The following is a 64332-nucleotide window of genomic DNA, read 5'->3' as shown; positions in this document are numbered from 1 at the left end:
AAGCCGGGAGAGAGGAGTGCGGACCCCAGATGGCGCCTAACGACAGGAGAAGGGCGGTGGGGTGCTGGGGAGGGGAGGGTGTCGTGTTTATACTGAACAAATGTCTCCGGGACCACACAATTCACTCATTTGCCCTCAGATGGAGAACAAACATAATCTCTCTTCATCCTTGTTCACACCCGCTTGCCGTTGTCTGGGTTGGGAAACATGTCGTTAACGTTCTCATCCGGAGTCAGCCTCGCTTACGGTCTTTAAGGATTGACCTGAGGTTGAGGTTGAGGACGAGGTCAAGGCTAGTGCATGCGAGGGCTGGTCAGAGACAGGACAGCCCACCCAGAACAGCAGGTCGGACAGCATGCTTGGGCAGAGAACAGAGACCTTGGAAACGAAGCCATATAAGCGGTTCAGTGGCATGGATTAGCCATCACACAGCTGCTCCCACACAGTCTTTTACACAACGTTGCTTTTAAATGACACGCCAAATCTTCTTCGCTTACTGTCTGGGTTAAGCTTCCACCTGACCATCATGGGAAATGCAGCACACGTGCGATACCTGCGCTACGTTTGGCTGTGAATGCCCTGTGTGTGCTCAATTCTTCTGATAATTTTTTGCTTCCTCTACAGCTGAGTAGCTCAAGACCACAAATCCAGTGTTACCGCAAAGCATTAGTGGTATCATTTTGCAAGGAGACTTATTTTATTGACATATCTCCTATACGTGAGGGAACGGTCATGTAAAATCCACCGTATGATGTCCACATCGGTGTTGCTGCCCAGTCACGGGTGGTTGAATTCAATTCATTGTTTATTAACATATAAAATGAATAAATAAATACCTGTAAGCACGCAGTCAGTGTAAATGTAAATACAACGGACCTGCGTCTGATGCGTTTGGCACCGAGAAGACCTGCGTCCGAGGGCAGATATGGTCACAGCCTCGACCACACAAACTGTTGTGTATTTAAGGAATGACAATAACAACAAAAAGCCTCTCTGACATCCCATATTTGTATTACACTGTTGTTTTCTTACATATTTAACCTCATTATATCACTTGACATTTAGCTCGCAGGCTAACTGACAAATGATATAATGGCTTTTTTGGCTTTCTTCTAATCTATGACAGATCTTTTCATTTTGATGCTGTCTGTAACAGCAGAGCATCTGTGTACTGCAGACACCGCTAGCGTTACGGCAGACTTTAGCCGTGCTGGACACGCCCTAACATCAGACACTGAGAGGTGCAGTGCCACACTACAACGAACAACTCTACCTGTGTCCTGAAAGATTTTCTTTGGATATTTCCACGAAGTTTAACCGCAAATTAAAGACACTTCACTGAGCAAGAATCATTAATAGACAACATGTGTCGCTCCTTAGCTGGGACTAACTCACTGTGAGCAAGAACATCAAGTTGGCAGCGATGCGTACACCTCCGTCTACGTAAAACGGCAACGTTGGTAGCGTGCTGAAGTAGGCTTCGTACGAGCCTACATTATCCGTTGTTAGCAGAAAACAATGCGTCTTTATGGCAGTTGTAGGCACACAAGAAACTTGGTGCCCTCGTGAATGACAGTGTGTCATCATCGGCAGAGCTGTTCAGAGTTTAGGGGCTGCCTGTCAGAGTTGACAGTATTTGTGCTATAAATGTAGACTAATGAGAGACCTGGCTGAGTGCTGAAAGCAATTAGAGGCAGTGGAAATGAACCTGCCACTGCATATACCCAAGAGCCTCGTCAAAAACTCAATGAGGAAAATTTGACTGCCAGGCACAAAGTTAGTAAAAGTCCTTGACAGAAATTGCGGTTTTTCTTTACCTTCTGTCTCATCATCATCTTTTTGCCATATTAGTTAATTAGTCACAATCATTTTATAATCACTGCTCAGTAATCTCTTTCCTTCTCTTTCTCTTTGTCTCTCACTCTGTCTCTTTCTTTCTCTCTCTCTGTTTATTTCTCCCTTCTTCCATATTCCCTCACCTCGGAGCATCTGCCTTTGGGATCTGATGGTCCTGTGCAGCTCGTGCTGCCGGCTGCCGGCTCCGATCTTTGCCTGCAGGTCGGCTCTGGTCTGCAGAGTCAAGGAAACGAACTTGCTCCAGAGGGCGCTGGCAAGCCCATGCGTCAGCTCCGACCCAGTCCGTCAAAGCAGTGCGGAAGCGCAGGGCTAATCACACAGTCCCACGCACAAACAGCTCTGACCACGGAGAAGGGAGAAGGCCAGAGAGAGAGGGAAAGAACCTTTAGATAAGTTATGTGTTCTCCAGAACACACAACTTCTCCAGTTATGTGTTCTACAGCGTGGAAGTAGTGAGTAGTGAGTGGTGGAAGAGGAGTTGGTATAAAGGCTGCGTAAATGTCCCTGGTCCCTGAGGGTTAACCACACGTGCTTTGCAGAAAGAAGCGCAGCTACTAAATATACCCCACTGACTCCTGGGTAATCATGTCCTACCGCCGCCCAAAGAAGTCTCGCTTTAATTGAACTCTTATTAGGTCCGCCGCCAAATCACTGCGAAAATGAGCGTCTCCTCCCAGATGTACTGTCAGCTGCCACCATCCGCTCCAATGGTCCCACCCTCCTCCGCTCGACCCCCCCCCCCCCGCACCACCACCCCCCATCCCCCAGTTAGAGCACAACAGGGGCTCATTCGGAAACGAGAAGTGGGCCCGTGTGATTGGGCGATCAAATGACTTATATAATTACGTGCGCTCACCTCTGCATAGACATTGCCTGAGGAAGAAGATCCCCTTTATCTTTTTTGCCGGTCTTTGTTTTCACGGCCAGGCGTTTGATTCTGTTTTTCTTTAATTACCAGGGAAACAGCCTGGATGGGGAGGATGAGGGGAAGCTATGGCTCTGTGTAATAACTAACAGACTAACAGCCCAAACAACTACACCCGAAAAGCAGAACAATTACTGCTACATTATGTTAGTCTAGTGCCACAGTCTGGGGGTGGGGGGCAGGAAACCAGAGAATGTGAACAATATTCACACACACACACACACACACACACACACACACACAGATATATAAAATATCAAATGAAAAAGAATTTATTAGATTTCAGGCTGAAAAGTTTGTGAGTAAGAAGCTAATTAGAAGTGTGTTAAAATCGCAAAGTAGAAAGAAAAGGAGAAAAGGATATCTCGGGCAATTAATGAGCTGAAGGATGGAGATCTCATCTAATCTTTCAGCAGCCATCGTGTTTCATCCACTCCTCGCCGCCTTCGCGTGGAGTCCCTTTGCTCTCTCTCCCTCTCAGTCTCGCTTGCTTATTTGCTCTTGTTGATGCCAGGGTTCCATTAAGTGGTTGTATGCTGGCTGGCTTCAGTCTATACCTGGCATTACTCCAAATTGACAGTGTGTGCAATGTGTTTGTATCTGAGTGTGTGCTTGTGCCTGTGTGTGTGTGTGTGTGTGTGTGTGTGTGTGTGTGTGTGTGATTGACCACAGGGCCATCAGAGCTTGAACACTTTCATGTGTGAAGCTGCCAGTGCCAATTACATGTCCATAATTAAACTGGGACCCGGTCTAGAGGCCTATATGTGTTGTCAGTGTATGTGTGGCGGGACAGGAAGTGGGTTTGGAGGATATTCCTCTTCCTCCTCATCCAAGCAGGGTTTTTTTTTTTTCTGAGTAAAACAGAATGCAGACCTGACCTGAGTAGTTCTGTGTGTGTGTCCTGGATATAGCTCAGACGCAGTGGAACACACTGTGTAAATACTGCGGTCTGCCTGAATCAGGTTGCACGCGCACCAGAATAACAGTCAGAGAGACACTAGGAGGAAGATGTAGCGTTCCGGTGGCTGATGGTGTCTTGGCGTAGAGGAACAATGGCTGCGATCAGAGCATTGCTGAAAGGAGAGTTCAGCACACCCCTAATGGGCCCGTGAGATGGAGAACCGACTCCTCAGGAGGGAATTAGTCCATGAAAGAGAGCCTGGCGGAGAGCAGGAGAGGACGGTGAGAGTCTGGACTGGGAGGGGTCCTCGGAGAGAGAGCACAGAGGGGGCTGGAGGAAGGACAGCGCTCCAATTAGCAGACATGAAGAGCCCCGGCACAGCCCTGGGTGGGCCGCAGCACTGCCGGCTCAGACAGACACCCGGACACTGGAATACTGATGAGTGTCAGTAGTGTGAAGGGGAGGCATCTGTGAAAAAGTACTTCATCACTTATTTGTGCAATTTGTTGCACGTGTAGTGTGTGTCTGTGTGTGTGTGTGTGTGTGTGTGTGTGTTTGTGTGTGTGCATGCAGATGTGTGTGTGTTCGTACATGCATGTGTGTGTATTAGTTAGCACATCAGTCATTAGCCTAAGCAGCTGTTTAGAGACACACCACCACTCTGCTGGTTGCAAAGGCAAGTGGGTTATTTGTGATATGTTGTAATGCGTAAGAAGAGTCTTTGTGTGTGTGTGTGTGTGTGTGTGTGTGTGTGTGTGTGTGTGCACGTCCGTGGCTGCGTTGCTGAGGAGCAGCTGTAGGCGGAGAGTCTTGAACAACTACGGCGGGAGGAATGGAATATGGGATATGGAATATGCCATCGGAAGCATGAGGAGATAAAGGAGAGATGGAAAGCTAAAGATTTCCATCTGCCCAAAGTAGTATGTGCAGATAGAGAAAGAAAAGAGAAAAATGAGAAAGCTTCTTAGAGGGGCTCATTTGAGATCTGATTCAATAAACTCCTCTGTTTCATTATGGGAAAAACAAGACAACCTACTTAATATCTGGAACATATGCAATGCAAATATGTAGGGATTTTAAATCTCCTGATTGGTATCTTACTCTCAGTGACATAAATAAACAAAACTGAAATACAAAAACGAAACTTGACAATCAAGTCATGCATTCCTTAAGACGTACTCATTCGAGAGTGGATTTTCAGGAAAATGCTTTTCCATTTTGTGAAGCTGCACTTCGCTCCCTAAGTGCATTTTCGTCTGTGTTGTGCAGTCAGCAAGCTGGCTGAGAGTCTAGCATTGCGTCTGAGTGAGTGGGCAGAGTGGGGGCGGGGCTGTGTGAGGGACCGCCCAGCTGTTCGCAGCTTGCTCAGAACTCAAAGCGGGAGCACAGGCGTGGCACAGGTCAAACCGTGGAATTCAGCTAGTGTGCATTTACCTTTCGGTATGCTGTGGTCCTAGCACAGCGCTGCAGTCTGGGCATTACTCTACGAATGTGTGCTGCCTTGTGTGGTGTGAGAGTCTGGACAGTGACAGGGGAGTAGTGGTTTACTCTGGTCCTCTCTGCTCTCGGCTCCGCCACCTGAAAAACCTGATATACACAGACACAAAACGTCCTGCTTCAGAAACTTTCCACTGGAGTTTTGCAATTTAGCTGACACTTTTATCCAAAGCGACTTACAATTATGACTTACAATTAAGGGTCGTGCTCTGGGGCACATCAGTGGTAACTTGACAGCAGTGGGGTTTGAACTGGCAACCTTCTGATTACTAGTGAAGTACCTTAACCCCTACCACTGAGCATGAAGTAGTTTGATATAGAGGCTGATGAACTGTGCATTTATATAACTCATTTGCATAGCATTGCATACTCTGTGCAGGTATAATCTCTGTTGAGCTGTGTTGATATGATGAGTTGACACACTTCCCTGACTACCTTTAAGCCTTCCAGGTTCAACTGTAATTCCACAGAAGTTAACAGGGGAATACTTCTTGTCAATGGAGGGACACAGAGACCCCTGCCCTTAACACTCACCGTGCAGTAAGTAAGCTAAGCTCCTGGCACACATGCACACGCACACCCACAAACACACACATATATACTTACACCTATTTTAGTCATGCATAATCAAAGCACAGTCTCCTATGGAGTGGCCTACATTCAGAAACGTACCAATCCATTGTGCCTGGTCCCCTAAGAGTCAGTCGGAGTGTGTCTGATAAAAGAGCGCATAGCTTTTCATTAGCACATAGCCTGTGTGTATATATTGCTAATGGCAGTGTATGCGCTTTTAACACTAGTGCATTCACAGAGGACTCCGGCAGATGGCTGTTCTGGCACAGAGATTCCTCTCTCCCATTCAACGGTGCTCCCGTGCTGACAAGACAATGCATTAACTCATATTTTCCCGTTCTACCTGCAGCCAGAGCGCCTCCACCTCTCAGGTGCTTTCTCTCCCCGCACACTTCCTCTCTGTTTGACTAGCCCCTGAAATTATTTGCATAAGCGTTCTTTTCACGTGCACAGCAACCGCTTGCCTTTTTAAATAATTGATCAGTAGAAAGAGAAAGTACGCAGCTTCTCGAGCTCCTGTTCCGGAGAGCAAAACAAGATGAGAAAGGAGGAGAAAAATGCGAATGTCTCCGCCCGTGGTGCCCTGCTCCCAGAGGCACAAAGGAAGCAGCATCAAATAAGTAACATCAAAATGTCAGAAGAGTAGCAGCTGTTGGAGTGACAACACGGGCCCGGCTGCAAAGTAAACTTTCCCCAACTCCCCCTGCCCATGCGTCTGGGTGGAGGCAGGAGTGAGACTGCGGCGGATATCACCACGGAGAGACAGACTGAGGCGAGCAGTCAAACTGTCAGATGGAAGCAGCCAGACGGAACAAAGACGAACAGAAAGACAATTACGACCGAGCGGCGGAGTGGCAGAGAAATCATACACACGCACGCACGCGCCCGCGCGCCCACGTACGCTCACGCACGCTGTGACACACGGGAGAGTTCTACACGTCCCACTTAGCGGGGCACACTTTCATTGCATTGTCTGATTTAAATAAAAATCTGAATAACCAAACATGAATTCTTGTACATTCGCATATAGATACGCGTAGAATTGTGTCGGGAACTGAACTGCACGTTGCCTGCAAGCGTTTTGTTCTGACAAAATTAAATAACCTATTTTTCATGATGGAAAATTGTGAGCTCAGAGACAATAGAACCAGTAACAGGTGACAGGAAACATACACATATGTAACCACACCTACACCACAAGCCGCACTCAGCGAGAGATACGGAGATATCCTGACAGACTGCAAAGAAGAATGTAAAGTTCCGCCGGGAAAGAAATCCTGGAATGACTGCTTTGCATCCCACACATCCACATTCTCCGTCATTGTGCGGCGGTCCACCGGGAACGCCGGGAGTCTCTGAGTGAAATTACAAAGCAGCCCTACTGCAGCATGGAAATGAGCAAAGGGACAGGGATCGGACTTTCAGCCTCGTGCAGTGTGCGCGAGCTATCGCTTGTGTGTTATTACGGCGTTATTATGCGTTATTACTGTGGTGCACAGCGCACTTGCGCACATACATGCTATATGTATGTGTGTGTTCATGCATTAGCCTGTTGAAACAACGTTGAGTAGGGGTCCGAGGAGTGCTGTCATATTTGATCAAATTATGAATGTGTCATTATCTAAGATGGCCTGCATGCATTAATTAAGACCTGAAACCATCTACACTGAAAGACACTGAATCGAGACGCTCACAAGTGATCTTTTCACTTAACTTGCACTCTACTGCCCCCTAGTGCGGCAGATACATACTTGAACATATTTGAAATGGTCGTTGCTGGGAATACTGCACATGACCTTTGCCTGTTATCTTCAGCACCTGCCCTATGTGCCTTAGGGGGATTTCCCGATCAATACCTGCGATTGATCTGTCCCTGTCTTCAGGAAATGCAGAGATGCTGCTACTCCACCACCTGCTCCATGGTTGCTGTCCAGAGGCTGTAAGTGTGTAAGCACGTAACTGTCTCCTATTTAGCTCCGTCTTTGCACACCTTCTCCATGTGTAATAGTTATGGCTCCCATCCATATTTTTAAAGGGCCCCGACTCAACCCACAGGGACCATCTGCCTCTCACCCAGCTGGACGAGAGGTTCAGTGTATGTGTGTGTGTATGTGTATGTGTGTGTGTGTGTGTGTGTGTGTGTGAGAGAGAGAGAGAGAGAGAGAGAGAGAGAGAGAGAGAGAGAGAGAGAGAGACTTTAGCATATACTGGATCTCCTCAGTGTAGATGGAGGAGATGTCCAGTGAGCCTCATGTCATTAAGGAATTAAGACTCCTTCTGTGCTCAGATCAGTGCTTCTTCAGATTTGAAAATTCAACAGTGGGGAAATTAGAATTTTTTAGAATTGTCAATGCTGAGAAGTATCTGAGGTAAGTAACTGAATTAGGAATTTATAAACTATATGTCTATATTTCACTTTATTGTGATTTCTTTCCATTGGATGTTTCCTTTACGTTTTTTATATGCTCCTTATTGGTCCTTTATTAAAGATCCTTAGTAGACTAGAGCAGTGGTCTGCATCTGGAGATTTTCTGGGCAGCAGAGATGAACTCCAACCTTCATCTAACACACCTGATACTGCTAATCTCTGCCTTCTCGAAACATGTTCACCATTAATCATCTCATTTAACTTGCACTCTACTGCCCCCTAGTGAGGCTGAGGCATCATTGAAGATATCAGAAATGCAGGGAATACTGTGGGAAGAAGTCTAACCGACTTCTCTCTAACTGGAAACAGGCAGGAACCAAACAGGAGCTGCAAAAATGCAGATGTCTAGGAACAGGATGGATGATCAATGGAACAGAGTTTCTTGTTACAAATATAAAAGACAAAAACCAGCAGCTGTGTGACAGAGGAGCTGTCTGTCTGTGAAAGACTTCAGTATTTCCAGTGTGGTCAGTGTGGTTACCAACTTGATGCTCATGCCGTGTTTTGCAGCCGAGCGTAAGGCACCAGATTACACACATTGTGTTTATTTTGTTTAAATTCTCAATACCATTTCTGAAGTGTGCAGTGCTGTATTTCTGAAGAGAACCAAGAGAAATATTTTATTAATGATGTTATTAATTACCCTTCACAGAAATATCAGGGATGTGTTTGCATTTTCTGAAGACTGCTATACTGTCAACGACTTATTCTAATATTGATATTGCCTGTTTTGTAGGATAAGAAATTTAAAGGAATAGAATTCTCAAATACAGCTTTATGTTTGTTCGTAAAGCAGCCTGACTTATGTCCTATAGACAGGTATACATCGATTTGTAATAATTAATTATTCAAGTGAAAATGAGTTATTGCTTTGGGCATCATTGGCCTTTTTGTAGCATATAACTGCTCTCTGTCAACTAGTGTTACATTTTAGGTTCAATTATGTGATTATCACCTTTTCTACTTGAAATAAGATTATATTTTCCATAAGTCAATTATATTCACACACTCACCCAAACCAGTGTTTATAAGCAAGCCAGTGTTTATACGCAAGATATTGTTTAAAAGCAAGATAGTGTTTATATGCTCGATTTTTATATGCAAGTGTTTATAAGTAAGACATTCCCAGCCACAACACCTGAAGATATAACTTTATTAATAAACCATCAAGCAAGCATGAAAAGAACAACGCAATCCCCCACCCCACCCTCAAGTTCAAAAAACAACAGGTGTGCCAGCTGGGGGGGGGGGGGTCATGGCTATGGAGGTGGTGAATTAAATGCATATGACAGCGTATGAGGCTTAACTGTCTACCGAAAGGAAACGTCGAGGGTTCATGCAGGCGTGAGGTCTGCACCAGGTGTGCTTATCACAGGACAGTTGTTCTTGTTCTGGTTCAATCACAGTAGGAACTCATGGTGGTTTTTTTAATGGCATGTGTAGCGCTGCCTCGGGCTCAGAACAAATGGTATATGTACATATGTACATTATGACCAAAATAAGTTCATGAGTTATACTGACACCTAATCAAAGCAAGGTCATACCCGCCTAGGACTGTGTAGTCAGTGGATCTTTGTGTGGGGTGTTTCCACTCACTCTTCCCCATGACAGGTGTGACGCGTGCAAACACTGCCATTGGAGAGAGGCGTCTGGGCTCAGAGCAGAATGCACTCTGCTGACCATCACAGAGCTTACATGAATACCAAGTTGCCTGTGAGTAATGAGATATTGCTTATCATTAGAGCCGATGCGAAACACATATGCATGCGCGCACACACACATACACACACACACGCATACACAAACACATACACACACACACACACATACACACATGCACACACACACACACACACGCATACACACATGCACACACACACGCACACACACACGCATACACACACACACACACGCGCATACACACACGCATACACACACACAAATACACATACACACACACACACACACACACGCGCATACACACACATATACACACACACACGCATACACACACACACACACACGCATACACACACACACACACACACGTGCATTCATACAGTACAAAGCTAAGTACCCATGCACGAGTACACAAACTGAATTGGAAATACACAATACTACAGCAGCCTGAAAGAATATGTAATAGAATCAACTCTCAGGCGGCACTGAGAATGTCCCGTGGAACCAAGGGCAACAGATGTCACATACAAACATTCGAATCTTTAACTTCAGATCTCTAAAACCAGTCATCTTTTAGCACAGTCACGTTCTGTGACTGGATGGCTGTGTATACATACATTTATCAACAAACCAAACATTTTACGAATCCTGAGAAACCCAAACACTAAACAGAAAACATCCTGGAATTCCTCTCAATCTTTGTAATGAGGTTTTGGTGTATAGAATTTAAATAATTTATTCCCCATATTCAATACATACACATTGCATGAATGTACTGTATATTGTAGGAAAAGCTCTATACAGTGTGCGATGCACCAAACACTACTCACACTTGTCACTAGGCTAAAGCACTGGCGATGGGTTTTATATAAGAACAAACTGCAAACACACAAGATGAAGCCCCCAGGCCCAAAAACGCCCCTTACACATTTCAGTCAGGAATTTTTTTCCCACATTACCTGTGCTGATACGAGACCTCTGCCTAAGGGCAACTTCTCACAACACACATAAGCAAAGTCAAGCTAGAGACGCAATGAGAGAAATGGAAAGCTCAAATGTAACGGAGAGGATCAAAGGGGTGGGGCTGGTCCAGCTGAGGCAGATTGTGTCGAGCAGAGCGGGTGGTCTGATTGGTCGGTCAGGTGATTAGCAGAGTCCAGTGGCCGTTTGGCTCTTTCACAGGCTAAAGTCAAAGGTCAGGTCAGACTTGCCCATCTTCTGTCGGTACACGGCGTCAAACTTGTCATTCATGGACACAGTGAAGATGTCCTTCCACAGACCCACACGACCTGAAGTGACACACGGACTGTGGATTAGCACACGAGCCTTACACTGAGATCAGCTAAACCTACATGACACATCAGCCATATTCATGAGTCCCTGTGATTTTGCAGCATACAGCAAACATTCCTAATCTAGTTTTTGATTAAGTCTATAAGGATTTTATAATTAAAATGCAGTTTAGTATTTTATAACACCCATCCATTGAAAGTCAGAGATTAATTTGGGAAGTGACCAAGGTACGGCATTAAACATTAACATTAAAGCATTAAAGTTAGCATTAGAACAATAAAGTCAGTTTAAAAAAAAAAGAAAAAAAGTTGATCAAGGCGATTCAGACTCCTCTGAGAAACCGAAGGGCTACAGTTCCATCTGGCTGGACCCAAACTCACCTGTGCTGTGTCACCCGGGCCATCTCACCTGTGCCGTCTCACCCGGGCCGTCTCACCTGTGCTGTCTCACCTGTGCCGTGTCACCCGGGCCGCCTCACCTGTGCTGTCTCACCTGTGCCATCTCACCCGGGCCGTCTCACCTGTGCTGTCTCACCTGTGCCGTGTCACCCGGGCCGTCTCACCTGTGCCGTGTCACCCGGGCTGTCTCACCTATGCCGTGTCACCCGGGCTGTCTCACCTGGGCCGTCTCACCTGTGCTGTCTCACCTGTGCCGTGTCACCCGGGCTGTCTCACCTATGCCGTGTCACCCGGGCTGTCTCACCCGGGCCGTCTCACCTGTGCTGTCTCACCTGTGCAGTGTCACCCGGGCTGTCTCACCTGTGCCGTGTCACCCGGGCTGTCTCACCCGGGCCGTCTCACCTGTGCTGTCTCACCTGTGCCGTTTCACCCGGGCTGTCTCACCTGTGCCGTCTCACCCGGGCCGTCTCACCTGTGCTGTCTCACCTGTGCCGTTTCACCCGGGCTGTCTCACCTGTGCCGTCTCACCCGGGCCGTCTCACCTGTGCTGTCTCACCTGTGCCGTCTCACCCGGGCCGTCTCACATCCCTCCTCCCTTCCTGTCTCTCTCCATGCTCCCTGCTTATCTAACCCCCTAGTGCATGTGCACCACTTTCCCCATCAAGCCAAGCACAGAATCCATGCACTAAAGGAAAAGGAAAATCAGTTCAACACAACATTCAACGTGTGCAACGAAAACAGAAGAATCAGGGAAACAAAGAATAAATGATAAAACATTCAGTGTAGGAAACAGTGCAAACAATGCAACAATTTGCAAAATTATAAATTGCAACAAAGGTTTACACATAAATCACAAATAAAACATAAGAACATCTAACACAGCACATGTCAAGCATATTATATAATTCCAGCCCTAGTCTGGTTTTGACAATTAAATTCACTAATATATTTTATATTACACTGTCTACTCTGTGGTGGTGGCGGTTATGTTTCTTGCTGTTCCAGTACCCAAAACTACCCTGACAGTTGCAATGGTTCCTGCCTGAGGCTTCACTGAATATGTATTCAAAAAGAGCAGAATTAACAGGATATTCAGCTACAACTAGAATTATTCACTGATATCACATGATGGCAATTCAGGATCGCAGGTCCTGATGTGCTAATGCTATAAGCTGTATGTAAACACACAGACTGAACAGAAAACACCACTTTGCAATAGTTCGTGTCTTATACTTGCACCCTCTAAGTTGACTCACTGTTGGCACACTGAGGATTTACCTAACACATGTATGGAAGTCCACACCCACACCCACAGAGTAACACAGCTTTCTATTCATTTTGGAAGCTTGTTCTCTCCCCTTTGCCCTGAAAATCATCATTCTGTTCGGATGTGAATTGCAGAGTGGGACAAAGAAAATGGAACAGAAGATAAAGGGTGTACACTGTTCCACTGAGTCAGAGTCCCTACAGAGCACATGTCCCAAGAATTAAACTCAGTGCACTGCTGTCTGCTGTTGCAAGTCATCTTTCCTTCGTTTTATTCTCTACCTCTCTCTCTCTCTCTCTCTCTCTCTCTCTCTCTCTCTCTCTCACACACACACACACACACACACACACACTTTCTCTCACCCCTGCAGATGGACAGGGCTTCTGAGTTGCAGCATTGCTCAATCAGCTGGTTGCAGCTCTCCACCAAGCTCTCCAGCTGGGCCTTATCACACGAGACTCCAAGAAACCGTGCTAGCTGCTCCACCAGGGTGCCCAGGTCCTGCCGAGAGGAAAGACAGACAGACAGAGAGAAAGGGGGGGGGGGGGGTGAGGAGGGTAAAAGGCTCACACAAGCACTTTGCTTAGTTAACTACTCTTTTTTTGCTCTAATTGTCATATTTGTATTATTTGTATTGTTTCTATCTAAACTTCATGTTGCCAAAGCTGCCAAACTGTCATCTGTCTTGCTTCTACTGGACCTTTCGGCAGCCTTTGACACAGTGAATCACAACATTCTCCTCTGTGTTCTCTCCAGCCTTGGTGTGACTGGCTCTGCATGGAAATGGTTTCAGTCCTACCTAGAGGGACGGTCCTATCAGGTAACACAGAAAGGATCCACATCCGATCCATGTAGACTCTTTGGTGTCCTGCAGGGCTGCTTGCAGCCTGGGCATAACTTTGGAGAACCAGTTGTTGTTTTCAACCCATGTTTCAAATCTGACACGGTCTTTCAGATTTCTCTTTTGTAACATACGAATGATTTGGCCCTTTGTTGGTCTTCCTCTAAGAGCCATCAGACCTCAACAACTTGTCCAGAATTCAGGAGCACGACTGGTCTGCAATCTTCCAAAGTTCACACGTCACTCCAATGCTGCACTCCCTTTACTGGTTTCCAGTAGCTGCACGATTTAAAACCTTGATGCTTGCCTACAAAGCCAGATATGGAGCAGCCCCTGCATACATGATGTCAGTGGTTAATGCCCGATCTGTACCTTGAGTACTTTGAACCTCAAGTGCGGCTTGACTTCAAGTCTCGTGGAAGACAAGCATCAAGACTATTCTCTGTCCTGGCTTCCAGATGGTGGACTGAACGTGCTCTGGCTGTTCAGACAGCAGAGTCCCTTGCTGTCTTCAAACTCAGACTGAAGACCCATCTATTTGTGGAATATTTAAATTACCACTGATCTTGCTCCTCTGTTGACGAACTGAAACTCTAGTACTTATTATAGGTTATTGTTTAGTGCTTATATATGTTTCACCCTTCTATGCATCAGCGTTGATCCCTACATTTCAACAGTATCCTAGTTCACTGGCATCTTAAACTCTAACCTGCTGTACTGGTTAGGATACATTCTATGAGTAAATGTAAGGAGCTCTGGATAAGAGTGTCTGCAAAATGTAAATGCAAATGTCAATGTAAATATAAATGTTCTCTACTTAATATTTAAATGGAATTGAAGAGGCCTCTTTAGCCCATGCCATACAACCAGAAACCAGATCCAGATTCATTAGCATATAAGTGGTCCTTCTAACAGTTAATACCTTACGTGAAGTATTTTTATAAGACAACTGTGCACTATATATATACTGCACGTATACTGAAAAATGTCAAATGTTTGTGAAACCTAAAACCTTTCAGAACTGTCTCGGGTCCTCCTGGGAATGATAATAGCCCCATTCTATCAAAACTCTTATTATCTTTCACCCAGAATATGCAGAATATAATTAGAACCCTTTAAACTATGTAGAATTTGTATACAGTATACATGCCCTTACAGCTGTCTGTGTGTGTGTGTGTGTGTGTGTGTGTGTGTGTGTGTGTGTGTGTGTGTGTGTGTGTGTGTGTGTGTGTGTGTGTGTGTGTCTGTGTGTGTGTGTACTAAAGGAGTTGTTTTAGTACCTTATACATGTCCTCATATTTGAGAAACAGGACATTTGAATCCATGCGGTGCTCCCAGAACTCCTGCACATGCTCAAACCAGGAGCCGTATCCTACTGCAGGGATGCATCATCAAGGTAACAGCACACAGACAGGCAAAAGAAGAGAGAGCTCAGTCAGTGTGGCATTCCTAACTCCTTTCTCTAAATTGTATTAGTTTTATAGTTTTATTTTTAGCCCGGCACTTTCACACACTTAGCTCACTCACACTTTTCGTTCATAAAGCGCCGGCAGAACTCCTGGAAGGTTCCGCGGTAGCTCATGGTTCTTAAGGAGCGGTGGAACTGGTAGTAGGACACAACCAGGTCTTTAGGATTCCTGGCCATGTAGATCACCTGGAGGACATGTGCCCATATACACAGAGGGTGCCCACATACATAAATGGTCCTGTGTTTACCACCTAAAAGCTTATGAAGCTCTGTTAGCTGTTGTTATGCCCTGTATCGGCGTGAACAGCATGTGCTGGGGCTCGTGTTGTTATGTCCTGTATCGGCGGGAACAGCATGTGCTGGGGCTCGTGTTGTTATGTCCTGTATCGGCGTGAACAGCATGTGCTGGGGCTCGTGTTGTTATGTCCTGTATCGGTGTGAACAGCATGTGCTGGGGCTCGTGTTGTTATGTCCTGTATCGGCGTGAACAGCATGTGCTGGGGCTCGTGTTGTTATGTCCTGTATCGGCGTGAACAGCATGTGCTGGGGTTCGTGTTGTTATTTCCTGTATCGGCGTGAACAGCATGTGCTGGGGCTCGTGTTGTTATGTCCTGTATCGGCGTGAACAGCATGTGCTGGGGCTCGTGTTGTTATGTCCTGTATCGGCGTGAACAGCATGTGCTGGGGTTCGTGTTGTTATGTCCTGTATCGGCGTGAACAGCATGTGCTGGGGCTCGTGTTGTTATGTCCTGTATCGGCGTGAACAGCATGTGCTGGGGCTCGTGTTGTTATGTCCTGTATCGGCGTGAACAGCATGTGCTGGGGCTCGTGTTGTTATGTCCTGTATCGGCGTGAACAGCATGTGCTGGGGCTCGTGTTGTTATGTCCTGTATCGGCGTGAACAGCATGTGCTGGGACTCACCTTGCCCTCTCCATTATGCATGGCTGTGGGGAGAAAGCGGTACGGCAGGTGACTTTTGATCAGGCGAGGTGATGTCAGCTCCTGTGACATCAAGCAAAAAGCCAAACCATCAGTTCAGCACAGTTCAGCACAGTTCAACACAGTTCAGCAGGGATCAACACAATTCACCACAGTTTAGCACAGTTCAACACAGTTCAGCAGAGATCAACACAGTTCAACAGGGATCAACACAGTTCAGCACAGTTTAACACAGTTCAGTAGAGATCAACACAGTTCAGAAGAGAGCAACACAGTTCAACACAGTTTAGCACATTTCAACACAGTTCAGCAAAGTTCAACAGAGTTCAAAACAGTTAAACAGGGTTCAGCAGAGTTCAACAGTCAGATTGCACAAGGGCAAAGCTAGTTTACTGTCAGCCAACTGATACTCTGGTGAAAGGAAGGAGTTATTTTAACTGTTATTTTAACTTTGATTGTTTTGTTCCCTAAATTAAAAGTTTCAGTGTTCAATTTCATTGTTTGTGTGTGTGTGTGTGTGTGTATGTGTGTGTGTGTGTGTGCGTGCGTGTGCATGTGTGATGCGAGTGCATACACAAACCTGTATAATATCTAAACCAGGTTGAGGATACTCCAACACTGGAAGCTGCTCATCAATATTCATGAGTCCAATCTCATCTGGGTCCGCCCCCTGGCTTACAAGATACACTACCTCCTGCAACAAACTTGTGCCTTTGTGAACAAGAAAGAGAACAAAACCATATATTAGCTATGCTTCTTTCTGGTGTCCATGTTAAAAGGCACATGTACAGGGTCCACATGGAGACCAGCATTGCCTTCTATGTACACACTGCTGTACACCAGAAAACACTAAAATTACTTTTAATGGAATTTAAATCATGACATTGAACACAAAGCGAGAGCTTGTGAAGACAGAGCCTTTCATAGCACTCAGAAGAGCAATTCCAAGGCAAAGGTACCAATGCTCACCGGGGGTTTAAAAAGGGAATGGATTTACACGCAGATCATGGCGGGAACATGGAAGGGAAAAACGTGTAATATCAGAGAAAAAATAGTAGGATCTTATAGGATCTTAATTTGCACTTACTTGGGTGGTGGTAGCTCAATGGTTAAGGTACTTGAGTAGTAGTCAGAAGGTGGCTGGTTCAAGCCCTACTGCTGCTAAGTTGCTGGGCCCCTGAGCAGGACCCTTAACCCTCAATTGGCCAAGTTATACTCAGTAATAATTGTAAGTCACTTATAGTCAGCTAGATGCTGTACCTCATTTAATTCAGACTCTGTGTATCACACCAGAAGTGCCCACAATAATTATTTATATTGATTATAAATACGTGTCAGAATATACTGTATTGTGCTTATAGGCACATGTGTAAGTGTTTGAGTGCAGATACAGGAGTGGAAGAGAGAAAATGAGAGTGATATCTGCCTAGGCTCATAGACTTATCAGTGACCTGTGACCTTTGCTCTTTAACCATCATGTAGCATAAACAGCATTATTTCTACATGTACTAAAAATCACCCACATGGTCCACAGAAGCTCACAGATGTGGACACCAGCGACAGATGAACTCTGAAGGTATCACATGCAGTGCATTCCTAGAACAGTCAGTCCTTTTTGTTGTTTACTTAATAACGATCTTCCATGAAATTACTTCGTGTTCTATGGCTTTACCGAGAAGTCTATTTCACAGGGGCTGCATGAAATGTGGACGTGCAATCGCAGCATTCCTACAGTGCCAGGGTGGCTCCAGAGCAAAGATCTGCACACCCATGTAGTTATGCACAGGGCTCTTGTAAATGTTTGTGTGCAAGCGTCAGGAGAGGGTTTGATGTTTTCGCTTTCCTTGGCCACACCCTCTGTGTATAGTCACCCTGTTTTAGCAGGACTCATACAAGCGCAAACGGTGCAACGTGGACCTGATCCATTGATACGCAGTGAGGTAACAGTACACTTCCCCTTTCAGTGTGCTACATCAGAGGACTTTGCCTGGGGCTAGATGAAGTGAGTCATAGTGGTGCTTCATTCAACTACTATTCTTTAAAAACCTCCATGTAATGTTGTCTGTCATACCACATGTTGTGCTTGAGGGTCAAGCCAGAGAGGGAAATTCGAACTCTGGAATTACATATTCTGTCACTTCAGGTGGATCTCCTTTGTTTTAGTCAAGAAATAAAATTAACTTAAGAATGAATTTAGAATATGATTAGCTAACTGTAGATGAGACATGGAAGAACACGCCATAACTATACCAGTTTGTAACTTAACTGAGGAAGTTCAATTAAAACAAATAAAATGCATTTTGTATATGGATTTAGAGCTGGACCCACTGTTGATACCAGGTCTACCTCACACATATATGGCACCTGCAAGTCATACAAGATTTTTCAAAGCATGTAAAAATCTACTGTAGCAATAGACAATAAATAAATTCTCCGTCATTAATATGTTGGCAAAAACGCTATTGGAATGGATATACCTTAAAAAAACGTAACACCTTTATGAACAGAGTACTTTTCTAAATGACACACATCCTATTTGGATGACTAGATGTTTTTATTGGTATTTCAGCAATTGTATTACATGTTTTCATTTGAAGAGGATGGTATGCACTTGCTCTGCTGGGGATTAGCACATTTTGATTCTATTGTGTCTTTTATTTGAAGCTGCTTGCATTTTTTTTTTTTTTACCACTTCTTTTGTGTGTGATTATGGCTGTGTGTGTGTACTTATTCTTGTCATTTCAAGTGCTGTCAGTTATCTCTTTTTCCCCAAGTATTACTAATGGCAGTTTTAACTGCTTCAACACATTATAAAAAATAACTCAAGCTCATCAAAGTTGACTTTCTGCAAATTAGCGCTATTGTTTCGTTTCACAACCAGTGTCACATCTGCCCCGCCCACGTCTTCTCCCACCCCTGAAATACGTGGGCACATCTGCCCCGCCCACGTCTTCTCCCACCCCTGAAATACGTGGGCACACTCGATCAAACTCACCTGTTCCTGTTTTTTTCCTCAGTTCCCACCCATAATCCTCCCCTTCTTATACTGCTCTTTTCCTCTTCCTCTCTGTGAAGTATTGCCAACCTAATGCTGCACACCGAGCCTTTCTCCTGCATCTCCACCGCCCTGCGTACTGACCAGAGCTTCCCTTCCAGACCTCGTCTTCAGCCTATTCCTCGGACACCTCTCGGACTCTGCCTTCCTGTTTTAACCCTGGATGGGAATGACCTCAAAGAAAGCCCCACACTTTGGATACTACCTGTTTGGACACTTTGGATACTACGCAGTTTCCTCTGAATCAAGCCAGTGCAGTGGTTGACTGGACTTGTAATCAGAAGGTTGCTGGTTCAAGCCCCGCCACTGCCAAGTTGCCACTGTTGGGCCCCTGAGCAAGGCCCTTAACCCTCAATTGCCCAAGTTGTACTCAGTCATTATTGTAAGTCGCTTTGGATAAAAGTGTCCGCTAAATGCTGTAAAATGTAAATGTTCAAATGCCCAGTACAACTGTAGCCTGCTTGTCTTGAAAATAAAACCTCTCTCATTTGGATCCCACTGTATCTTGTGTACTTGCTATCATTACAGGAATACAGAGCCAAAACAACCAAAAACATGTCAGTGTCCAGTTACTTCTAGACTACACAGAATGTCCAATACTGAAGGGTTTAAATGTATTTCTTAGACTGAGGCTGGAAGCTGTAATGCTCAGCCTCCATACACAAATGTCATTCATATCTGTACAGATCCACACAGAACAGGTAAAAAAAAAAGTCAGTGTGATACAACTTACAAGACAGTGTGGACATGGCACCTGATTTAAAAAAGATAGCACAGCAAATCAAGTAAAACAAAGAACTGGACAAGCCCATGTGTATGGAAGTGCATGAGCTAGGCATTTATCATGTGCTAAAAGCTTTAGTGAATAGAGAATGGCATATGTAAATTACGTGCACTTAAAAGACATATTTAATTACATTATATTCTTTAAATGTATTTGTATTTGTATTTGAACTAATAAAATTATTTTTTTCTAGCCTATTAAACATATACATTTTTATCATAGAACCTATAGGCCTAATGATTCTTACTCTGTCCCAGCTTCAAATATTTGACACTAATCACTTGACAAAATATGAGGAAGTGCTACAGAACTACACTAGATGTCTGTTCAGAGTGATAAAATCCAACGATTCATGATTTTGATTCTAACCATCTAACCATCTTTCAGTGAATCTTTTCAAGATGTCCTCCTTTGAGTCTTCTCCACAGTATTAACATCAGCTCAGTCGATGTGTTCAACACATTTCAACCTATTTTTGCCATCTTAGAGTAAATGCAGTCATTTTTGTTTAATGACTGTGGTGGAGACTTCCTAAAAGACACTACCAGGTCTCCATTCCCAACAGCTTTTCAGTGCTTTTGTGAAGTGATATACAGAAGTGAGTTGCTTTTCCTGCACTACACACTCCTCAAAGAGTGGCAGCGAACGATAGAATTGGAGTGTGCAGTGACTTTATTTCTGCAGGTGAAGGTAAACTGCAATATATGTAAAACTGGTATTGGGTCATTTCGTCTGCTCTCTATGTCTCTGCGTTATCTTCCTTCTCTGCCTCTTTGTCTCTCGTCTTCCGAGATCCGGGCCGAGCTCAGCTGTATATCTGCACACTCAGGCTGAGGCTGGAGTGGAGATGAGAAGGGACCCTGGGGAATCCGACTGCATCCCTTTCTTTGCTTCTCGTATGAAATGCGTAGCTAGCGTAAGACGCTCTGCGCTCCAGTAGCGCGTCTGCAGTTGCCCGTGTTTTACAGGCGTCAGATCCTGCTTTAGTATATGACCTTGCAGCTATATGGGAGGCAGGTCGAAGGAAAACTATTTTGAATGTACTTTTTGAAAACATGCCGAATCTGGCCATAGCGTGTAGGTGAGGGCGCGCTGAGCCCAGTTGACGAGACTGCGTTATTCCGCAGGTGGGCAGCACTGTGCGTCACCAGGCCTCGTCGCAGTAAGCCCCCAGGTCGAGCTCATATCAGTGTAAACACTGCATCTGGTCGTCGTTTTACTCACTCGCTGAGCTAAACATTGCTGGCTGACCAAATATGCATATCCTTGAATGCCTTTTCTTGTGGTGGTAGTGGGGCTTGTTTTTAAACCGCAACATGTTATGACAGTTATTATGAGCCAGTGTTTTAAATCCGGTCAACTAACATTGGACGTAAACATATGAAATAATACAAAGTCTGTGTTCACTATTCACGCATGACTTTTCCCAGTTTGCGTTTTAACAGACCGAATCAATGGGGGCTGAATCAGAGCCAACAGGCTAAATTATCTTTAATATATGCTGCGTCAGTGAAAAGGCATTAGCTGACATCCTGGTGCCCGGTAAACCACTGGAACTACACCCCAGAGGTAGCCATAATAACGAAAATCTATACATTCTTTTCAGAAGAAGTATTATTCTTTTGTTACTACGATACGTGATGAGTTTAAGTCGTCGTATTACGGTACACGAGAACATACATTTTAGCAAAACAAGCCTACATCGCGCATCCGCAGTGGCCCAATGACGTCGACGTAAAATAAAATCATCATGTTATAAAAGCGAAAACCCCGACGAAAGTCTTTACCTGATTTAGGGTAAGTAACGATCCATATGTCGCTACTTCTGAGGGAGAAGTTGGCGATCTCATCCATCTTCCCTCTACAGAAAGGAGGGAGACGAACCCCATGATGCTCGAAATATTTGCTTTCGTACTCTATCGGGGTGCTCGGTGTATCCACCTCGCTTTCTGCCATCTTCAAAACGACTGGGGGAAATAAAATATGTTTAAATAATTTGTTTTTTAATTTTTTGACAGAAAATTTGGCATTTGATATCAGGTATGTTACTCTGGCAAAGAGGTGCTGGCTTGCGAGCGCCTTAATCTTCAGCCAATCGCGTTCGCAAGAAGTGATGTAATGGTAGGGCTTCTCTTTAGCGCGATGATGCGCGCGGAATGATGCGACGGTCTGGAGTCAGCATCAGCACCAGTGCACGGGGCGGTTCCAAAGTCGCTGACGGCTTTCAGTCCGGAAGGTGTGTTAGGTAATACGTTTGCATGAGAATAACTGTCTTTCCTGCTGCTGGTATAACCATTACCTTCCTGCCTTTATAGCAAGTGTACTTAAGATAAAACTAAGTGGGTACATCTAGGAGCATTTTCTGACCGCATTTTGAATACAGTTACATAACAAACACTGCCTTCGACTTAATATTTGATAAAGTGAAACAAAATTGCATACATATAATAAATAATATTAATATAATATATTACGTATTATATAACATGTTATAGTATGCTATATTTATTATATAATATAATTTACAGTATAAATATAATATAATAAATATAATATAGTACAAATGCTATAAAATGTTGCATGAATAGTACATATGTATTTAATATCGAGTAAGAGTATGTCTTTTACTCTCACCTTGCACTCAGCTAAGAGGCGGGTCTTGCGTAAGAGGATATTCCTATTGGTCACACAGCTCGCTGACGCAATAAGGACAGGAAGCAAAAATAAACAACCTCGCACGTTTGATGTCCGGAGCCGGCCGCGCAGCGGGCAATGAATGAAGACATGGCTTCCGTGCACTGAACTTACTTCACTTAGCACTTCACTTAACATAGCATCGTTGAGACGCACGATAACTCAAGTCTATCCGCCGTGTACCGGTTTCTCCGTTGGCATGTTGGATTTAACAGCAGGGTGGAGTATCTCGTTCGCAGGCTGCGGTTTCTTGGGCGTGTATCACATCGGCGTGGCGAGCTGTCTCCTGGAGCGCGCCCCGCATCTCGTGCGCGGAGCCACCAGGGTGTACGGGGCTTCGGCCGGGGCGCTTACCGCCTCCGTTCTCACCAGCCACGCGTGTTTAGGTACGTAGACGCCCAAGAGCATTACACCCTGTGGAGGTGGTTTGGTGATAAAATGGTTTGGTGATAAAATGTTAGTCACGAGCTACAAGGCTGTCATCACGATTCTTGTGTAAATGACATTGTTCGCACAGCACAAACGCTATTGTGCATCCGAGTCTCAGCTCATAGCTGCCAGCTCCAGGTGTGTTCCGTCTCTCCCTGCGGTTATGTATTGGTACGTGGGTCAGGAAGAAATTCCATATTTCTGTCATTGGCTTGTTTCACTTTTTTGCTGAGCAATCTTAACCTCTATTCCTGTTTAACCCACTAATTAACCAATAATTAACTAGGAACTGAGCACACTATTGTCATTATAATACCACTGAAAACCTTAACTAATTGTTTGCACTGGCAAGTATTGACATGGATTTAGTGCGTGTGTGGGCATGAGTTTGTATGATGGAGTGCTGTTCACTGTTGTGTCCTGAAATAGTTGGTATGAGATGGATTCCTCCATATGTCACCTGGTTAAAATTGTAGCAGGAAGTTGATTTCTTAATGAAGCGATAACTTAAAATGGATTACGTAAATTTTGGGGTTTTAAAATGTCAATATAGCCAAGGGCGAGTTCATTTTATTCAATGACACAAACGTCGGAGAAGTCAATATGCTTGTTTGGATTTGGGTTCCACACTTGTTGACTTTACTGTTTGCGCACATGGTGTGCTGCCACAGAGAAGTGTTGCCAGGATGTGATGGAGGTTGCTAAGCAAGCTCGGAAGCGTAGCCTGGGTCCTCTGCACCCCACCTTCAACTTGGTGAAGATTCTGCGCTCAGGTCTGGAGCGCGACCTGCCAGGGGATGCGCACTTACGCGCCTCGGGCAAGCTGTGCGTGTCTCTCACACGCGTCAGCAACGGGGAGAACATGCTGGTCTCAGACTTCACCTCCAAAGAGGAACTCATCCAGGTGAGATGGACTTTGTTGCCATAGAGACAAAGGTCACTGACCCCATAAAAATTGGTGTGAGTTTTTTGTTTGTTTGGGGGTTTTCTTTGGGGGGGGGGGGGGGTCTCCACTACCAAATACACTCAAATACACTCAGTTCTTTAGTTAAATGCAAATTACTGCCTTTCTTCCACTGGTACACACTACATGACACGGCACACACTCTTGCGATCATGAAACTCTGCAAGTTTCATGATTATCACGGGCATTTCTTAGGAATAGCGTTATTGCAATGATGTGTCACACGCATGTAGATTAAGGAGCATAAAAGACAGATGGACAAACACGTCTGCGGTGAGTCATCACTGGTCTCTCCCACTCATTCTCCCTGTCCCCCAGGCACTCATCTGCAGCTGTTTCATTCCTGTCTACTGTGGCTTGATCCCGCCTTCCTTCCGGGGAGTGGTGAGTGTCAGTGGTCGTGGCTGAACACAGATGCCTGAGCCAATTCGCTGCATGTTGCACCAGGTCATGGTGGCGTGATGAAGGAACAGTCCACACTAGGTATCCTCAAGGATTTCGCATGCTGAAACAGAGTACACGGTGCTGATTTCTGCTGAAGGGTTGAGTCACTAAAGGTCATTGGACAAACATGACCCCATTATCAGACCATGTTGGCCCTGCCCCTCTTGTGAGACTGATTTGTGTGGCCTGATCATGCTAAGGAAGATTTGTGGGCATGGAATTTGATCAGCTGATGAGATAAAAAAGTTATCTAAAAATGAAAGTCAGTTGCATTCTGTCGCTTAACAACTCCTTGCCCTACCATGCACGCTTCTGTCCATTTGTATATTGTGTAAAACTTCGTCAAAAAGTACTCGAACCCAACCAGTTTCCTTTTTGCGATACACAACAGGCAAGGGTCCAACGGATAGGCACAACCTCTCCCTCTCACATGACTTAAAAACATATTTCTGTGTAATCTAAGAATTTTTGACCTTGTGTACTTATGAACCAGTTGGTGTCTAGTCACATATCTGGACTTTATTCAGACGTTGTTTAATGGCTCTTGGACCTGATGTCAAAGCCTTCTAGTATGTCTCAGTTACCACATGCACTGAAGAAACAAGACACGGTTACTTTTTTTGGCTGAAACATTTGAAACTGAAACATTTGATTGGCTAAGTTTGGCAGTTTAATAGCCAGTCACATATTTTAAAGTTTGGGCTGACTGACAGCAGAATAAATATGGAAGGTCTGGAAGGTCTGTAATTATGTAAGGTCTATTATGTAAGGCCTGATTACCACAGTTGCATTAGTGCCAGCCAGCCCTGGTGCTATGTCAACTGTCCCAGGACAGACATATGTACACAGGAGACTGCTCCAACACCGTGGCCAGCAGCCTGTTTGCTTTGCTTTCTACATTTTATTTTGAGAAGATATTTAAAGAGAAACCATTGGTGTGTTACTCCTCTGGAACGAAAGCCATTGTGCACGTGTCTTTTGCACTGTGTGCACGTGCATTGTTTCTCCTCTGAGCTTATGTGAGCAGTGTTCGTCAACTGCTCTGGGCACATTATTTCAGCTTCAGCGCTTTTTTACAATAAAGAGGGCTTGTTTGTATTGTTTAGCCTTTTCTCACATTTTACTACTTTGACTACTTTGAGAGGAGGAAGGAAGTGACTACTTTGTAACCTCTTTCCTTCCCTGTTTGTCTAGAAAAAAAGCAATTGGCAGCTCAATTGATAAGAGAATGCCCACAGGAAAGATCTCTCTGTTTCTCCCCCACTCTCTCTCTTACTTTCCTCCTGTTTTTTCTATCCTCTCTGTTTCTCTCTATTCTTTCTCTTACCCCTGCAGAGGTATGTTGACGGGGGTATAAGCGACAACCTGCCCCAGTCCGAGCTGAAGAACACCATCACCATCTCTCCATTCTCTGGGGAGAGTGACATCTGCCCCAGAGACAACTCCAGCAGCTTCCATGAGCTGCGACTCACCAACACCAGCATCCAGGTCAACTGGGGAAACGCCTTCCGGCTGAGCCAGGCCCTCTTCCCTCCGGAGCCGAAGGTAGGATCACTGCCAGCTTGGCTGACCCTCCCCACCAGGGCCCCCGCTGCGTGTGTGTGTGTGTGTGTGTGTGTGTGTGTGTGTGTGTGTGTGTGTGTGTGTGTGTGTGTGTGTGTGTGTGTGTGTATATATATATATATATATATATATATATATATATATATATATATATATATATATATATATATATATATATATAAAATACATTTTAGTTACGTTTATAATACATTTGAATTTGTTCATAGTTTTGAAAAGTGGAGTAGCAGGGATTAGCCTTGCTCATAAAGAATTGCAAAGGATGAAAAATGAAAATAAATAATTAAAAAAAAAAAAATTTTCATATATTTTTGGGACAAGGAAGAAAGTCTATAGGTTTGCAGAATTCACAGAGCTTCTGTTTGTTGAGTAAAAAGAGAAATGTTAAATGTTGCTTTTTTTGTTCTGGATCACCGGTTTGGATCACTGGTGACCATTTATGTTCCTGTTTGTGGAAGGTTTTGGCAGAGATGTGTCAGAGCGGGTATAAAGATGCCTACCGATTCCTCAAGGACAACAGTGAGTTTCTTTCATATCCTAAAGAAGAAAATATATGTTCATTGCTTTATTGATTAGAGCATTATTAAATGGTTTTTGAAATGCGCCTCAGATAACAAACACTCATTTCAAAATTCAAACACTCTTAGGGAAGGACTTGCAGGGCTTTAGTTTGAAAGTACAACAGCACTCACCGACTTTTATTATCTTTCCAACAAAAGCCAGTTGCTATTAATGACTTGGAGAAGGTAGCAGGAGCCAATCAGTAAATAAGATTAAAATAACTGGTCCTCATTGATTTCAATCAATCATTAACCACATTAGCCTATTTAAACAATCTATTACTTTAATTGCATGTTGTAATGATGGTTATCATATGATGTCATCCCCAGATCTACTGAGGACCGAATGTCCTACAGCAGACTTGGCTCTGAAGCGAGACAAACCAACCTGCTGCTGCTCTGGCGTTAAAAACTCTGCTATCATGGAAAGCACACAGGATTGGGTGCTGCGGATCTGCCTCCTGAAGGAACACCACTGGTGGTTGGATGAGCAGCTTGTCAATAATCTCCCCACATCCCTTAAGAAAGGTAATGGGTGACCTGGACAGAAAATCACAACAAAATGTAAAGTCTAGAGATTCAACCTATCCAGAAATGTTTGAGGATTTTAATTCAGTCAAATATCCTGACGTTTCACAATAAACAACTTGCCATTTTGATGGAAAGTAATATTTAGAGCGGCACTTTAAAGGTTTCCCCAGTGCTCCACTAAACTTCCAAAGTAGCCCAAAAAACCCACAACCCTGTACTCATGTATAAATCGCTATCTTGTGAATTACTGTGTCAATAACGTGTGTGTGTGTGTGCGCATGTGTGTGCATGTCTGTGTGCATATGCGCGTGTGTGTCTCTGTGTGCATATGCGTGCGTGCGTGTGCACGTGTGTGTTGGTCTGTGTGCACATGCGTGCACGTGTGTGTGTGTGCGTGCATGTGTGTGTGTGTGCGTGCATGTCTGTGTGTCTCTCTGTGCGTGTGTGTGTCTGCGTGTGCAGTATTCTGTGAGGCGTGTAGGGAGAAACACGCTCTGCTCTCTCAGATCACCGGGCTGTTGCCAGTGCGTGTGGCCTCCTACGTCCTGCTGCCCTGCACTCTGCCGATGGAATCCGCCTACTCAGCAGTGCAGAGGTGTGTAACGCAGCGCACTTTCTAATGCCAACCAACAAGCTGCCTGGCACAGTGGCACCACCTGCTGACAACTTACGCTCTTGCCACTTCTCTGGTTATGAACGTATGGCCGGTCGCGTGTGCTTGTGCAGATCTCTGTGCTGGTGCTTTGCAGGTTTGTGGAGTGGATGCCTGAAGTATCTGCGGATGTGCGCTGGCTTTTCGAAGTGGCAGGAAGTGTTTACAGATACGCCTGGAAAGGAGTGTCCCCACACCCGAGAAGGTAGGAGTGCGGAGCCCACGTTCCCAACGGAATCGCAGTGCACATGCTAGTGCTGACACTTTGTCTGATAGCTCAGCTCTGAATACTGGATGGCCCTTGAGAGCCTGCCCAGATCCCCCTGGGTAAAAACCTGTTATCCAGAAAATGGCGAATGGAGAAAATCTTAGAAATATTTAACCTCACCGGATTCTCTGCGGAGGTTTTAATGCTGATGAATGTGCATTATGACGCTTCAGTCCATGTCTTGCCATAAATGCAGTGTGTCTTTGTGACAGTAGGCAGGGAAGAAACAGGAAATAAGCCTGCAGTCGTACAGCGATTTAGACCCAGAGACCACACTCCTTTATACCCAGCAAGCTCCGCTGTGCAGCAACACCACTGCCATGTCACTGATGTGCAACCAGCCCATGTTCTTAATGTGTCATTCCTTCCACAGCGGCATATCCATGAGACGGTGTATAAGCGAACCACCCACACTGGACCTGCAGCTGCCTGTGATGGAGCGTAAGAGACCACTGCCATTTTCTGCCACTGATCTCCGTGGTTACGGCTGGGATTCAGCGGGCAGCTCCCACGAGTCTCTGGGTTTGCGCACGTTCAGCCCCTCCCTAAAACACGTCTGCTTCATCACTGGTTCACCAAATGACTATGAGAGCTGAATGCACTAACACATGGAACCTGTGCTTGGACGTGATTGGACAGTGACTGACGATGTCACACACCCTTCATTTTTACGTGCAGTGGTGCTTGGTGAGACAGTCAGCACTGCTTTGTAAACTGGAATTGAGCTTATACAGACTCATATCTGTCAAGCACTCCGCAAACACTGGTGTGATTTGAACCTTAGATCCTTATGAACCAAAGACATATTTCTGTCTGTTGCTTTAATACAGCCATTAACGTAGGTTTAGGTTCTCAAGTGCACTTAATTACACTTGGAATTACAGTAAATCAGTAATTACTGTAAATTCTCTATTCAAGTTTGACTGTTAACAAACATCAACATGGGATAATACTAAAGATCTAATCAAGGAATGTTATGAGATGGCAAACGAGCCTTTTTGGAGACTGGGGAAGCCGGGTTCTCTTCACAGGAGTCACTGTATCATCACTGTATCACTACCTATTCATACTGGTCACACACAGGAAAATGAGTGCGCTGTATGCCAGCACGTTCCTTATGAAGGACTTCAGTGCTCCAGCTGTTAGGGTGTTCCCCTCTACTCTTTCTACAATTTAATTGGAAAAATTGCAGTAATGTAATTTGTAATGAGTTGTTTTGGGAATGGTGCCATGAAATAAGCAAAATGCATCATTAAAAAAGTATTACATGGTGTCAATATTATTGGCTAATGAGTCAGAGAACAGGGTTTGTGTTCTTCATTACTGGCATTTATCACGACACATATAACACAATGCCAGGATAATTGTGATCTCTGTGCCATATTGGACTCATTTAATCTCTCTGCATGTGACTGGTAGCACACACAGTCATGGACACAATCAAAAGGTCTCAACATATCAACCTTCAGGTAAAACTAAAAGCATCTCATACCAACATGGAGAAATGCTCCCACAGTTCAACACCAAAAGAGAGAATGCAGGGAGGCTGAACACAGGAGGCGTAAAACAAAACTTGAGATTCACAATAGGCTGCATAATTGCAATAAAATAATATGTGAAGCTAGATGATCAAGCATTATCAACAATAACATTAACAATAACGAAATTCTCTTTGACATGGTTCACAAATTAACAAATTCACAAACAGAATTGGGCCCAGAATTAGTATCTACTGAATGATATAATGAGTTTGTAGCTTTTTTGCACAATATAAATTCACAATATCAAACAATTAGTACATGCACAAATGAACCTGCTATCTCTCCATCACCACATTAAGAGCTATTAACAATTAAATTTTAACCTATGCAGTTCATTACCTCAAATCATCTACTTTCAGCCTCAACTTGTTTAACTCAATAGCAGCCAACATATTTCAAATACTAAACATTTCACTTTTATCCAGCATTTGTCCTAGTAAAAACCTCACTTAAACTGCATTTTTTCCAGTAAACACTTTTATGCAGTGTTTTTTCTAAACATCTCACTCTTATCCAGTGTTTTTCCTTGTAAAAACCTCGTTTATCCCGTATTTTTTCTAGTAAACACTTTTGTGCAGTGTTTTTCCTAGTAAACACCTCATTCTTATCCAGTGTTTTTCCTAGTAAAAACCACACGTATCCTACACTTTTCCTAGTAAACACCACACTCTTATCCAGCGTTTTTTCCTAGTAAACACCACACTCTTAGCCAGTGTTTTTACTGGTAAATAACACACTTTTATCCAGCATTTCTCCTAGCAAACACATCACTTTTATCTCATGTTTTTCCTGGTAAACAACATACTCTTATCCACCGTTTTTCCAAGCTCACTAAAAACTGCAGTTGTGAAGCTTCTTAAAAATGAATCTTGAAGCAACTCTTAAATAATTACAGACCCATTTCAAATCTACCGTTCATTGGGAACCCATTGAGAAAATCATCTTCATAGCACTTACTGGCTTTCTGTCCTTAAATAGCTGTGTAGAAAGATTTCAGTCAGGACTTCTGCCTACTCATAATACTGAGAATGCTCCAATTAAGGCAGCTGACAATTAGTAATCAGTTTTACTGCTGCTCGATCTCAGTGCAGCTTGGATGTGCCAAACCTTTCTACAGTTCTATAAAGAAAAAATAGATTATTATATTTGTCAATATAACAATAAACACCCTAAAATCTAAAGAGCTACACCTTTGCATACTAATAGACTGTGGTATCTGTTTATTACATCAGTATTTTACCTCTTTAAAACATCAACAAGATCACAGCTTTCCTGACAAAACCAGACCTAGAGAAACCCATCCATGCTTTTGTCTCTAGCAGGGTTAAGTACTGTAACGGTCTCCTAACAGGACTCCCAGAGAGATAATCAAACAGCTTCTGTTGATTCAGGTGTTCAGACTCAACTTTTCTCTCCCACTTTTAATCCTTACACTGGCTACCAGTATGTTATATATATATATATATATATATATATATATATATATATATATATATATATATATATATATATATATATATATATATTACTGGTCTATAAATCCCTTAATGGTGTAGGGCCAGAATATTTGTGTTATGCACTGTGCAGAACTGTCAGATCAGTAGGAATTAATCCATTTGTTTAGTCTGGAGAGGCAGCGGTTAGCTATTATGCTGTTGTTAAATGCAACAAGGCTGGGTTGGGGTCAGTGTGGAATACTGCCGTGTGGTTAAGTGTTAATTAATGTGACTACCAGGCTGGGTTGGGGTCGGTGTGGAATACTGCAGCGGGCCTAAACGCGTTCATGGCCCTTTAACTCGCATTCCCATAATTCAGTGCGGGACAGCTCTTTCACACGTGTGTTTTGGAGCGGCGGTCCAGACGCTGTCAGAGTTAAACATGGAAAACGCACTCACCCTCGGAGAAGAGGAGGACTATAAGATCTTTCTCGCTTCCCATACGCCAGCTCTAAAGGCCGCCGGCATTCCTCCAATATACTGGAGGAGTTTGCACTATAAGCTTTCGAGAGAGGTAGGAAAGAGCAGTCCTCCCTGTACAGAGACTTGGCCAGCCAGCTCCCTAGTGGAGGGAACAGAGCGACAGCAAAAGCGTGGCGAATAGTTTCTTGATATGCGTGCATCAACATTTGTTAACATTGCACATACGTAATGGGCTACGTGGTGTGTGAGAGGCTGTTCGCTGAGAAGGCGTTGGCTGTCTGTCTCTCCTGTAGGTGTTTGATGCGGGGGAAGTGTTTGGAGTGATGCGCGAGGAGGAGGAGGAGGAGGAGGCGGCTTTGCAAAGCAGATCAAACCGCGATGCTGTTTCTTACAAAGTTATTGTCACCCGAGAGAGCGGGCTGCAGGCGTGCGATCCGGCCAGGTGAGGGCAGCAAAGTAACGTTTCTTTGTCAGGGTCAGCGCTGGAGTTCCCACTGTGGCCCCCCCGCCAGTACATAAACCCCTTACTTCAGTGAATAAAAGGACGAGGAGGTATTACACTGCCCTGTTACAAGGAGAAGACCAGCATATAAGCATACACTTGAGCACTTAAAAACCTAATGTAAATATAATATACGAAGTTTATAAAATATGACAGTTGATTGCGACAGTTGGTAAATGGATGAGCTGTATTTAACTTAAGCTCCTAAATAAATTGTAGAGTTTACTCATCCCTTAAAGGAGCAATAAGTAATTTTACCAATGATTCTAATTCACATTATGAAGCCGTAATTATACTGACACCTACTGGTGTGGATGTTTCAGGGCGTCTGTACCCGATCTATTTTAAACGGACAGGCTCTATAGAGCATAGGCTACATTCACACCACAAGCCTTTTTTTTTTTTTCTTCTCCATTTTAAAATAAAAATAATTTTCATAAATATTGCTTGCTACGGTTTTGGTGGTAAAAATAACTTTCAGCTCTTTTAAATAATCGCAGTTTGTTTGAGCAGGGTAAAGGTATGTCGGTTATATAGTACAGTTTAAAGTAGGATGAGTCTGTGTTAACTGTAGTGGAGTACACATTCTAAGCCTTAATAAGCAGGTGAAGTACTAACACCTGTGTGTGTGTGTGTGTGTGTGTGTGTGTCTTCACTGTGTTAGAACAATCCCATTAGCTTTTACATCACTTAGTCAGAGGCTTGTGTGCAGGAATAGATCAATCAAAAAGGCTAAGAAAATAATGAATATTAGGTCAAGTAATACAACATTAAATCAATCAGAAATGAACATCACTATGAACAAGGAAATCCTAGGAGTGCTTTACATCTCCATGTCTGCAAATCGGTGCAGAGTAGTGCAGTTACTCCTATGGTTGCAGCAATGTCAGTAATAGACAGTAATAAGTGATCAGGGACACTGCAGACAGATCCTTTGTTCCTTCTGCTATATATAGAGTGAGTTCAGCTAGAGGCTGTTGGACGTTGTCTGACAGGAGATGGAAACTACTGTCGTCTGGATGTCTGGGATTCTTTGTTACTGAATTTAAATGTGCCTAGTTATGTGGTTAATTTCACCTACCTCAGGCTACTTTTACATCTTCAATATCATTCACCTCCGATTTGCATGAAGCTCCACGTAACTCCACATTCATTTAAAGAACTGGAGCCATGTGGGAATTCTGCAGTGCACATTTCAGCAGACATTTGCAGCCCGAGTGCTGAACGCCCCACTAAGGATGTCCACCTCCCCTATTAGTCAAGGACAAGTCATCAAACTGAAGCACAGGGTAGCAGGGCAACCGGAATGAGAGGCTTTCAGAAGCTTCCCAACATCCCAACAGCTTCATCCCAAAACTCTAGTATTCTGATATCTGAACTAAAGCTTTACAGGATGTTTCTTAAAGATATTGAAATTGTTGTCACAGGATTTGTGTGTGGTGTTTTTACATTCATCATCATAATACCAAACATTCTCCCAAAACATGAGGCATATCGCTTCCTCAGGCCAGTTAGATTCCTGGCATCATATGTTAGAGCTTTTTTCCCTAGCTTCTTTTAGCCATCTCATCTGAGAAACATGGACGCAGAGAGAAACAAAGATCAGAATTTAAACACACTGAAGCTTCAAAGGGAAACTTAGTCACCCTGCTGTCTCTGAGCCTCTACGTTTCTTTGCAGTGTTTACCTCGTGGACCACGCATGGACGTATCGGGTGGAGAACGCCAGGCAGCAGCTGCAGGAGATCCCAGGTCTGCTGGGTCGCATGGCCGCTTTGATGGGCCTGCCATTCCACGGGGAGGTTCCTGACGCCGAAACGGTGGACCTGGTGCTCGACAACATGTGGAAATTCAACCAGACCTACCAGCTGTCACAGGGGGTATGCTGAATTCACACTGAGCACTGTGTAGATCCAGGCTGTAGGTCCAGGAGCTTAGAAAAGCAAGAAAAACAACGTTTTAAGTGTGTAAAGAACCAAAGCAGCCAAATGATAGAATCTTATAAATTACTAAACTTGCCAATAGGCAAATTAAACAAATTTAATACTTAGTTAGTTAAAATGAAAGTCTCCAAACAGCCATTAAAATAAATTAAATGAAACTATATTACTATAGTACTATATTGTACTATATATCATGTATTGGGTATTTTTATTTTCTACAACTGTTTTCTTGTTTTTAAATTTTCAGTAATTTCCCCGTTTCTGATATCCCTCTCTACTTACATGCTAATGAATCGGGTGTGTTTTAAATGCCTCGCTCCGCTGCTCTGGTCTGGTGATGGTGCTGCCATAGTCAGCCACAGTGCTCAGTAATGCATGTTCACCTAAAGCAACAGACTTGTCAAGTCGAGACCAGAATATAGATAGAGGATTTTTTTCTTAGACCAGGCTTGCTTCTTTTTAATTAAGTCGTTGTCCAAGATACTGGTACAAGACTGCCTAGCTATCATTTTAGAGCACCCTAGCAAATTTCTTCTCTGAATTAAATTTGGATCAGGTTACATCAGCCTGTAATTGGCAGATGTGAAGGCAGTAATTTTCCCAGATCAGACTGACCTTCTGTTCTAGCAGCATCACTATTTTGCATTCACCTGTACAGCAACAACACAAGGGATCAAACAGAGAAACGTCGATTTCAGAAGACCAAGGACCTTCTTCTCCACAGAGCAGGGCTAGATGCCCCCTGAGAGATGTCTGGTGGGTGTAGGAAACGTCAGGCAGCAACCAGTGCGTGTTGAAATCAAGCTTTATCCTCACAACAGGGCAGAGAAAGGGTCTTGTATGTCCTTACACTAGAGCTTGAAGCAGTGCTGAGGAAAGTGTGGAACCGATAAGTGACTGCACATGCTACACAATCAAGGAAATTGAAAAAAAATGGAGGGAAAAATGAACCAGAAAGTAATAACTTGGCAAGTAAATTATGTTCAGGTTTAATGTGTGTGTTTGTTTCTTTAATTCACTCTGATTAAAGTGCATATCGGAGTGTGGGAATCAATGTTTATTGTGGCTGATGTGTTTGATGCAGCAGCAGGTTCTGAGCAGAGGGTTGTTTTTTTTGGGATGTGTGTGTGTGTGTGTGTGTGTGTGTGTGTGTGGTGTCTCTTGCAGTCTGCAGAAGAGAAAGTGCCCGTCTGGTATATCATGGATGAGTTTGGCTCGCAGGTGCTGCACTCTTCTCGGCCGTCCTGCTGTATGGCCCCTTTATTCTACGCCCCTCAGCAGATAGCTTACACAGTGCTCTGGCCTCTTCAGGACTTGGAGCATGGAGGTACACACACATGCATGCACACACACACACACACACACATTTCAATTCAGCAATCCCTTTTCAGTGATTACCTGGGGGGAAACTTCAAAGGCGGGACAATTATATAATCACCGTTGAAAAAGTGTATAAATATTAAACTCCTGTGTACCTCTCAGACATTCTCAATGCAGGACTCAATGCTTGTTATCTTTAACTTGCAATAAAGGACAAGAGCAGATACTCTCTTTAACTAATTCTTGAATCTGCATCTTTATTTTCTATTTGAATGTATAACTTTGAAATCAGCTAACTGGGGGTTTAGGTATGACCCCCTTCTGACAAGATCAGTGAATGTTAACACCCCCTCCCAACCTCCCCTTAGTAGATTCTTTTCCCTTCTGACAAAAATTATTTATTGATTTTAGGCCACAAAGTTCATTTCCCCACCTTTTGTCATCCCTGGTATATAAACAATTAAATGTTTCAGTCTCATATGAAACAGACATCTACTCTGTTGTGGATTTACGGGCTTTAACAGACATCTACTCTGTTGTGGATTTACGGGCTTTAAGTTGTAAATTCAAATAGAAAATAAAGATGCAGACTCAAGAATTAGTTGAAGAGAGCATCTGCTCTCGTCCTTTTTGCAAGTTAAAGATGACAAGCATTTGAGGCATTTGTGGAGAGATGTGCCCTACACAGAGGGCTGCAGAGGCTTACCCAGAGTCCTTTGCAAAAGTCTGTAGAAGCCCCTACAGTGACCCCTGCTCTGTACACAGATCATTTTATAAAGATACAGAATCTCTCTAATCCTTTGTTTTATGTTATCAGCATTTCTAATTCAATGTTTAAACCTCTTTTCCTTTAAACACTGTTTTCATTACAGCTCTCTCTTTCTTTCTCTCTCGCTCTCTCTCTCTCACTCGCTCTCTCTCTCACACACACACACACACACACACACACACACACACACACACACACACACACAGACCCACTCCTCTCATGTTAGAACACTCAGGTCTGGTTGGTTGGGGGAGAAATGCAGGACATTTGTTCCTTTTAAACTTTATGGCCTAAAGTCAGTAAATCATTTTTGTCAAAAGGGGTTGGAATGTGCTGGGGGAGGGGTGGGGGGATTTGCTTATTTGCAGGTCTTTTACTGGGGTCACAGGTTCAAGTAGGAGAGGAGAGTGTGAAGGAAGCAGGCTGTTTTAAGACAGAAGCCTCTGGGTAAAAGCAGTCTTATTGTTATCACACTTAGGAAATAATTGCTATTTGATGCAGTTGTTATTATAAAAAAATGCATGAGATGTCATTGAGACAATGGCAGGCCACAGTTAAATTTAAAGCGGTTATAATAATAATCATTTTAAATGTTTCTTTTTTTTTTATGATGGTAACATGTGTTGGGCTGCAGTAAGGATGAACACCATTTCAAATGAACAGAGGGCACACACACACACAGCCCTAAAGTAGATAAGACCTCACGTACACAGGGAGAACCAGATATTAAATTGTTAATCCCAAAGCTCTATGGTTATAATTTATGGTGGAGGAGAGGGGTCTATAATTATAACTTGGGGTGGAGGAGAGGGGTCTGTGCTATTCATTTGGTGAAGTAAAATGATCCATTGCTACAACACCAGGCGCTCCCTGTCCTTGGTGGTACCAACACCAGGCGCTCCCTGTCCTTGGTGGTACCAACACCAGGCGCTCCCTGTCCTTGGTGGTACCAACACCAGGCGCTCCCTGTCCTTGGTGGTACCAACACCAGGCGCTCCCTGTCCTTGGTGGTACCAACACCAGGCGCTCCCTGTCCTTGGTGGTACCAACACCAGGCGCTCCCTGTCCTTGGTGGTACCAACACCAGGCGCTCCCTGTCCTTGGTGGTACCAACACCAGGCGCTCCCTGTCCTACCAGGTGATCTATGGGGGCCTTATGTGGTCTTTATCAGCCTATGTTTCTCCACCTCCCCTCTTTCTTAAGCATGAAAGTGAGAATGTGAACCAGGGGTCGTTTTTTTCCTCATGGCAACGTGGTTCCTAAATCCTTCTGTTTGCCGGTATTATAGTTTTAAATCCAAATAGGAATAAAGCTGCAGACTCATGAATGAGATGAAGAGAATAGCTGGTCTCGTCCGGTATTGCAGGTTAAAGATAACTTTGTTTGAGACGCCCTCTCAGAATGACTGAAGGGCATACAAGAATTCAATTTCAGTTGCATTCCAAGCTTTGAAGTTTCCACCATTTATATTCAAATCTTTCATCCCACAAATTAAAATCCAGTATCAAGTTTACCATTATCTTCAAACACAGGGCTTCTCCCTTTCTTTAAAGAATGACATCATCTCATACTGATTCAAGTTATTTTTCCCGCATCACGCTGTGCCTGGTACACCTACGGTGGCCTTCAGAGGCCATTAAACTGTGGTCTATGTTTCCTACACAGATCACAGTACAAAATAATGGCTAACTCGTCACTCATGCCATCACCCATGAAGTACTTGACCAGTACCATCTGCTGGGCCATAGCTACTCCCGTTTTCTCCCATAGCCATGACATGCTGCCTCACGCCTGCAGTACTGTATTGTACAAATGCCCTTTGTCAGAACTTCACTCCCATACATGTGGCACTACTGATGCTGGCACTACCACACACACTAGCACTTGTGTCTTGTACATAATCTGTCTATTGTTTGCATATTGTCTCCTGTCTGTATGTTGTCTATATTGTTACCAACAGTCGGAACCAAATTCCTGGTGAGTGTGAGCATATCCGACCCATAAACCCGATTCTGTTTCCAGCTTTGATTTTGAAATGGTGTGAAAGAGGCCCACCTATTTTTTGCTTTATTTCTTGAGCAAAATGATAGAAGCATTGAACACTGTTAACACAACTTCAGAAGTTGTGATTTGAAACACTTTTTTCATGGTGGCTAACAGTCCTCAGCTCCATTTATTTCTCCCGTTCTCCATTACCTCCAGATGAGGTGACCAGGGATTACACTTATGGGGAGCCTGATTCACTGGTGAGGAAATGTCGACTCTTGCCCTGGCTGCCTGCCGACCTGGAAGCAGTAAGCGATGAGACTCCGGAGCCCCCTGACCTGTATTATGAGGTAATAAAGTGCTTATTTGATAGAACATTAGGGAGGTTCTGTCCTTAAAAGTTCTTTCAGTAGCTATGAAGCATTTTTGTGCATTTAAGGAAGATTTGAATTTCCTAGGAAAAGCAATATCTTTTCAGGGTGGGATACAAAAAAAAAAAAGCTAGATTTTAATAATTGCTTGAAATTATCCTTCAGTGTTTTTTATAAAGTATGGTGGGGGGGGGGGGGGGAAAGGAAAGCATGCCAGTCCGTTGATGTTTAATGACAGTTGTATGGGACACAGGTGTTTATACCTGCAGTCACGCTTCACTGAGAGAAATTGTCAATTACATTGTGTTCATCAAAATGAATCATTAACCTTCCTTGGAGTACTCGCAGGTTCAGCTTAGGTAATGATGCACATACACCTAGCCTTCTAGATGCAGACTACCAACACACTGGTGTAAGGGCTCCCCAGGAGGAACTCGTATATTTACAAAAACTAATAATAAACATTTTTTAAAAGGGCCTCAGTTCTGTCTCTTTCAGTGGGGCCCCACTGGTATAGACATCAGTAGTCAAATGAAGTGTGTGCGCTGCATGTAGGCCAAACGTGTTGGCTCTGGGTGTGGCGGTTAAAGCTGTCAGTTAGAGCTGATGGTTTTGTTTGCCTGTGGCGAGGGTCTCGAGCTCATCAAGCAGTCTGTGTTCATTTTAAAACAAGGACGCCTTGTCGGTTCTAATTTCAATCTCTTCTTTGTTGCATATTGAGAGATTAACTCTGCAGACGTACAAGAACAAGTACATTAAATAAATAATAAATAAATGAAATATAAAATAATAAAATATGCAATTCTAAAAAAAATGTTTAAAAGTTCCCAATAATCCCAGTAAAGCAAGGCATTGGACAGGGCCCTGGCTTTTTAAGTTTTTTCTATTGGTCAGACCTTATTCAAAATATATGCAAAAAATATAAGCAGGTATTTTTTGCATTAAGCAAAATCATTGTTGACCAGTGTAATTATTAAATTTTTGAGGGTCTTTGATTCTGGTTAAAATTTGATTTGGTTCTGTTTTTTTTCAGTTACTACATTATTTACATTTACACTCCCATTTCCAATTTCCCTTTTGCTCTGTAGACCATATTACACGAGAACAAAGAGAAACTCCCTGCCAACATCCCGGCCTGCACAGCGCCAGCGGGCAAAGTTCTGAAGTGAGTGCTGCTGTTAACATACTCAGACATACTCAGTGAGTAACGAAGACTGAAGGCATTGTGAGAGTGACCGGCACTCTCCAAAGAGGAGGATGGTGTGATGGAGTCCATCACTGAGGAAGGTTAGACGGGAGCTCTGGCTGCTGTCAGGGAGCTGCATTTTGGTCGGGTGGTCAGAGCTCACATTTACCTCCTGTCAGCCCTGGGTTCATGTCCTGGGTGTGGTGCATGCCTTCAGCCTTTAGTCTCCAACACACACACACACACACACACACACACACACACAGACATATACATACAGTGCATATGTGTGTGTGTGTGTGTGTGTGTGTGTGTGTGTGTGTGTGTGTGTGTGCGCGTGCGTGTGCCTGTGAGAGACAGAAAGAGAGAGACCTGAGACTACTGTGTGTGTGTGTGTGTGTGTGTGTGTGTGTGTGTCAGAGAGAGAGAGAGAGAGAGAGAGAGAGAGAGAGAGACCTGAAGACTACTGTGTGTGTGTGTGTGTCAGAGAGAGAGAGAGACCTGAAGACTAGTGTGTGTGTGTGTTGGAGAGAAACCTGAGACTGCAGAGTGATTGTGTGTGTGTGTGTATATTTGTTTTCATATGAGACTGAAAACCTTTATTTATTTGTTTTATTGTTCCTCAGAGAATTCTTGCAATGATTTCCTAGTCGAGCACCCTGTTGTAACTCAAATGTTGTTGTAAATGACCCCGCGCGAGGGCCAGGCTCTGTGGCAGGAGTTGGTTATATTGCTGCAGTCTGGTTGGTTGGGATATGGTTAGTTTTTAATTTCTTGACCTAAAGATCCTTAAATCAACTTAGAATGTGTAGAATCTCCCAAAGGAGAGGTGTGTAAGGGTTGTGATCTGTTATCATTAATTCATTTTGTCAGAATGTATGGATTCTACCAAAGGGGAGGGGGAGACCCCTCCGGTTGGTTGGTCTGGTTGATTGGGGGGAAGCAGGACAATGGTGCACATGTTTTGCCATGATTTTTCCCACCATATCTCTCTGCTAGACAAAAACTGTCCCTTTTCATTTACTTATGTTCTGCACTGTATAGACCCACAAAACTGATGAGTATTGTTGATCGCTGTTGCAAAAAGGTTCACTTGGAATTTTTTCCATAGTGTTATGTATATACTGTAACCTACTGTGATGCGTGTTGTAGAACTTTTGGAGCCAGAGGTTATGTGAAATATCAGATATACACCACTTGCAAGTAAAGTACACGTATTTCTGCAGAAAGACTCATGTGCAGAGTTTCTTCTGATAGGAGAGGAGCCCTGAGACTCCTCTCTCTTCCTGTTATAGTCCCTCACACACACACACACACACACACACACACACACACACACACACACACACACACACACACACACACACACACACACACTACTATGTTGAAATTGCACTTCCTCAGTCCCGCACACCAGACTTTTTCATTGCGCAATCATGAATAACAACACGTTTGCATTAGTTGCATTAGTCATTAGTCGTTGCATTAGCTAAAGCTTAATATATCTCAGCTTCGTCTAGACCAGTCATATGCTTTCTTGACGGCCTGTGCTACTTATGATAGGAATAGACAGTACAGAAAACCGATGCTACATAGGCCCTTGCATAGATGTTCTTTTCCATCTCGGGTTCACAGTCTCTAAATGTTAAATTTCATCAGAATGCAATTTTGCGCTTGTTTTATAGTTCTGTGTTTTGTATGTGTGTTACAGGGTGTACACGGAGACAAAGCAGGTTTTCGACCATTTGAAGCATCCATGCTTCCAGTTCACTGAAAATGAAGATGAGGCTGACATACTCTGGATGTATTCTCATATTCGTGACTACAGGTGTTTACTGTGGGGAAAGGTTTTAATCTCAACTGATTCCTATTTTGGTTTCACATATTAATGTATTCAGAGTGTACTCGGGACTGGCTGCATAAACATTTATCAAGAATTGGCAACCCAACTACATGACTGAATATAGTTCAGTATTAAGGATTAGGATCAGTATTAAGACAGCCAGCAAGAAATGCTTATGTAAGCTGTTTATTTTATTGTATGCATGCCTAAAGCATGCTAAAAAGCATGCTAGTAAAGGTGATATGGATCCTTGTACATATCCATCAAAAGACAGGATGCCCGAAACGTAAGTCTGTGTGTGTGTGTGTGTGTGTGTGTGTGTGTGTGTGTGTGTGTGTGTGTGTGTGTGCGTGTGTGTGCGTGTGTGCGTGTGTGTGTGTGCGTGCGTGTGTACGTTTTTGTGTGCGTGTGGTTTGGCAGCCTGGCTCCCCAGTCACAGATTGGTGACAGCCTTTGCACACTCAAGTGTGGACTTTGGCAATCATTTTGCCTATAATACACACACACACACACACACACGCACAGTGCTCTGTAATGTTACAAAGTGCATTTGATTTATGTATAGTTTGCCAGTATGTATTTTGCTCACTTAATCTTTAGCATTACAGTGCCTTAGAAAGCCAAACAAATATAGCAGTTATGTCAGCCATTGTTAATTCAAATTGTGTCAAACATGAACAGATGATGGATCACGTTTCTTCTTTCGCCACAGTGGGTCTTCCCAGTGTACAATTGTGTACAGTGTACAGGCTACACTGGGAGAGCGTCTAAGTCTTAATTAGCATTGTCAGACCTCCTCAGCATCCATGCTACTAACTGGAATACAATAGCCCATTATATTTGCTTTGTGCAAAATTATGCTTTATTTCCCTCATTATTACACATAACTTAATTTATCTGTGGTTTGATTTCTTTGCATGTGTGGATTGGATGGGTTGTTACCGACATCTGATGAGAATGTCATTTCAATAGCACCTTTAGAAATATATTTACTTAGAAAATTGGTGACGTGTTCAATGCTTATTTCACCCGCTGTATAGAGCTCTGTAATGAGCAGAAGGGCACTTTTGCTATTCAGCCCAGTCAGGCAGAAAGAAAGACATTCCTGTATTCTCATACTTGTAAATATAGAAAACCAAAATATTTACTTCAGGAAAGAATGTGTAAAAGTAAATAGATGCACACAAGAGAATGTCCTTGATGATTGATGCATTGATCTGCCATTTAGGAAACTGAGCATGGAACGACCTCACATCCTGCTCAACCAATTCCCCTGTGAGACAGTTCTGACCACGAAGGACTGCCTAGCATCGGTGTCCCGCAGAGCCAGGCTGGGTCAGGGGCCTCCGTGGCTTCCTAGGACCTTTAACCTCCAAACAGAGCTTCCACAGTTCATCAGGCATTACCAGCAGAGACAGGAGAGGTGAGCTCCCCGCGTTATGATCAGTTCCGGGGCACAGGCGGTGGCATCTGTCTTTAACCCTCTTCAGTGAGGACGACCTTTACTGCGTGTTCGTAGGTGTCACACAAGCATGGATGATTTGAAGTGCATTTGAGTGCAAAAGCAAAGGAACAGTCTTAACATCGAAACATAAAATATATTCACCACAGTTGAAGTGTATTATAGGTTTATGATTTTATGATTATAATAGTAAACTGGGGCAGTAGATAGGATTCCTCTACAAGGAACTGATGTCTGCAATCTATGTAACTATAGCTGGTTCTTCACTCTAGTTAGTGAATATTTAAATATTTACATTATGTAATGCTATCTGAAGAGCTGAGCTTCAAAGAGAGATTTCTCCCAACCTCACTCCCCAGTGTGCTAGCTCTGCCAAAGTTCTGCTCATCTCCACTCTCACATTCCTCCCCAAACCCTCTCCCACCACTCAGGCATCCTTCAATCTTATCTTGACCAAGAACAGTTTGCCACCACTGACCAATCAAAAGTAAGCACATGCTAGCACCCGCCCCCCAATAGAAAACAGCCACAGGAACTCTTTTGTGGTATACGATTGATTTACAGTCCTGTATTACACCTGAGAGTTTGTGATGGGGTAACAAAACTCACCATTGTGACGTGCACACCTGTGATCTCAGTAGGAGTACATGAGAATGAGACTTCACAGACCAGAGTTTGTCCTACAACAGGACAAAAAAAGATTACCATATAAGGTAAAAATTATAGTTTGGACTGTCAGGGAAAAAATGCCATTTAAAGACTATAAAATGAAGACTATAAAATGAACCAATCAGTGAAATATATGGTATGTTTTACCATAGTTTAGAAGGCTGAAACATAAAAGAAGAATCTTGCTCAGAGAGACATCTACCAGAGTCTTCACTTTGGAGGAACTCTCATCAGGGTGCTGACAGCAAAAAATAGATTTGATTCAACTGAAACAGAATTTCCGTGATGGTAGCAAAAGAGAAGTAACATGCGTGATAATTATGAGAAATTACGGTGCAGTATGTTGGTAGTCCTGATTAGCAAGAGCTTTATGGGCATTTTCTGTGATATTTAATTGGTGACAGTCATCACCAGGTTACCCATTGAGGAATCCGATGAGTGAATTAACAAATCAGATGATTGAAATTTACAGAAATTTGGTCCGCAAGTATTAACCTAAGATATGAATCGCAGGAAAACGGTAGCCTTCGGTGAGCAGGTTCATCAGGACTCCAACCCACAAATCACTGCTGTTACAATTTGCAACATTCACTAAACAAACCCAGATTTTTCTGATCATCACCACATTATTCATCATGTACAACAAGGGTAAAATATGCAATATGAGAGAATTTAATTCAGTGTTGTGGAATCATGCAACTTTTGCGCCTACTGCTGTGTACATCATCATTCTCAGATATGTTGCTAACTGAAAGGCATTGATTAATATTTAGAATGGGTTCTTATTGGGTTTTCTTATGACTACTGGATTCTTTGTTAACCACGAACAATCCATAATTGACCTATGATTGTGACTTTTGTGTTTTATTGCAAGCTTTTTTCAAAAAGGATTCTCACACACAGTGATACAGAGCCTAGAATGAAAAGGGAGTCTTGGACTAAGATATTTATACACAATAAGAAACAAAGAAAAAGGTTATTCTGAGCAAAAGGTTGACAGATGTGACTGTTCTTAGGATTTAAATGAACATTGCCAAATATCTTGGTACTACCTTGACTCAGACCTCAGACAAAAGCAAGTCATACATTTTCTGAACAGTAGATGTTTACAGTCTACAAAACAGTATCAGAAAATTCCATCACCCATTCATCCCCTCCACAACTTCCTCTGGTGCCTGTTCAAAGCTTTAGTTCTGAGGAAGCTCTTCCAGTTTGTGGTGACAGGATCCATAGTGGCTAAATGAATGTCGTCACTCCGCTCACTGGTCGATGCATCTGATGAGTTACGATGCATGAATTTAAAGTTACCAGCAAAATATATGACTAAGCAAATGTAGAGGCTCAACACTGAACTCCATTGACATTGTAAATGATCAGATAATGAGATGAGAGCAGTTCTGTTTCTAATGTTTGCTGATGACTGTTGGTTCCCAGAGGAGAAGATAACCACTGGATCTGTAAGCCTTGGAACCTGGCCCGGGCTTTGGATACACACATCACCAGCAACCTCGACTACATCATCCGACAGAGAGAGAGCACCCCGAAGGTACACACACACACACATACACACTTGCACATTAGCAGGTAATTAGATAAAACTCTCATTTAAATTTTATGGTAATTATTACAATTATTAGAATATTATTTGTGGGTGGGTTTGCTATAATTACAATTATAGTGACGCAGCTAATCAGAAATATGCTTGTTCTGTCATTGTAATGTTGCAAGTTCAAGAATGCCATGAGCACATTTTGCCACAAGTAGATTTCTGGCACTGCTTTGCATATTTCCCTTGCTGACTCAGGCCAGGTTGTTTTGGTACTGCTGTCATAAACAGTTTTAGCCGTCGGAAACGATATATGGGAGTCGTGGGGGGAAATGCTTCCCAGAGGATTCTCCATCTGCTGTCCAACTTTAGTCTGAAGGACATGCAAGGAAGGCAGAGTGGTGTTTTGGGAAGATCTGCTGGAGAGACTGTATCTCGCAGCTGGCCTGGGAGTGTCTAGGTGTCGCACTGGAGGACTTGGAATCTGTTCCAGGGAAGAGAAATGTCTGGGCTGATGTTCTGGGCCCTGTGACCCAGGATGGAATGGAATGAGATTAATTTATATATTCATCCAACACTAGCATATTGGGTTGTTGTTTTTTTTGCCACAAGAGGTGGCGCCTAATACCATTTTTTGCCCCATATATTTCACATGCCTTGTGAATTGGGGCATGGTGACCCTTCCGAGGTTACTAGATGTATGAGACTCCAGCTGTTATTTCCTGTCTTTCCTTAAATGACAAGTTTGCAATGGCGACGCAAGAGGCTGTCTGGTATCTTGGAGAAATATGCTCGAGTTCAGAAAAGAAACCAAACAACGGGGGACGGGCTGATGATTAGAGTATGTTCCAGACAAGCCCGTCAGACTGTAGAAAACATCACCATGCACAGACATAGCAGTGAAACCCTTCTAAGGTCAGCGCGCCCATACTGGCCCCGAAATGAACTCTGTGTAGGCCTGGAGGCGGCTGCAGCAGAGACGGTGCTCCTGCGGGCCTTGCTTTGAGCGTGCAGGGCATGAAGATCACCCGGTACGCTGAGCAGAGTACGTTATGCATCGCTGGTTGCTAGACAGATAGAGCATCAGTTTGCAGAGGGCTGGGCTTGCCTAAGCCTGCCTGTACCTGCAGTCTCATTTATTCACTTTGAGCTTGGACTTGATTTTTTTTCACGTTTCTTTTTTTTTTACAAACAATAGTTTAATCCGTATTAATACAACTCCTCCCTCCAATCCCCCTATCCATCTTATCTTCTTGTAATCTGGAGGAATCATTTGTCTGTATTGTGATTAGTCCCCAAAGTAATTGTATGGTCTCTGCTGTCACTAGTGTGATTACAACTGTACTGTCTGCTGTAACTAGGTTATCTTGTCTTAAAAGATACAGACCAATGAAATCACCTAATATAGTTTCATATAACTGATTCATGGAAGATTACCAGTAAACATAATTAGAAGTGGTTAACTATTTTCTTGGTAATAGGAGTGATGTTACTGAATGTTGATCAAATAAAAATTATTATTTAGTTATTTAAGAGTTATTTGGTAGAACTTAAACCTGTAGTAAGAGAAATATAAGATGACTACTTCTGTTAGAGTGCCAAATATGGGCTGAACCAGCTAGAGGTGGCTGTCTTTGTTTAGATACTGAACTGTGCTGTCATAATACAGAATTTGCATCTTTTCTGTTAGGCTGTCTATATATACTTGTCTAACTCTAAAATAAAGGGCATATTATTATTCTCAGAATTTATTCTTGCTCCTGTTTCTCATTCTGAGAAACATGCCCCAGGGGTCCTGAGGAAGGACCACCAGACCAGGCGAGGCAAACAGTGGGACCAGAGGGCACAGGTTAAGAAAACTGGAAGTTTCCTTACAATTTCCCTATGCAGTGTGGTACTATGGATTTATGGAGATAAAGAAAATAATAGTAGATCTAATGAATAAATCAGAACTCTAGGAAAATTTGTTATGAAGGGATGAATTTCAAGACATAGGAGTTCCATTGGTTTAATGTAATTTAATATCTGCTGAGAGTCTGAGGCATGGATTTAAATGTGCACGATTAACAGAGCCTGGGATAGTCATGATGATTCAAATTAATTCTAGTCTGGTCTACACCATGAGTGTGACGTTCAGAGGCAAAGCAGGATGCGGGGGCGAGCCGTGTCTAACACAACGAAACATTTTATTACACACATGGATGACAACGTGGTTAGCAAGCTAACCTGGTTCAGACAACGACAAAACTTGTATGTAGACACAGGACTTATATACATACACACTAACGACACACAATAAGGAGCAGGTGTGAAACACAAGGAGGGCGTGGTCATGCCGACGAACACACGCGCGCACACACAGGGAGAGGGGCCATACCGTGACGATGAGAGTTCGCAGTTGAGAGGGTGCGACGGAACGCAGAGGGCCATTATCCTCTGGCCAAGCCATAAAACCTCGTGGTGTCTCAGAGTTCCTCCTGATAGTGGTGTACATGGCAGACAGGATGTCACCAGGGGGAGGGAGACATTCACTTTACTTTAAGTAAACAACCGTTCCTAATCCAACAAAAGCGAAGTCAGCGATCCACTGGTGGGGTGGGAGAGTTCCAGTATTACCTTGTCTGTGGCAAAATAATCTGAACATGGATCATAAACTTTTCTACTTTATAAGTTGTGATGGAAATTATTATTCGATCATGTATTATCATGTGATTCATATATAATCATGTTAATCCTTTTATTATATAATCCTATATGAATAGTTTAGTCTGCATACTCTGTCTGTATATTGTGTGAACAAAACGACTGCTGAATCAGCTGCTTCGTGATCTTGCATGTGTCGTGCGACTAATGCTGATAAAGAGGAACTAGCAAACTGTGTCCGTCCTGGTGGAACAGAGCAACCCGGTATATGAAAGAGTGTTTATCGCGATAAGGAGCAGGAAATGGGTAAACAGGATGATAGAACATCTCTTCCGGGATGTGATGTTTAGATATAAGGACCAGAGTCAGTCTACCCCTTTAGAGCTTTCGCTTTAGAGCATTAGCTCTCACACAGCTGTGTTTTGTATGTCCTATTTTCTTTATTAAATTACTCTCTTAATCACGTCTGACTTGCTGTTTATTCAAAATTCCACCACAAAGTATATAATATAATGCATTTCTAACTTTTGAATGTAGATGAAAAGGGATCGCAGAATTGAGGTGTGTGTGCGTGTCCGTGTTCGTGTTCGTTCATGCGGCCTTGGGTCCCAGAGAATGGAGCTGTACCCGTCACTATCAGGAAGAGATGTCAACACATTCCAAGACCTAAGGAGAGGCCAATAAAACCTAATAGATTTATCATGTGCTAAGCTGTACCACACTCACTACATGTCAAAGAGCAGTGATAGGACAGTGGAGACAACACCAAGGTCAGTCTAGCCACAAAAAACTAATCCCACATTTTAGCAGACCACTTTCTGTGAAAATCGTGCCATGCCTCCCATACAGGCCAGATGAATGCAGAGCTCTTCATATTGTTCACTGGTTCCCCTTCATGCAGGTTTTCACCACTGTGTTCTGTACCTCTTTGTGCCTTCCCTCCAAATTCACTTACTCAGATTCCAGGTTTTGAGGAACATTCTTGTCCAGGCACTATATAGGTTTGAAAGATGGGGAAAGACACTGCGTAATAATGAGAGGATCAGGAATGTTTCAGAAATCAAGGTCACCTCACTATGAATATAATAGCCAAGAATTTTAAGCTGACTGAAGAGCAGAGCATGTACCTGTTACAGAATACACACCCAAAGTCATCAGCTTGCTGATCTCCAAACTGAGCACATCCATATGTACCATAAATGACATATTTCAAATATGGAAGCTTCCAGGAATGCCAGCTTCCAGGAATTGTGGTTTAAGTGGTGAACTTCCTCTGACAGGAGGTGGCACGTTCTGGACATGATCTATTACACATTTACCTCTTCCCCCAAAAAAACCAAATATCCTTGACGCTGGTTCTTGCAGAAAACTGTAAGAACCACATGTCTTCTGGTCAGTACTAATGCGTGTTCAGATATGACCACAGAAACTCGTGACACTTTCGTCACAATCTGACCAATGGTACTTGAAATGAAAGTGTCTTTTAGCCAGAAAAGATGAACGTTATTATTAGTCATAAGTTATGACTACTTATAAGCCAACGGTGATCTCTTTAAAGCGATATCTTTCTAGCTCTGTCTATATAAACTTCCACAGTAGAGGTGTTGATTTTTTTTTTTATTAATTGGAATTTTGAGGTTCAGTGTTTTAAAATAAAATGGCGCAACACCAGTTATCAAAGTGCTGTTTGTAATCCAGATGAGTCTGATGACTTTTAAGGGGGCTGAATACTGTATCTGAATTTCTGTGTGTTTGTGTGTGTGTGTGTGTGTGTGTGTGTGTGTGTGTGTGTGTGTGTGTGTGTGTGTGCACGTGTGTGTGTATGCACGTGTGGATGTGCCTGCGTGCCTGTTTGTACCTTATTTGTCAGGTGGTCTGTAAGTACTTGGAGGATCCTGTGTTGTTTGACCGAGAGGAGATTGGCCTGGTGAAGTTTGACATCCGCTACATGGTGCTGCTACGCTCGGTGCAGCCGCTGTGCCTCTACGCCTACCACGTGTTCTGGCTACGCTTTGCCAACAGGTGGCACTTGCACACGAACACCCGCCTGATCTACAGGCTGCACATTTGGATTGGATTAGAACATCCAAACCATTCTCAAAGTATTTGAGTTTCAGTGAAAGTATATGTATTTTACTTTAACCCAAACTCTCAGTTTGCACATAATACATAAACATTCCTGATATTGTTAGCCTGTTTCAAGACGTCCAGGATCTCCTAGTTGAAAGAACATGAGCATCATCTGTGATCTGTCATGTAGTGTGCATGCCTCTATGTCAGCAGAACAACACGTCCCAGCATGTATTTAAATGTCACTTAGTTTGAGCAGAAAAGCAAGTCTGAGATTTCGAGTCATGTGTCGAGTTTGCTTTAGGATCCATTCACACAGATGAGCTTGTTCTCTCTGCCGTGAATCAGAAGGCTTTGCTGATTGTAAATGGGCTTTGCTTACGTTCTCCCACCCGGCGTGTCCAGCTCCATCTCAGTTGTCCCTGTGCTCCCTCCAGGCCTTTCTCTCTCGATCTTTTCGATGATTACCAAAAGCACTTCACCGTGATGAACTACGCTGAAGGCGCTCAGCTGAAGCAGGTGAGTGAGAGCCTCACAGAGCTGAGGCTGTCAGTGGGGTCAAAGCCTGGCCGTGGGGGACTGCAGCCGTGACCTTTGGAGATCTTAGCTCATGTTTGCTATGCTGTAGTCAAATTAGGCATCATTTTTCCTTTGGAAAAAACAGACAAAAGTGCCCAGGATCAACTGAACCCTCTGGTGCCCTGGTCTGAATAGGTCACATTTATTTGTGAGATGGATAGAAAGGGACCAAGTCTTCAAATCATTTTTAATTGCATTGTTAGTCACATGGTCTTTTGACACTTTAGTGCTTTTTTTTTTGCTTTTTTTTAAAATAATCTTTTTAATATTCATATTGACTGATATTGTGAGACTGATTATTGTCTCAGGTCTGTTTGGAATTTCAATGCCTCTATAGGAACATTATTAACATTGTCACTAGTCCGCTCAGATTATCAGGATGTCGTACAGTGCACCTGTGTTAGGGCCAGATGAATAAAAAAGCAGCCACCTCAAAGGTAGCAGTTTTGTAAGGTGTAATATGGCACTTTTTGTCTTCTTCCCCTTTCTCCATCTGAGGCGTGTTGTATCCCATCGACACACGCAGTCTTATTTTTTTAAACGCCGCCAATCACTTCTCACTAGACCTTAGATTGTGGATTATTCATTAATGTTGATGGCACTAATAGGTTTCTGTGGTACTAAGACTTTTTTTTCTGGTTCATAAAGGTGCACTATGATGAGTTCATTCCCATGTTTGAAAAGCAGTACCCACAGTATCCATGGAAACAGGTGGAGGTAAGACTTTTAGTATGTTTTACACCACAAGAAAACAATGATTTTGTCATGGAATGGATTTTCATGTAAACAGAGAGAGGGCTTGAGTTGCCAACAAAAGAATCATTAATGGATGATTTTTACTCTGTTCACAGGTCAGTTCATAAGAAACACAGAATCTCTCCCATTCTAAGCTTTTACCACTTAGGTTTTACATTATTATTATTATTGTTGTTATTATTTCTATTGCAGTTTTAACCCTTTCTGCTTGCAGTCATTTTGCCTTCATCTGCTATGATCTGCAATCAGGCTATAGAATTTGAAGCAAAAATACAGCTTGGATCTCTCCCACTTTGGGACAGGAACGTTCTCAAAACGTCTGGAAACGTCACTGGTCAGAGAGGGCTTGTTTGACTTTGCACAGTATGCTGAGGTCTTCCAGTGTAGAGGTGGCCCTCCGCGCATCAGAATCTCAGCTCTTCCCTGAGGCTCTGTGCTTCAGCCTCCCTCATCAGTTACTTTCATGTAAATCCTACCACAAAAAAAACCAATTGCTTTGACTTTATTCTTGCCAAAAACAATTTTAATGTCATGTATATGTAAATTTTATTATAATCAATTTGCTATGTTTGTTACTTATTAATTTACTATTCACTATATTAGTTATGAACCTATGAATATATTAAGAATTATTCAGAAATTCATATAGACTCCTCATGGTTTCTGTCAGGCCAATAGTTAACTAAACATCGGCATCGGTCACCCAGACACAGCCCCTGCTTTTATCAGTAAACACAGACAGCAGTGGGCACCTGGTCGGTCATCCACTATACAAAGCTCAGAGCCCAGCTCAGCATGTCTGCTTGTGCTTACACGGGTTAAGCTCGGTTGTGGCTCCTTTTGAGGTTCTCAGATGTTAAAAACCCTCCACATTCATTTATTTCTTTCACCAGTTTGAGGTATTTTCTTGTTTTTGGAGCAGTTGGAGAGAAGAGGCCACCCTGGATTCAGAATGGTGGTTTATTTTGCCATGCTGAGGGGGATGTCCAGGATGGTAGAGAAAGCCATCCTGAGGAAGTCTTTTATGCTTCTCCCAACCCTCCTTCCCCCAGGAGAGTGTCACCCTCCAAGGACGGCCTGTTCTTATTTCCCCATCCCTTAGTGAAGTGTCATCTCTCCAGTTATAGCCGTCTCTATTACCTTCTCACCCCTTGGCATCTCCGCCCTCTTTGTGTGGGGAAAAAATCGCCATTGTTTCTTAATATCTGCTTTGGTCATTATTTACGATCCAAGACTGAGCCTGTATGAGTGTGTGACTGCATTTCAGTGGGTTCAGTGAGTGTGTGTGTGTGTGTGTGTGTGTGTGTGTGTGTGTGACTGCATGTGTACTGGTGTGGGTGGATGTGTGTGTATGAATGGATATATATTGGGGTAGGTGTGTATGTTTTGGGTGAATGTGTAACAAACCTACTGTGTTGTTTCCCCAATGTATCGCTTTGAGCTTGCATCTCCCCTGGACGTCTGTCCTATGTACATTCAGACGAGCTCACTAAGGGTATGAAAACAGTGCCGGCAAAAGAACAAAAATGAAAAGTCAAGTGGCTTGAAAAGGCAAGACCCACCCACCCGCCAAAAATAAAGAAATAAGCACGCGCTTTGACATAGCTGGTTAATCACCCAGACTATATAGTCTGCTTCTGACTATATCCGGAGTAGTTTCAGGATGCGTTTCATGCATCCTGAATGCAGAGTTAATTATTTGCAACATGGTACAATACACAGCTCTGGACACAGTTCATCACTGATGATCGAGACAGAATGGCTTGATTTGATGTATTGATTATCCCCTACTCACTGGCAGAAAGCTCCTGTTCCAGGGTCAGTGCCCAAGGATGACATCCCATTCCTCACTGAGTCACATTCTTCTAGCCAGGTTCTTAGTTTTGACACAAACTTGTAAGAGAGCTATCAAATCAAATCCAAACCTGGGGGGAGGGGGACACAGTATATCTGAAGAAAATAACATGGAAGTTAAATAAAATTTCAGAATTCCCTTTTCCGATGTCCTGAAGTAAACATGGCAGTGTGTTCCCAGTCTACATATAGCCACACATGACATGATACCCTTGTTGGTTAACTGTGCGTGATTATGAGGGAGAACAAACATTTACTCGTCCCACCTTCTGAGACGAGGAGATAGTAACTATATGCTAAGGACATTTTCCCAGTGCTATCGAAGCCCTGGCATTAAGACACAGAATTAAAGGGTGATTTAACAGTTAAATCAGGGTCTTTGGGAGGGAGGGATTTAATCATCTGCTTCTCAGCTCCACACACTGCTCTGACTTCATCTACTTAAACGTTCCAGTGCTGCTGGCGTAAGAGCATCCACTGTACGATCAGACGTTATTTATAATAGAATCCACCGCTTAATTAATTTTTCTTGATTTTAAGCGATCGTTTTCTTTTCTCCTTTTTAAAACTGCAGTGTATTTATCCCAAATTCTGGCCAGGCCAGAACAATGAGAGAGTCAGCCATCGGGGTGATAGAGGAAATGTAGAAGAAGATCTTTACTGAACACCAATAAGGCTCATGATAAATGAGCTACCTTGAGGATGGTTGAAAACCTTAGGTCTGGGGTTCTTCCTGGAAAGTACCATCCTCCAAACATAGAGCTCATTTTTTGCTGCACTTTAATGAGCACTGAATCAGAGCACAGGGCTGAGTGTGGTGCAGTCTCTGCAAGTGCCAATCATTTCTATTCCACTCTTGATGGGGCCCAAGGTTGGAGACATCTTGTAATAGAAATAAAACCAGTTAGAGCAGCTTTAATATAGTTCTTTGGTGTGTGTGTGTGTGTGTGTGTGTTGACCAGAGGGATATCTTCAAGGCATTCTCTGAGCTTTTCCAGGCAGCTTCATCCAGGCCTGCCCCATATGGAATCTGTCCTTACCCTTCCTCCAGAGCAATATACGCCATTGACCTCATGCTGAAATGGGAGAAAAGTGAAGAAGGTACGTGCTCCTCCTCTCCCACCACCCCACGCCATGTCCTATTTGACTTCATCTTTGACTGGGAGAACACACAGCAAAGCCAGGGGCTGGACAGGTGTATGATGAGGCCTGTGCATGATTCAGGCTTCTCTTAAGTACAGGCGAAGCATTTTCTACAATGTCTCACAGGAGCCATGTGCCTAATTCCTTTTATAACCTTCAAAAAAGAGAGTGAGAGATCTGTTGCTGTTTCACAATGCTGCAGCACCTCAACAGGTATTTCTAGATCAGGGATCCATTGGCATGTTGCCTTAAAACAACATGGACGTACAGTCTCTCTGTCATCAGACTTGCAGCGGTTGGTGGGGGATTTTTCCACCAGCGGTTGGTGGAGGACTTTTTCCACCAGCGGTTGGTGGAGGACTTTTTCCACCAGCGGTTGGTGGAGGACTTTTTCCACCAGCGGTTGGTGGAGGACTTTTTCCACCAGCGGTTGGTGGAGGACTTTTTCCACCAGCGGTTGGTGGGGGACTTTTTCCACCAGCGGTTGGTGGGGGACTTTTTCCACCAGCGGTTGGTGGGGGACTTTTTCCACCAGCAGTTGGTGGGGGACTTTTTCCACCAGCGGTTGGTGGGGGACTTTTTCCACCAGTGTCTTTTGCTGTTGCCCCTTCAGGTGAGCGTGTGATGCAACCTCAGATCCTAGAGGTGAATTTCAATCCGGACTGCGCCCGTGCCTGCCTCTACCACCCCAGCTTCTACGACCACATGTTCCAGACGCTGTTCCTTGACCAGGCGCACCAGTGTCCAGTCACCCAGATCATATAATTCAGTCTGTATTTCACTGGCCACTGAAAGATAAGTGATGCAAAGACAATAAACTTGACATGGTGGTTCAGAATGACTTTTTTGTCTACAAAAGCAAAAATCATGCAGAGATTTAAAAACGGCATCCAAGAGGGAGATTGATGTTCTTTTTTCTCCTCAACCTTTCACAACATATCAGGTTTCCACCTCTAATAACAAACTTGCAGTTCTACATAAGCAAGGGCACATGTCTGTCTGTCTTGCTGATGAAGTCCATGCAGTTAAATTTCACCTGATTTGCATGGAAATGGAGGAGACACATGATTATAACCTTATTTAATGCAGAATTAACAAATTTCTATCTATCTTGGTGGAAGATGAAAGTGTTTCTGTGTCTAAAAAGAAATAGTGAGTCAAGGGAAATGAGTTTACAGAGTGACCTTGAAGAATTTACATTACAGAAGAGTGAACACTCCATGAACTTGCACTCCAATATGAACACACAATAGTGTTCCTTCTGATGGCATATATGATAATTACTTTGCTTGCTTATAAACTGTTTTTATTGGTTAATTGTTTCCTATTATTAACATAATTACCCTCTAACAAACTACAGTACAGATGGCAGCATTCCACATAGATACATGTCCATATTATATTGTCATTGATAAATTAGCTTCTTTCTTTCATCACGGCAGAACATCTGTATATCCATTCAATACAATTAGATTCAATACAAGGTAGATACAAGGAGAACCAACCAAACAGCTATATGAAATCAGATCAGATCCATGTCAGACCCATGTCTTTGGGTGGAGTCAATTCAGACCCATGTCAGACTCATGTCTTTGGGTGGAGTCAGATCTTCATTTCGTCCATTTTGGCCAATTATGTCAACTTCATGTACTAGGCTTTTCACACCTGCCTGTCTTGCTAGATGCAGAGAAAGAAACTCTCATAATTTTGACTCACACATACAGAGAATTACTAAAGGAAACCTGTGACTGTACAAACACATAATAGATGAGGAAGTGGTAACCATGTTGTAGCATTATTAACAATTGTTAGTGTGTTTATTACACTCTTCAGCACAAGACATTTAAATGAACTATAACCTAATCATTTCAGAACTGCTTTCGTACAAAATTTGGTTCTAACGCAAATCCAACATACCCAGTTCAGCCCACTAATATCTTCAAGCATTTTTAATTACCTACATCATGAGAATCTCCTTTCCATGCATTTTTGATTCAGGATTTGCAACTCTGGTGATAATGGTGTTTTTCCCGTAGTAGTGTAAAAAAGAGGACTAGTAAAAGATAAAAGGGGGGGATAGTGATTGGTTCATGGTACCTCCCCTAGTGATAAGAGTATGGATAAAAGACCCCAGGCTTAATGGAATCAGTTATTCTCCAGGCAACTCATTATATTGTGTGCCTTTGATGGTATTTATGATGGTGGTGTTTTTATAACTTCAAAGTTATAAAATCAAATAAAGATGCATACTCAAGAATTAGTCCAAGAGAGTTTGAGCTCGTCCTTTATTCCAGGTTAAAGATAACAAGCATTTGAGGCCTCTGGAGAATGTCTCGGGGTAATTTCCTTAACCCGGGCTCTCTGGTCTGGTTGTCCTTCCTCAGGGCCCTGCGACACGTTTCTCAGAATGAGTGACACTGACTCCAAGATGCGAAGAAGCCCACACACTTTATTCAGAGATACATGAGTATATATAGATGGCCAAGCAGATTAGTAAGTGGAAATATGTAATTGTCAGCAAGTGCAACATGTTCAGACGTACAGTATCAAAAATTAGACGGCCATCTGTCAGTAGATCAAACCAAATTTGACATAGTCGTTCATCTTTCTAAGAATAGACATGCTAACGTTCAGAGGACAAACCTTTAACACAGCTAGATAGAAAGGACTGTACTGTACGGATAAAGGAGTCACACTGTAGGAAATTCTAACACAGGAGTTTAATTTTTATACACTTTTCCTGCCTTTTTTACATATTGATCTTTGAATTTTCCACCATTATGTCCAAATCATGCATTATTTATCTATGTAAATTGATATTCGGTACTTATACCAGTTAGAGCTTGGTACCATTATATCCAAACGAGGGAATATCTTTTTGTTTAAAGGAATATGATCTCACATGCCCACCAACTATTGTACCACATGCTAAATGTTGCTAGGCCAAACCAGAATAATCCGCTTTGCTCCTGCTCAGTGGCCTTGAAGCGCTCTGCACTGTGACCCTACATACCCACAGAAACATGATGCATCTTTATGCACTCACAGTCTTGCACTGCTCTATGCCTGTTAGAGACCCTTAAAGGGTTTAGGTCTCTGTGCCAGACCTGGGACAGAGGCCAGACATCATGGAACCTACCGAAAGAAACACTGTTATTGTGATGAGCACCAGCTGGTTTGAATGATGCCATTGTTTTTTTGTTTTTTTGTTTTTTTTTTAAGTCACAGTTTACGGTTGGCGATAATGGTAGCAGATTGGATAATTGCATTTTGATTTATTTTGGACATAATGGTGGAAACCTTGGAAAGTACTGTGTATTAAAAAAAATGATTGTGTATCTGTCCTTGAAGAAAGTCTATAAAGATCAAGCCCTCCTGGGACTGTTAGACATATTCTGGGCTATGCCTTGTTTGTATGTTACACTGAGCTGAAAATAAACACAGGGCCTGCTATTCTCTTCAATTAATTCTTGAGTCTGCATCTTTATTTTCCTTTTTGACTGTGCTTAATAATATTACTGGATTTGGAAAAAAAATCAAGGAACCAGGCGTGTGAGATGGCCTCTGTTTCAGTCTTTGTAAGGGAGTTCACCCTGGTATTCTTGGCCTGTTTTACACTGCACTGGAACGGATAACACAAGCACTGCCAGTCTCTGAAAGAAGCCGTAACCCACTCGTTTGTGACTAGGCAGAACTGAAAAAGGAAACACTGCATGTCTCTTTAGTGGCCAACTGGTTAAGTCTTCTTAAAATACCTACGTGAAGACCTAAAGTTTATGTCTGAAGGTTCTTCTTTGGAGATGGTTTATGCTGAGAAAACACATGCTCCCCAGCCGTGAGCACTAAAACCTCACATTGCGTGTGGTTGATCAAGGCTAAAGAACACTTAACACGCACCACATATTCAGTGATCAGCTTCTCCTAGATGCTGTGTCTCATTGCATACCACATGAAGTATCTAACAAAGATAATGACTTTTCTTATCAACACTTTACTTACAGTGGTGGCCAAATTCTTTGATTTGCCAGTACTGTAATTTTAAATACATACAGCAAATGAAGATGCAGACTTGAGAATAAGATGAAGAGAATAGCGGGTCCCATGTGTCTTTTTCAGAGGTTAAAGTTATAACACTTTACCGAGACACCTTCCAGAGAATGTATGAAGAATAGAGAAGAGTTCAATTTTTATAGTTTTCTTTTACATCCCAGCCTTTGAAATCACCACCATAATATCCAAACCAATCATTAATATTTCGCAAAACTGAAGTCCAATATTGTGCAAGTTGGAGCTTGTTAGCATTATCTTCCAATGAAGTACCCCCTTTAAAATAATGCCCTCATCTCACACCACCTAGTACCTGTACCTTTCATAGACGCCTTTACTCTGTTCACAAGTCACTTCATAAGGAACACAGAATCTCTTCCATTCTAAGCTTTCACCACTTAGGTTTTATATAATCAATGTTTCTAATTCAATGTTTAGCCCAAACATTCTTTTTATTACTTCATTACTTAGAAGACGGGCACATATTTCTAAGATTTCCTACCCTTATGCTCACATGAACACGCATCTCTCATGGTAACTGGAATCCCTCTCAAAGTTTTAAAGGGGCCCTGTTCCTCCAAAAAGCAATGCTGTGACTACAGGTCACAATGACCCTATATATAACCCTTGGCAAAAAGTATCAGCACACTAAGGACCTGTTGACACGTGACATTTCCACATGCCTTGGGTGATCTGATAACAAAGGACTGCCAAAATGCACAGATGGCATTTTGAATGCATCTTCTGTGAATGCTTGCGATTATATTTCTTACATATTCTCCACTAAAGGAAGGACAGTGTACATTTTCTATATTACTCTTCCGCTGCATTTGTTTTCAAAAAGAAATTACATTTACATGTTTTAATTAGACCACCCCATTTATTCAGCCTCTGTCATCTTAGCCTATCCTTCCATTATCCAACTTGGGAACATCTTCCCAACATCTTAACCCATCACATAGAACTCATAAGCAAAACAGGATATTGTCACAAAGTTAGTAGGTCATGACTTGTCAAAATGCATCTAATGTGATATCTTGACTTGTATAGGTAAAATGACATTATAGTAAAGTTAAATAGATTTTCAATGCCATTATAGTAAAATTAATCATATTTTAGTGTTGTTTTATACATATATGAGAACAGTGCTGTTAGAAACTGGTCCAAAGTGACCAGAACTTCAGGTTCGATCTCCTCTAAGTAACCCTCTGCCCTCCGTCCTCTGTAGCCGGATCAATCTGGGGAAGTCAAGAGACACTGACACCAGGGTAGTGAATCAAGAGAGTTCCACTTTATTGATGACAGCACAGAGTATATATGTGTTCTATATCTACTATCTAATCTACAGGACGACGGGGAAAGGGTGAGGCATGTTCTACTGTCTAAGGGTCTATGAAGAAAAGAGAGAAGCAAGGTTAGTAAAGTTAGGATGCTCTCCACGTGACTGAGCCATGAGCTACTCCCGTGCGTAGAGAGAGATAGAGGAAGAGAAAGGGAAGGGTAAAGTAGCAAGAGGAGCGAGCGGATGACCTTGGGCGAGCAGCTCGTGGTCAAGCTGAGACGTTGCGTTGGATGCCTGATGACAGAAAGGCTCCAGTGTCTAACAAGTGCTATCTTCTTTCTGAGAATGTGTGGTTACATACAAGGTTCCCATACAAGCTTCCCATACAAGGTTCTTGTCTATTTTCCCAATACTTTACCCATTTCTGGATTCCTTGCTGTAAGACTTTCATACAAAACAAACCCCCCAGGGACACCAGTCCCAAATCTGATGGGTTGCAGCTCTGCCATTCTTAAAGAACCGAACCATATAAGACAGAGGATCTATTCACACCCCTTACATTTCCAGGTGGTAGATAAATAGGTGGGAGTCTGCTGATATGCGTAGTCACAGGAATGTGAACAGGGTGTGCTTTGGTAAGAATTGTCTTTAAAATACTGAGTAAAATGAGCTGCCTCAAGAACAGCTGATTCCCTTCAACTTGGGGTCTTCCTATATCCTTATTCTTATCTCTAAGAGGTGCCATGCACCATTTACTGCTCTTATCTTTACTGCACTTTTTCTCAGACTCTTGTTGTTTGCTGAGTGCCTGAGTTTTGCACAGCACGTGTTAGATCAGTGTATCACGGCCCATGCTTTAGAAACATTAAGAACAGGTTGTGCAGGCGTGCTTGCCCTTTTGGTGTTGTCTGTGTGCATAGTTATTGCACGCATGCTTCTGTTTTCTGTTTTCTGAATAGCCGCTTGCCTCTGCTTTTTGTTCATGGAAATATTGTGACAAAACCATAAACCGTCTGGTTTCACTGCGAGTTATTTTTACTTTTGCAACTACATTTCCTGTCGAGCACAGTATAGCCTGGTGTAAGTACAAACTCAGATAATCCTAAAACCTGGTAACTGCGCGTGTCTCTGCTTCAGTGACCTCCCTGACAACTGCGCGTGTCTCTGCTTCAGTGGTCTCCCTGACAACTGCGCGTGTCTCTGCTTCAGTGGTCTCCCTGACAACTGCGCGTGTCTCTGCTTCAGTGGTCTCCCTGAGCAAGTCTCTTGCAGCGCTCTGGGAGGTATACCAACTGAACCAAGACAAAGCGAAACTTGATCATTTGTCTAACAACATGGGGAAACAATACAATTTATGAATGGTATGAGACAGAATTCACAATCACATTATTCCATATCCCATCTCCAGGATTCCAGTTGGAGGAAAAATCCTCCCAGTTTCGACGTCATTGCGTGGGCAGGACAGAGTTTAAAATCGCTGATCAGAAACGCGTCTAAAGACTGCGGGCTGGAAGGTGGTGTGTGAAGGAATTTAAGAACCATCAACCAGATGATATCCCAAAGCTTCCAAGTGCATCAGTAAGTAGTTACCCTGTTGTTGCTGTTTTTGTTTTTTTTAATAAAAACGGAATGCAATGTTTATAACAGTTTTCCGCCACCACTTAATGCAGTTTAAACTATTGTAGCTATCTTAGCTATTGATAACTAGGGTAGGGTAAATGTTCCGTCGATATTAATACAATATCTACAATAAATTAATACAACGGCTCGATACATCTCATAAGTAACTAAATATCTAGCTCATCTGGGCTATGCGTAATTTATTTCAGAAACATGGTGGCAGGTTTGTTATACAAAGCAGAGGTGCAAACTTGCATTTTCACTACATGCAATCGGGAAAATCGATACGGGTTACAAAAGTTGCGTAAAACTTACACTAATTAAAAGCATAGAACTAAGCTTAATCCCTGCGAAAATTAAAGTACAGTAAATATAAGTACGGTAAAACAACAACAACAACAACAACAACGAGGGTATATAAAAACAACGTGTTTATTTCACTTTGTTGTTCAACACAAAAAGTGTTTAATGCGGTAAGAAGCAGTGGCTGGACACGTTTCATGTGGCAGGAGTGTTCAGAAATTGCAAGATGCATGCGCTAATGGAGTTCGCCTAGTAGCTATTTTTGCGAAGTTATTTGTTGTGTTGCATATAGTACTGCAGCTTTACAAAGAAACTTCGCAATGGAGGAGAACGCACGGAGATCAAAGAAGGGAGGGGGAGGTGAAAAGAGTATGTGTGTGTAAGGGTGTTGTAAAACATGACCGAAAGGCTGCCGTCTCAGCATGAAGTTAAACAAATGGGGTGGGAAACACAAAGAACGCTTGTGAGGGGGTGTTTGGGGTGCAGTCTTCCCTATATATGTATGTATGTTTGTCGGTAAAGGTAGAGCTACTTCCTGATTTAGGTGCACCCGGCGTGGTGTAGTGGCTCTCCGGAGATCTCTGTAATAAAGGCGCAATTAATTGTGTACCCGAGTGTGTTCGAGGATCGTGTTTCTTCTTCCCACATACACGAACACCTGGAGTAGGGTTGAAACTCCACAGTTGTATGGAAATGGCATGCGTGTAGGGAAAGGTTGAAAGAATAATGGAGGGACCGCAAGTAATGCGTAACTGGCTGCAATTAGATAACGTGTTTTTTCCACAGATCAAACGGAAGCTCTTAAGATGAGGAAAACAGTTTTAATGAAAAGTAATAAATAATGGCATTCTTACCAGCGCAGGAGAGGAGAGATTCCTAAAAGAGATGCTCCAGTCTCACTTCTTATCTCTTCTCTGTCTCTCTACTTCGTATGTCACAGTTTCATTAAAATGTCACCGCATACCTTTAGCCTCGATGCAAAACAAGTGTTCTTAAAAAACTGTGTCTAGATCCCTGGTTACGTAACGTTTTATTTCGCTTGATCACAATCTCCACCAGCATGATTGTGACCGAATTTCGTGGAAGTCGTATGTGGTCGCCAATAACATTAGGGCGGTGCTTTGATCAAAGGTGTATAAGGCTTATTGCGTTATTTGTATGCCTATCCATTAATGTAGGCATCCAGGTGACGTCCACCGCGAGATGCATGCCCATCTCGAGGCAGCGGACGCGGTCTCCGTTTATTTGAGTCCTGTAGTGAGCCCAGGGTCATGCGTTTCTAAATTCCAAGCTTACCGGCTTTAAAACTGTAAATTCAAATAGAATATCTGCTCTCGTCCTTTATTGCAAGTTAAAGTTAACAAGCATTGAGAATGTCTGGAGAGGTACACAGGAGTTTAATATTTATACACTTTTTCAAGGACGATTATATAATCGCCCCGCCTTTGAAGTTTCCACCATTATATCCAACATTACCATTATATCCAACATTATATCCATACATTATTTACCAATTTATGCAAATGTATTCAATACTTATACCAGTTGGAGTTTGGTATCTTTACATTCCAACAGACTTCTCTTTTTTAAAACATGCCTTCATCTTACATCTGCAAGATAAGGTTGTTTTTCTGTACCATCCTGAACCTGGTGAGAGTTGCACAGAGGTCTGCAGAGGCTTACCCAGAGTCCTTTGAAAAGGCCTGCAGAGGCCTCTACAGCGAACCCTGCTCTGTACACAGATCATTTTATAAGGATACAGAATCTCTCTAATCCTTTATGTTTTATGTTATGAATATTAGAATTCAACATTTAATCCTGAAAACATTTAATCCTGTTTTCCTGTAAATGCTGTTTTCATTACCTCACAACACAGTATTTTATTTCAGTATTTCATAACTGACATGTAAATAGATTATATATACAGGTTATGATGTTACATCCATGAAACGTATGTGGGATTTTCTTAGTGATGTGTAGGAGCAGTTATGAGCTAGAACACCTGGTTTATTTATTTCCAGATTCTGTGACTTTTGTGAGAGATGGTACCACCATGACTGTGTCCAGAAGCCTCCATTTGATAAAGAATACTTTTTTTTCTTCTTGATTTTCATTTAAAATGATGTGCGTTCATTCTGTAGCTCTTAGCTCAAAATTATATTAGCTATATAGTCTTATTTTAGACACGAATAACCAATTTATATTTCCTGCATAAGTTTCATGGATATAACACCATAACATGCATATAACATGTATTAATAAGCAGCGATATTAATATGCAGTATAGTTACATTAATCAGTGATAGAAGTGGCCAGTTCAAACATTTGCCAGTCCAAGCTCCACGGCCACCGGGTTGCCACTGTTGAGCCCCTGAGCAAGGCCCTTAACCCTCAGTTGCTCAACTTGTATTCAGTCATAATTGTAAGTCGCTTTGGATAAAAGCGTCGGCTAAATGCCGTAAATGTAAATGTATCACCGCTGTGCTTCAGCCCCATCTACAGATCCCCTCCCCACAGAGAAGGTGCTGTGCATATTGTGAAGTGAAACATTATTGGCCTATGTGGGGTTTTATTTTCCCCGTGGGACTTTTTCTTTTCAAATAATGTCACATTTTACTCACCCTTGTATGGTATAGCTTTCTTAGCTATACCATATTTTATTTTTATACACCAAATAACAATAATATATGATTATGCAATAATATATGTTATTTTTATACACCATGTCTGAACATAGGTTAAAACTGAATAAAAAAGAGGTCTAGGAATAAATTAAGAGCAATTTAAAAAAGAATAATAATGATAAACTTTATTTATTTAGCACCTTTTTATACAATAAAATGCAGAATCATATACAGAAATAGTACCCCCTTCCAGATGGTAGCAGGCTATACCTTACAAAGACGTTAACTGTTAATAGGAAAGGTGAGAGCCATTCTATGCTTTGC

The 64332-nt window shown here is 42.9% G+C and overlaps 3 protein-coding genes and 1 long non-coding RNA gene across 7 annotated transcripts; 2 read left to right on the top strand and 2 right to left on the bottom strand.

Moving 5' to 3' along the window:
• Positions 1 to 9320: 9320 nt before the first annotated feature.
• On the bottom strand, positions 9321 to 22067 carry sult4a1 (sulfotransferase family 4A, member 1). 2 transcript variants are annotated; one of them, XM_027020530.3, is made up of 8 exons: positions 21957 to 22067; positions 21695 to 21874; positions 16649 to 16779; positions 16051 to 16131; positions 15188 to 15314; positions 14941 to 15035; positions 13182 to 13320; positions 9321 to 11150 (listed from the first exon to the last, which is right to left on the bottom strand). In XM_027020530.3, exons 2-8 carry the CDS (start codon positions 21861 to 21863, stop codon positions 11038 to 11040), a joined length of 855 nt encoding a protein of 284 aa, XP_026876331.1. In that variant the 5' UTR covers positions 21864 to 21874; positions 21957 to 22067; the 3' UTR covers positions 9321 to 11037. The 2 variants fall into 2 exon arrangements, with proteins under 2 accessions (XP_026876331.1, XP_081580154.1); XM_081724028.1 differs by having other exon boundaries at positions 21695 to 22056.
• A 481-nt stretch (positions 22068 to 22548) lies between these two features.
• On the top strand, positions 22549 to 29303 carry pnpla3 (patatin-like phospholipase domain containing 3). 3 transcript variants are annotated; one of them, XM_081724027.1, is made up of 9 exons: positions 22549 to 22987; positions 23702 to 23934; positions 24313 to 24378; positions 25774 to 25983; positions 26478 to 26538; positions 26910 to 27107; positions 27573 to 27705; positions 27837 to 27967; positions 28404 to 28556. In XM_081724027.1, exons 1-9 carry the CDS (start codon positions 22684 to 22686, stop codon positions 28415 to 28417), a joined length of 1350 nt encoding a protein of 449 aa, XP_081580153.1. In that variant the 5' UTR covers positions 22549 to 22683; the 3' UTR covers positions 28418 to 28556. The 3 variants fall into 3 exon arrangements, with proteins under 3 accessions (XP_081580153.1, XP_081580152.1, XP_026876354.2); XM_027020553.3 differs by having other exon boundaries at positions 22555 to 22987; positions 27860 to 27967; positions 28404 to 29303; XM_081724026.1 differs by lacking the exon at positions 24313 to 24378 and having other exon boundaries at positions 22554 to 22987; positions 27860 to 27967; positions 28404 to 29303.
• Positions 29304 to 31400: 2097 nt separating this feature from the next.
• ttll12 (tubulin tyrosine ligase-like family, member 12) lies at positions 31401 to 56392 on the top strand. Its single transcript, XM_027020552.3, has 14 exons — positions 31401 to 31581; positions 31784 to 31932; positions 33673 to 33871; positions 35102 to 35261; positions 38227 to 38360; positions 39470 to 39546; positions 41279 to 41395; positions 42639 to 42833; positions 44976 to 45087; positions 49601 to 49752; positions 50238 to 50319; positions 51028 to 51096; positions 53952 to 54090; positions 54746 to 56392. Exons 1-14 carry the CDS (start codon positions 31450 to 31452, stop codon positions 54895 to 54897), a joined length of 1869 nt encoding a protein of 622 aa, XP_026876353.2. The 5' UTR covers positions 31401 to 31449; the 3' UTR covers positions 54898 to 56392.
• On the bottom strand, positions 42788 to 47558 carry LOC113583919 (uncharacterized). Its single transcript, XR_004776340.2, has 4 exons — positions 47465 to 47558; positions 43689 to 43779; positions 43482 to 43552; positions 42788 to 42915 (listed from the first exon to the last, which is right to left on the bottom strand). It is a non-coding gene; the product is annotated as an uncharacterized LOC113583919 (long non-coding RNA).
• Positions 56393 to 64332: the final 7940 nt, after the last annotated feature.

The sequence above is a fragment of the Electrophorus electricus genome, chromosome 11 (genome assembly GCF_041902795.1).
Source record: "Electrophorus electricus isolate QZ-2024a chromosome 11, ASM4190279v1, whole genome shotgun sequence".
In the NCBI taxonomy this organism is placed as follows: Eukaryota; Metazoa; Chordata; class Actinopteri; order Gymnotiformes; family Gymnotidae; genus Electrophorus; species Electrophorus electricus.
Note: the sequence above shows the minus strand (reverse complement) of the source record. Positions and strands in the feature narration are given on the sequence as shown.

Bases quoted from the DNA above. Each gene is read 5' to 3' on its own strand.
- sult4a1 (XM_027020530.3), bottom strand. From the start codon at position 21,863: ATGGCAGAAAGCGAGGTGGATACACCGAGCACCCCGATAGAGTACGAA. The intron at 15,315-16,050 runs GTGAGTCCCAGC...CATGTCCTCCAG, and splicing joins TGCATAATGGAGAGGGCAAG to GTGATCTACATGGCCAGGAA. The intron at 11,151-13,181 runs GTGAGAGAAAGT...GTGTCACTTCAG, and splicing joins AGCCCTGTCCATCTGCAGGG to GTCGTGTGGGTCTGTGGAAG.
- pnpla3 (XM_027020553.3), top strand. From the start codon at position 22,684: ATGAAGACATGGCTTCCGTGCACTGAACTTACTTCACTTAGCACTTCA. The intron at 23,935-24,312 runs GTGAGATGGACT...CCTGTCCCCCAG, and splicing joins CCAAAGAGGAACTCATCCAG to GCACTCATCTGCAGCTGTTT. The intron at 27,706-27,859 runs GTGTGTAACGCA...GGTGCTTTGCAG, and splicing joins GCCTACTCAGCAGTGCAGAG to GTTTGTGGAGTGGATGCCTG.
- ttll12 (XM_027020552.3), top strand. From the start codon at position 31,450: ATGGAAAACGCACTCACCCTCGGAGAAGAGGAGGACTATAAGATCTTT. The intron at 35,262-38,226 runs GTACACACACAT...CATTACCTCCAG, and splicing joins TCAGGACTTGGAGCATGGAG to ATGAGGTGACCAGGGATTAC. The intron at 54,091-54,745 runs GTACGTGCTCCT...TTGCCCCTTCAG, and splicing joins ATGGGAGAAAAGTGAAGAAG to GTGAGCGTGTGATGCAACCT.